At 32.8% G+C, this 72,089-nt stretch overlaps 1 protein-coding gene and 1 long non-coding RNA gene across 2 annotated transcripts; one reads left to right on the top strand and one right to left on the bottom strand.

Moving 5' to 3' along the window:
- Positions 1–15,706: 15,706 nt before the first annotated feature.
- On the top strand, positions 15,707–28,518 carry LOC132715099 (orexin receptor type 2-like). The gene is made up of 5 exons (XM_060698084.1): positions 15,707–16,141; positions 25,289–25,658; positions 26,445–26,595; positions 27,605–27,717; positions 28,284–28,518. The coding sequence occupies exons 1-5, from the start codon at positions 15,767–15,769 to the stop codon at positions 28,436–28,438; spliced, it is 1,164 nt and encodes a 387-aa protein (XP_060554067.1). The 5' UTR covers positions 15,707–15,766; the 3' UTR covers positions 28,439–28,518.
- Positions 28,519–46,651: 18,133 nt separating this feature from the next.
- On the bottom strand, positions 46,652–47,648 carry LOC132715093 (uncharacterized). Its single transcript, XR_009623640.1, has 3 exons — positions 47,472–47,648; positions 47,246–47,305; positions 46,652–46,789 (listed from the first exon to the last, which is right to left on the bottom strand). It is a non-coding gene; the product is annotated as an uncharacterized LOC132715093 (long non-coding RNA).
- Between the last annotated feature and the right edge of the window lie 24,441 nt (positions 47,649–72,089).

The following is a 72,089-nucleotide window of genomic DNA, read 5'->3' as shown; positions in this document are numbered from 1 at the left end:
AATTAGTGTCTGTTTCCGAGTGTCTTCCGGTGTAACAATGTTACCCATCCCTACAGTACATATATCACTTGATTTTGGATTTATATCCTTTCTTTGAACCAGTTTTAAGCAATCAAAAATGACTGAAGTTTCCTTTGCATAGATTTGGCGAGTATTTTGACATCTTTCTAAACGTTTTTAGAGTTAGCAATAGCGAGTCAAAAAAGTCTTTTTTTGGGGAAATTAAAATAAGTACATGCCCTTTAAAACTTACATTTCGTCTTTAAATTTAGGGGCATCTGAAATTTTCTCTTTAAATGCGGAAAAGTGTTTATTTATTTCCCAAAATTTTTGTTTGTGTTATGGGGGCATATTAATCATTAAAGAGTCTGTAGTATCCGTATCAACTCGAATGTTTCTCGACTCTAAAGATTCACACTGAAATTCCAAATTGCAATTTGCATCTTCTATTTCACATAGTGTTTTAACCGCTGTTACATCTATGCAAGATTCGGCTTCTTTTGTAGACATATGGTTGAGTATCACCGCCTTTATTTTCTGATTAAATTCATTTAAATCATAATCTTATCCAAATAAGCACACTCTTTCTTTGTATCACAGACAGCTAACTCAAGATTGTGAGCCACATAATGCATATAATTTTCACAGTTGTATTCACCTCCAAGAGGTTCATTGACAGTTTCAATCAGAAGTATAACAGCACCTCCCTTCTTCCCAAGATTGACAGCTGCTCCATCTGTATGAATCCCAACAAGTTTTTGTTACTTAAAACATCTGTATCCACACCATCTGTTTACAAACCTTTTAATATTCCATCCTTTACACTTTCTTCATGACCATGCTCAAGATGCACTATAATTTATCTTCAATTACTTATCCGTTAATACTTCTGAGCAACTATAGTCTGTCCCATCAAATTTGATTATTCCATTTTAATTTTAATACAATAGCAAATTCATTTAAATTAATGTCATGTAAACCCTCACGTCAATATCTCTAGATATGTTTTCCTTTTTTTCATAAAGTAAGTAATGTGGTCAAAATGTTAAAATTATATTTTTTCCTGTTGACTTACGTGACGTCCATTTCAAAATGGCGGCGCCCATATAGACGTCATTTAGGGTTCGTCTCAAAATTAGCATGAAATGTACTCGGTAATTATAAAAAATTGATTATTCTTATTTACTTACTGATCAATAGCTAAATGCTGTCATTAAAAAGAAAATGAGAACAAAGTTGGTGTCAAAAAGGCAAATTTTACTAGCAAACCATTAAATCATTTTAAGTGAAAATATCAGTAAACGCTTTAAAAATTCTAACACACAAAGATTTTTATAATTATCATGATATACTGTCGTATTTTATATTCTTTTTAAGAGTAAAAGAGCAAAGAAGTGATTTGATTAATAGATAACTTTTCAATCAAGCGCGTATCTTGAATACCGCAACGCGTGGTATGGGAACGGGAACACTAGCTAGACGACTATAACAATGGTTCTTCACTAATTAATGTTTAATTTACATAATTCTGTAGTTGTCTGAATTCTGTCCATTAGTACGTATCACGTCTATTCAAAAATAATAAAATTGACCAGGTTCGATGGGATACAAAAATATGTTACCCTTCTTATTTCGGGTGCGATGTTAGTTCGCTAAAATTTTCTGTAGGTTCAACTTTCACAAGAAATCGCAAACAATTACTACTACATTATCATGCATATCTGACAAGAAATATATAGAACGGGGAACTGATTCACTATACGTTCAGCATTGGTTTGCTTGTAACCACAGTGTCTACTTTAACTAACTCCTTCGCTAATGAGAGAACACAGACTCGCGTTCGGGATGAAAATGTAAATTATAAGAATATAATATCATGCTTTCTAGTTTGAGCAATCAAATGCACATACAGATTTAACTTTTTGTCTCACAATTCAACAAAAATGTCCAGAAATACCGGCAGTGATTTGATATTATTTTGAATAAGTTTGAATTGGAGCGTTCAATAAGCGACAATAAGTGTGTTTTTTTAGACTCAAAGTGTTACATATAATGTAAATTTGAAGGGGAGATCGAGTCAAAGAGAAACATCGAGTGACGTCCTCAATATTTTTAGCTTCCTGAAATTTGAAAATATTCAGTGAAAAAACAATAGCATAATTTTCGCGGGAGAAAACATACCGCGTATTGTATATTTTGTAGCTAAAAGAGTAGGATTTACAGAAGTCTTGAATAACGAAATAATATTTAGGGAAGTCATTTCTGAGAAATATATAAAATAGTTTAAAAACATAAAATCGAAACGAAAGTTATATGTAATTAATGGAAGAAGTATTGTACTGTTTCAGATTCCTGTCATTAAGTGTGTTTAAAATTATTTAAATGTTATCAAAAGTTTTATTATTAATTAATATATGAATGAAGGTGTAATTTTTAGAGTTATGTTGCTAATCTGGATATACAAAAATTATTTTAAATGCCATCAGGACAAATTTATCTCAACGCTTAAAATTATCTGTATAATGTTACATATGCCTAACCGCCCTCTGTCAATGGCGCAACTGGAATCATCCATAAAAAGCGCGAGGCATTTTTGTTACGTCATATATTTCGTAAATTGTTGTTGACGTAATAGAATTTTGTCGTCAGAAATCCATTTTCAAGAGATGATGTTGATAACTAAAATTGATGGGCCGTTCTTGAGTTATGGATTTGGAACATATTGAATTATGAAGTGTTTCATTTACATATTTCATTTGCAAACCCAGATAACTCCACGAATTGAATAATGTTTTAATAATGAGGCTGATTAACAGTTTAAAACCTCTGGATCATAGTCATGTCATTCAGGAGTTTTAAAGTGAAAAAATGGGAGCTACGGAACTGGATAGTAAATGGCAATGAAATACGAATTTTTCGTGACGTTTATAAAGATCAATTTCGAAATTCATAGGGATTCTATTTAGCTTAAAAGTAAGTGCAATTTCTAGATAAAATCCATGTGACTCGGTGTTCTTGTTGCTTATTTTTCATTTTTAAAAGTTTTCCGTCATGTATTGTAACAAAACTGTTACATCTTGTAGATCCAGCTTTGTAAAATAATCATGAAACGACCCCGAGAACTTCATGTATGTTAGAAACATGACACGTGCTTTCTCCCGTTCATCTTCAAATGAAGAGTACTTCGGCAATGGCTACGGAAAATAAACAAAAGAGATTTACCATAGAGAAATCAAAATTGCTTTCACAAGAAAAGTAGACACTTTAGAGAAAAATCCTGAAAAATCTCCAGGGTGACTTTTTTTAGTTTACAAAAATAGCTTAATTTTTATTCAACCTCGTTTTGTTAATTCATACCAGGCAAAAGTTCATTTCCATTTTTAATGGGACAGACTATAATGCAAAATTGCCTACAAGCTTTGTCAGTTTTATAATTGTCACCAATTTCAATACCATTTTTAATTTGTAATTTAAGAGTTCTGGAAATTTTGCAACAGCTTCATTTTCTATTGCTATGTAGTATGCTGTATTGAATAACGCTTCAAATATTTCAGTCCTCTTTTCAACAGATTTTACAATACTTTTGGCCATAAATGTCTCACTAGGATTTTCAAGAGCAGACTTCCGATTCATTCGGATTATATGCTTCTCACTTTTATCATGATACCTGAGAGTCTCTTTCCTATAATTTCCAGATATACCCTTCACAATGTTTAATCCTTTGTCACATAATGACGGAAATTTTCTGCAAGCACTACAAAACATTTCTTTATATTCAAATGATACCCATGGAAACAGTTGCACCCATTCATCTTGAATTGAACGTTTTGTTTTTGTTTCGTCATATCTACAAAAAAGAGAGAACATTATAATTATTTTTGATAAAAAGACAATATCCCACAAAGGTCTATGCAGTCTTTATTTTAGTTACCCTTCTTTTTCTTCTTCTCAAAATTTTAACTAAAAAACAAATTGGTGATACCCGTTCCTAGGTCAGGTAGTTTATTATTGCACCCTCAAATTTCCAAAGACTACAGCTGCACCCCAAACATTTCTAAAGACCACACAGTATATTAGAAGAGGACCCTTAAGACACTTGAATTAAAAAAAATGGCAATAGCCCTCCCTAGCCTAGGCAGTTATATATTGCACCCCGACTCACTCCTTAGATATTATAATTGATTTGACAAGACTGTACAGAATGACGGCCATTTTGAGCATCGAAGCGGAATGTGCCAGTACAACTAGGGATGGTACTTATCACTCCTGTAAAGACCAGTAGTTTGACCTTTGACGGCCGGACAAGATTTTTTTCTATTTTTAACTCAAGTGGCCATTTGTGCAGCAAAGCGGATTATGCCGGTGATGTGCATAACAAGGGATGGTTCTGATCACGCCTGTAAGGTTTGACTGAAATCCCAAAACTAGTTTGACCTGTGAAGGCCGGACAAGATTTTTCTATTTTTAGCTCTGGCGGCTATTTTGTGCAGCAAAGCGGAGAATGCCGGTGATGTGCACAACTAAGGATGGCACTGATCACTCCTCTAAAGTTTGGCTGAAATCCAACCACTAGTTTAACCTGCGAAGGCCGGACAAGATTTTTCTATTTTTAGCTCTGGCGGCCATTTTGTGCAGCAAAGCGGATCATGCCGGTGATGTGCACAACAAGGGATGGTTTTGTTTGTTTGTTTGGATTTTTACGGCACGTCAACACATAACTGGCCATATCGTGCCGAATGCTATAATAGGCTTAAAATATTATGTAAAACATTGTAAATGACAATAGAAATGAGCCAATTAGATCCTAGAATACAAGTTTATCTCTTTTAAATAATCAATTATGTTTTTTGATGGAATTGTATTAAAAAGTTCTTTGAGTGAATTTACAGAATAAAATCTATTACGGGCCTGTGAAAAATCATGACATTCAAGAAGAAAATGCTTGACAGTAAAATTTTCATTACAACCTACACAGAAAGGGGCATTGTCATTTGTGAGGAGATAAGAGTGGGTAACTTTAGTGTGTCCAATTCGGCATCGAAGAAGAACTGTTTGATCACGGCGGTTTGACAGAGATAGAGATGGTGACATATCAAGAGATGGGTTTATATCGTGAAGTTTATTAAAAACGGCATTGTCCCAATTTGCTTTCCATTCAGATGATACGAGTTTATTTATAGCCGGTCTAAAATCACAAGCAGGTAACAATAAGTCAGTTTTTTGAAAATTTAATGATTGTTTAGCTAAAGCATCAACTTTTTCATTTCCTCGTTTTCCTACATGGCTTGGAATCCAATATAATTTAACATATTTTGTTTTTAGTATATCATGAAATCGTAAAAGAAGTTTCTTTACCATGATATTGTCAGATTTTTTATTTTTAATGGATATTAAAACAGAAAGCGAGTCAGAAAATATCACAAATTTATCGTGGGTATGCTGTGCTATGTATGACAATGCTAAATCGATAGCTTTTGCTTCAGCAGTAAAAATTGATGCATTATCAGGTAACCTCATACTAGATGTAAAAGTATTTTCAAACACAGCCGCACCTACTTTGCAACCTTCTTTTGAACCGTCCGTATAAATACTAGATGTAAAAGTATTTTCAAACACAGCCGCACCTACTTTGCAACCTTCTTTTGAACCGTCCGTATAAATATGTAGGGATGGTTCCGATCATTACTGTAAAGTTTTGCTGAAATCAAACCACTAGTTTGACCTGTGAAGGCCGGACAAGAATTTTCTTTTTTTTAGCTATGGCGGCCATTTTGTGCAGCAAAGCGGAATAAGCTGGTGATGTGCACAACTAGAAATGGCACTGAACACTCCTTTAAAGTTTGGTTGAAATCCAAACCGTACTTTGACCTGTGAAGGCCGGACATTTTTTTATTTATTTATTTTATCTTGATTGTTAACTGCCGGCATGAAAGGGCGTGAAAAAATGCAGTTTAACCGTACGATAACGGTGTTTTTATTTCTTTTAACTGTTTTTTCAACATATTTGTTCTTGTCACGAATATATCAGAAAAAAAACAGAAATAGTAATTGATATCATCAAAAGCTTCTTTAAGATTAAGCGAAAATTTGCTGTATTAGCCACTCACACAAACGTTAAATATTCTTCTCTTCCATTCCTCTAATATTTATAATGAATCTCTATTTGTAAATTCTAATACATACCGCCATCATGCTAATTTTTTGTTTGTTACCCGTTTGGCCTTACGGCCTATTTAGGGAGTAATGATCCACGGATTATACAAAAGCTTAAAAGTATGGTAATGTCTGCCGTAAGCTTTAGGGAAATAATTAAAGAGTACAAACCTATAGCAGATAAGAATGAAATCCAATTAACATTTCCTGAAATAATTTATATTTTTTGCCAGAGACCTTTATGTCATATTAGATTCGTTATACGATTATACCTAAGTAGCAAAAGGAAATTAACCAGTTTATATTATTTTCGCAATGATTTATTAAACTTTTCTAATGTCCGTGTCTCTTGAAAGCAATAAAACGAGGCAAACTTCTCTGGCAATTCTCTCTTGAGAGCGATAATCAAATAAGAAAGACTTTTGCACTAGTATAAGAAACAAAGACAATTTTTATTATTATTTCATCAGATTTCTTTATAAATTCATGAGACCAAAACAAATTATACAATGAAAATTTTGTTAGTTTTTTTTATTATACTCAGTAGAGGGTGAATATAAATGTAATGATGAGAGTATAATCCAACAATAACCGCTTAACGCGGATATCCAATAGATATAAATAATGTCGCTCTCAATAATTAATATCCCATTATTAAAATAGAGAAAAACAGAATCTCTAGAGAAAAAAAGAGAAAAACAGATTCCCTAAAGATAGCCCAACATGGCAAATTGAAAATGTACAAAAATCAAAGCACAGAAGGCGCTGAACTTGTTTGGGTCAGAAAGCTGAAGGTTGTGAGATTATTAACCAGTTTTTTTTGTGTAGTGCCAGCAATGTTGTTTCCAGTGTTAAAACTGTAGTTCATTGGCTATAAGGCTAATTGCAACAACACTGATATACAATTCAATGTTTATTTAGCTTAAACAATTCTAAAAAAAAGAACAACATAAGTTGCCTTAACTCGGATTTGAACCCCAGACCTCTCGCTTCTTAAACGAGCGCGTAACCCCTGGACCATAGGAAGTTATAAGAACATATTTCGGCGTTATTTTTATAAAAGCAAGTAACCTCTTCGAGGAGTTCGCGATGAACTTCTTGCGGATTTTGCAAATAAGCATATCAGGGTCTGAAATTTTGGTACCATTATTTGTTTGGTCTGACGACCCAAACAAATAAAAATTGGTTTATAGTCTAACAACCTTCACATTTCTGACATTCTGAGACCCAAACAAATTTAGCGCCTTCTGTGCTATGATTATTTAATGGCTGTATTACACTCCTGTGCCGCGGTTGATGTGATAAATAGAGGATATTGAATGAGCGTAGGTTTATTACTCAATTTATTGAACATTTGAATAAAATAATATTGCGAGAGCCTCTGGCGAGCATAAAATTGTTTTTCATTCAACGAGTTCAGAAAATTAGGTTTGGAATCTACACGTAAAAAATCCATTATAACAAATATAAAAATATATCAGTCTTTTTCCATTGAGGCGCATATACTGTAACGTTCAATTTAGTGTGCTTAAACGCTATATTGATATATATCTCAAATGGCGTCACGCCAAGGTGTTGTGTGATACGTTTTTTATTAAATTGGCGTATAAGGCCGCTATTCCATTTATACGTGATCAGTGGTCCGCGTCCGTCATCCGCATCCGTTACCGATTCGCTAATCAAAGAATACGTTGAATCTATTCCTTTTGTCCGTTTACCATCCGCTTCCGCGACGGCATCCGCGACGTTTCGCAGGATGAGCGATTTTTAACGGACGCGGACAGTCACTGACATGTCTCATCCCTACAAAATGCCTCGAACGAAATTAAATACTTTATCAATTTCGAAAGAAAATACTAAAGAGCTCACCAAAATAGTGTAGGAGAACCTATAAGTTTATGATGCAGCAATGACAGATTAAAAATAACAACATCTGGTCTTCGGTTGCTCAAGAGATGTTATTTGAAAACCTAACTGATATTCAATGTTTGTTACATAATTCTTTGATGTTACAACTGTTTTTGGTATTAGAACGAAATTATATCATATTCTACAAATAATTATCCTCTGTTCGCTATACTTCAATTAAAAGTATATAGAAAATAACGTACCTATAATACCCACGGACATGCCCGGACACGGATCACTGACGCGGACCACTGATCACGTATAAATGGAATAGCGGCCTTCACACTCCTGCGCCGTGGCTTATGTGATAAACATAAATTTTGTACGTAAGCAAAATAAAATGTTCGAGAACAAAATAAAATGCTGCAATTTTAATAGGAGATTTAACCATTTAGCAATGACTTCATGCATGCGTCATTGACTCTTAAGGAAATAAACTATCATGTTTTTAACATAGGGATGTGGTAAGTATTCTTTTTAGAATTAAAGCAATTTTGTTGCAGTATATGTATTGCCTTATACACTTAAAGAATTTCTTCATAAGGCAACACAACAATGAACTTAAACGACTATCCATTGTTTGGCATTATTTTAATATAAATGTTATACTTGCTAAACGATCTTAATCGTTTTATTATGTTCCGTTTTAGTCAAATGAAAACGACGTAAGCTATTAAAGACTGTCTTAAAGTATAAGAATACTTCCCACTCCTTTCTTTATCAATGTATGAATCTATTGATACAGATAAGGTATTAAAGGATATAAAGGATATTTTCAAAATGTTCCAATAGTCATTTTGGTCATTGATTATTTTTGTGAAGAGGTATACACAGTTAAACAATTGTTGTAAAATGTTAAGTTTTTTTAGTGTCACGTGTACAGGCTACACTTAGATTGACATAATGATACTTTAGTAGAATTTTTATAAATTGTTCTTATAAGATACACGCCTCTATTTTTTATTTATTATTTTTCACATGCGAATCCTAAATCAAAATATTTTTAGATAAAAGACCAAATGATATAATATTCAATTGTGGTTTATTTCTCCTCACATTATGTATCTCACTTAAATACGGTGATTTGTATCTTGCAACTGGGGGTTTCAAGTCAGCAATTCGCTAAATTAATATGTAGGAATCTTTAATTGAATCTGAATTTAATTTGCCTGACAGAACACATAGTTTATGATAAACAGCCCATAGGGCTGCATGCTACAGACAAAATAACATTTTGACACGATTTTACTCTCTTTTACTGAATATTAGAACATTTGATCATTAAGAGGCATTTCTTATCTTAAATGGTATTAGCTGTATGTTGTTTCTTAAAGCGATCATTTATTTCTAAAGTAGAGAAAAAAAAAAGAATCCTTAAAGAATTAGTATTATTTATAAGTTTGACTTTTCATTAGCTTGACCAGTAACAATATTATTTGCAGTAACGTTTATTCATGAATCCCATACAGGAATGTGTGAAAATTAATTGTAATTAGAATAAACGATCTAAACTGGGGTTCTGTGGGGTAAGTTTCCCGTTGCAGCTACATATTTCACAGATTTTTTGTTTAAATGTTAAATTCTGCTTATGTCGGTGCTAGGATGCGTAGACGGTAGCTTGCACTACCAGTACCGTCCATGAACAGGTTCATTGAAACCTAGCCTGCAGCATTTCAATTTTGCCGTGTTAGAATTTCTTAATGGATTCTTATTTTTCTCTCTATTTTATAACATATCTGAGTAAAGATGCATATTTAATTGAAAATATGCTTACTTGTTTGTCGTCAAGTTGAGTTCAATATTCTATTTGTTTTCTTTGAATTCCTTGTCAGTTACAAATTATTTCCTATTTTTCAATCATTTATTTGTTTTCTTTCAATTCCTGATCAGTTACAAATTATTTATCAGTTTAGTGATTAGCCTCTCCGTGCTATGCCTTGTGCCCTGTTCTGTTTTTGTTTTGGTCCGTCTGGGCTCCTTGCCACTGGTTCTTGTTGTCTGGTCATGTGGGGGTTGCAGCAACGTTCATTAAACGCCGCTTTTCCTTGTTGATCCTGTTTATTATATTGAATAAGTTATATATTTCAATTAATTTATAATAAAAATGGTGATTGGTGAATAATTGATAATAACAATGTTTTACGATGCTTATAAAAATGGCTTTAATTATACTACTCAATTTTTGCTAAGTTCCATAAGTTAATTATTATTTCATCACAAGTATAAAACAGATTTCTTTCCAGTTTTGAAATTCTTATTCAGCAATGTTTTGATATAACCCCCTGGCATGAGTCTGTGTTGACTAATTCGTTACAACTCGTCTGGGTAGCATCCCAATATTTTCATGTTTTTGATGGGTGTACAATCATATGTCTTTGTTATCCGGCGACATTGCCGGCTTATTGTCATTCATTGGCTCATGTACAGACTCAAACCGAGTCTTAATACAAATTACCAAAGGAAAATAGTTTTAACATTTACTATGCCTCGTGGTTGTCCGTACAGAGATTTGTACAGGTAAATGCTCTTGCACTTTTAAACCCTTTAATAAAGTCACTTGCTTGAATACAGGCTCCGAATGTAATTCCGAGAAATTTTATGATCATGTTCTTTTCAAAATGACCTTTTCCGATTAGTAAGACAGCCAAATCAAATTCATATAATAAACAATTTGTGTATTTTCACCATTATTATGTTTTATATTATGTAATTTAAAACATTCTTTGTTTGTTTGTTTTATTTTACGCCTTTTCCTAACAGAATTTCAGTCATATATGCGGATAGTTTCCTAACCATCGTTCCTGGAGAGTTATACCAGTACTAGACTACCTTCCTCCGCGCTAAACTACCAAAGTATTTAAAACATTCATATCTCAAAATAGATTCATAGCATTTCACACAATACTAGCTATCGTGGATTAACTTGTATGCAATTTAATAAGGTAAACCATCACACATCACAAATCTCTAACCCCATAGTGGCAGATTCATCCGAGTCCATTCTATATCGTTTAATGCCAACTTTCAGTCCAATTTTATGTAGAACAAGTGTAATAAATTCATAATTAGGATTCAATTCAACAGGGTCAAGAACATGGAATTTAATGTTTCTATGTCCATTCATTGTGTTTTGCAGTCTTGGTTTGGAAGATGTTTTGTAGCAAAATTATATTCTTTTTAAACTGGGTTTCGCTTTTTAGGCTCATTAGAAGCTTTTCTGAGACTGCTTACGTACGTCTCTAATGTTAACATGGCATTTATCGCATTTTATTTTTGACTTTTTGTAGTGCATGCCACAAAGCAAACATTTTATTTGGTCCATGCCTGGTTCGTCAGCAATGGATTGGTCAATATCATCAAGGAAATAGTCATCTTAACTGCATCGACTTGTTTTCATAAATGAGATTAACAGCTTCTTCCAAATTCATATACAGTTGTCTATAGTGGGTGTCATGTACGAAATCATAAACTTTACCCTAAGGATTTCTTATATCTTAAAACCTCTCTGTGAAATCAGCTCTATCATTCCATGTTTTTCCAACAATCTGATCATTGTCAAAAGCAACTATGCAATCAGATAAACAGGACTCCGAACACTTTTAGAACGTAGCCAGTTAGTGACTGTCGAGTAACTGCCACCAGGATACAGCTTTGAATTCATGTTGAGAAGCACCTTACTTTGAGTTGCATGGAACTGTACAAGATAATTCACAAATAACAGAGGGGCAACAAAGTATTTATGAGCAAGTCCATAAATTTGTTCAAGAGAGAGGCAAATCTTTACCTCATTTTGGGTTGTTTTATTGTCAGAAGATACTCCATCGATAAAGGCCAACAACTGTGTTGTATTCTCTACTATAAACATCTATCTTGAGGTAAATTAATTGTTCTAGGTATTAATGTATACAGGATAGCTTGTTACAATCTTCAAGAATTGCCTTGGATTCTTCCTTAGCAAGCTTGTATGCTATTTTTTCTTTTTGTTTGGGCTTCAAATCAACAATGAAGATCCCTCGATAATTAAGTAAGTTTATTCAATATATTTAGTTATGCTCCATTGCGAACAAAGTTCTTGCAACTAACATTAATCAAACCAGTACCGGTGTCAATTGAGGAAACATGGACGTGCTCTGTGAAGGGCTCGAACCCAAGATCTTTGGGTTGAGAGGAAGACACCTTAGCCATTAGACCACCGTTTCCTTCATTAGTTAATATATGAATGAACTATTCATGGATATTCGCTATAATAGTAATTTTATTTCATCTATTTATTTTATTTTACATTTTATTATATATTTTACTCAGATTTGTTTTAATTAAACAAAACTTGACTTGTTTTTAAAGGCACAAAAATGGTTAAGGTAATTGGGAGCATTAATTAAATACACTTAATATCTGATACCAAATTAAACAGATTTAGGACTTAACGCTCAGTCATGTAAACAAAGCACCTGGCTTCTACAATCTAAAACAAAAACATCAAACAACTTTATCGACACGTTTGGACACAGGTAGACACAGGTTTTCATCTTTGGTGTAAGTTCAGAATAAACCTTATCTACTTATTTTGAGTTACCTGTTTCTTATTCATCCACATTATTTTAAGAAAATACTATCACAGCAAACATTCGATATTGACGTAAACAGAAATGTTAACCTCGGTTTTCTTAATAATTAAGGAAGCCATTGAATCACAAGATAATTGTTAGTCCAGTTTGTCACCAAGATAAGTGATGAGAATGGCTAAAAAACTTGCCAAAACAAGATATATTTAAGTTTATATAAAACGTAGGCTTGGTCTTTGAGCAGTCGAAAAGAAATGACTTAGGGTTAACGTTATGTAATGACAAATACATTTTTGACGAGCTACTTGTTAACAATCTCCATTTCCTCAATACAAATTATTTAGAAAATGGATATATATTTATGTTTTCCGTATATATAAAGAAATGTTCGTTATTATCAGATTAAATACGGACGAAAACAAGTCATCTTCAAGGTCGTCAATGTCACGAATTATCATGAGAAAAAAAAAACAATATCCTCGAAATATTTTAATTAGTTTTGAGATATACTGTCTCATCACTCGTATTCGCTACTTCATTTCATTGATTTTTCCTGTTTACTTATTATAAATTTGTCGTAGATTAACCAGTATAGAGCTATGTCAGCCGACACTCCCCAGCTGTCTGACGAGGTTCTATATTGCTTAAAGCTCAATTTATGCATTTTGTCGTATTTGAATCCGTTTAACCTTGAACAGATTGTGCTAAATTCAAAGCAGAAATAACCCATTTGACAGGTAAAATGTTAAAAGCTTGTATGGCTTAAACAAATATAACCTTACCAAAAGGAAAATCCAGATGAATTGAAAAAATGAATCTGACGTATGAATCTGACGTTAAAGTTGAATGATTAGAAAGAATACATATATATATATTTTAACCGGTTACATTTAAATAGAGGAAAAACAGAATCCCTAAAAAGTTGACATTTCGACTGATTACATATACGTGTATTAAGCTATAATGAAATTTCCTAGAATTGATGACTGGTAATAATAAAAGCTACACAAATAACATATTCTCATAAAAAATCTTTACTGTAATGATAAAAACATTCTAAAATTACCTTTACTTTCTACAAATTATGTTTTCAATTATAATATTTGATAAGAGTGTATATTATAGGAAGAATTTTATTTTTAGCTCGACTATTCGAGCTAATGCAGTCACCCATTTGTCGGCGACGGCGTACCTGTGGTTAAGTTTTTGCGTGTAAGCTAGTATCTCCATAACTACTGAAGGGAATGCATTGAAACTTCACACACTTGTTCTCTGTGATTATCTAAGATGATTGGCACAAGTCCCATAACTCTGATTTGCTTTTTTGTATAATTATGCCCCTTTTTGGACTTAGAAATTCTTGGTTAGGTTTTTGCGTGTAAGCTGGTATCTCCATAACTACTGAAGGGAATGCATTGAAACTTCGAACACTTGTTCTCTGTGATTATCTTAGATGATTGGCACAATTTCCATAACTCTGATTTGCTTTTTTGTACCTTTTCGGACAATTTTATGTTTTCATATAGGTAAGCATTATTATACTCAATGAATCACCCTTGTGACAACCTTTCGAATAGTCGAGCTTTACTGTCCTGACAATTATTAAAGCGTCGTAGGTATATACTGTGAACGTTCATTCGTTGTTAATTTCATTTCATTCGTCATTAATTTCATTTCATTTGTCATTAATTTCATTTCCGATTGATAAGATAATCAAAATAGTGTCATAAAGCAAAATACCTTGTAATCAAAATTTTTAAATAAATTTATTTCAAATTATAATTAAATATCGCATACAAAATGAATAACATACATTTTAATGCATCTAGAAAATGAATGAAAGGTACTTTTACTTTTTTACAGCGACTGGTCTGCAGTCAATCTAAGTATTGATCTTACATAAATATACATTTCTCATGGAACATTATCGTATTGCAACAGTCAAGACGTTTAAGGAAGTGGCAGAAACGTTTAAACTAAGCACATTACGAAATAGGTTTGTTAAGTATGTAGAGACCTGTCATTGAAATACATGTATATCAAAGGCGTATGTGAAGAAACGTCGTACTTGTGATTCGACTAGTAAACTATTTTCGAGAAGAAAAAAAAACAAGTAAAAGTACATTTATAAGAAGTTAATGGGAAAACATTCATTTCAGCCAGTGTTGAGTGAAATATAGAAAAAAATGTGAACAAAGATTGGTTTCTGAGCAAGTTGATCAAGTTGAAAAAGAATATCTTCTGAGACAATGTATCAGTTAGTTAGGCAAAGAACAAACAGAAGTCACTCTCTAATTTTGAAGAGCGGTTTTAAACTGATGTGCTTTTTTGACGAGTGACTATTCTATACTCAAATTTAAATTTGACCACTACCTTAAGTTGTTGGACACTATTTATTTACCAGTATTACTATCGTCTTAAATAATAAGTCATATTCCGTTCAGCAAAATAAGTGTAACTTATTCTACAAAAGTCAATAAGAAAAATGTAATGTATTATCTAAAAACATGTCCTTAAAACAAGTCATAGTTGTGTAATATTTCACGTTTGACCGAAAATAATATAAAAAAAAATTAAGGACAAACGTATCTCTTCTGTCAGACAAAGAAATGTATCTTTGATTCAAATGATACAGCCTGTCTTGTTAAATAAAATCACATCGATAATATTTTCATATTTTTCATTAAATACCTTTTTTGTGATCATTACTCTAAAAAAGGTTTCGAATGAAATAATTATGTTCAAGTAGAGTATGGACTTGCTTATTCAATAAAGGAAAGTGTTTTTTTTTTTTTTTTTTTTTTGTTTTTTTTTTCTAAATATTTTTATGACACGAGATGCAAGTATTATTGGTTTTCAGAGCTCGGCGGCGCGCGTTGAAAATATGTGTATATCAGTTAATACAATAAAGTCTTACACTAACATCGGTATTCTGTTGTGAAAACAGTAGTCAGCGTTATTAAGAACTTGACAAATATGCGTTTTCTTTTACTTTGACAAGTCAAATGAATAGAAATAATCACGGAAATTTTAATAAAATCTATTCAGCATAAGGCTTATATTTTTAAAACACATTACGGATTTATGGGAATTTCATTCTAAATCTTCATCGCCTTAGATGACACTTTGCGTGAAACAAAATGGGAAATTACTCGGAAAATATAACGGGGTTATCATTAGACCAAAATGATTCTAGCTTTTTATCAGGAAGTAGTACGGAGACGGGTATTTCAATACAGGAGTTGTACGATTATATATATCCACAAACATTGGAATGGATTTTGATAGTGACTTACGCGTTAACTTTTGTTGTTGGAGTGGTCGGGAACATATTAGTTTGTTTTGCAGTCTGGATTAATAAAGATCTTCGCACAATCACTAATATTTTCATGGTGAATTTGTCCATTGCAGACCTATTAATAATTATATTTTGTCTTCCCTCTGCTCTCCTTGTAGATGTCACTGCGACGTGGTTTCTGGGTACAATTGCGTGTAAAATTCACATATTTCTCGCTGTAAGTGAATTACTTTTTAACATTTTAATTATAAAAATTCACATGTTGTTAGCTATATGTGGAAATAGAGTATTAACATTTCAAGATATAAATTCTAGTATTTTTCACGGTAATTCGAACAAAATTGTTAAACATTTCAATTTGTATTATTTTATGTTTTACATTGATTTTAGCTGTCAGTGGGAACTAACGAGTTTTATGTTTCAATTTCTAATATTCATCTAATTATCGCAGGAAGTGTTGAAACAATTTTTACTTTCCATTTGTATACTTTACATATTCTCTCTGGTTTTGAGTTTGTAATAAATGACGAAGTCATCCTGCAGGTTTGGACGTTTCAAAATACTCGTATTCCTTGTCACATGGCATTTTAATATTACAATATTTCACTTTTATATTCAATACTGATGTTAAAGTGTTCTTGACTTAGTAGATTCATTTGCACTAAATTGTATAACATTAAAATGAGTATAATGGGTATTATTTGTACGAGTATAAATTTTGAACACATAACCGCCTCATAAGCAATTAGAACAATCTTTAATTGGTAATAATATAAATTATATCCAAAAAAAATGTACAGTACAATAAACTCAAATTGTTGTTGTTTAAGCAGTATATTTAATTTCACGTAGAACTGTAACCATTTTGTTGTAGTGAAATTGGGTAGCATTGAAAATATTCTTATGACCTTTTATCATTAGAGTAATAGTTATCACAAAAATCAGCTCCTAACGTTAAATAAAATGTTTGTTGCCTGAATGATCGGTACCTTAAATGGAAGAAATCCCTATGTGCATCATTTCTAATTTTCTGTACCTTAATGAAAGGACAGTTTTTTATTCTATTATCTCTTTATGAATAATGAATTGGATTTATTAAGAATTCTCTAATTGCCAAAAAAAAACAACAAAGAAATCTTAACCAGAGTGATGGTTTGAATCTAGGAAATAAACTTACAAATATCTTCGACAGATTCCATTTTATTTACCACCTCCCATTCTTTTTTCGTTAAGAACACATGTTTAATTCTGCTTAAGCCGGTGTTAGGGTGCATAGACGATGGCTTGCACTTTACAGTAAAGTCAATGAACATGTTGACTCAAACCGAGCCTTGAATCTTAAGTGATCCTGTTTTTACTATATTTTAATTATGGAGATGTATAGAGTGTAATAAGAAAACAGAAATTATACTAATTGTTTATCTTCATGTTTTATCTTAATTACCATAACACCCTGTTGACGCTTTATCTTAATTACCATAACACCCTGTTGACCGACATGTTGTCTAAGTATTTATCAAAAAAAGAAGATAATTAGCTTATGTGAAATTTGTTTTGTTAAATTGGCTATAATTTGATTTTATGAGCATTTAATCTATACATTAACTTCACGTTTTTGATATTAATTTAAAGAGACCTATTATTACAATTATATATTTTAAAGACCATTTATTTCAAAGAATTTTCATTTACTTTAATAACAATATTTAAATTTGCTATTAAGATATTAGGGCATTAAGCGCCTGATTGTTTGATTCCAAAGATATAAAATATAAATTTACGCAGCTCATGGAATTAACAAATATGTTGTCTTGAACCAAATGCACAAAATTGCATTTTCTTTTCCAAAATATTAACAGAGATATCTGGTTTAACTATAGTTTAAAATGTTTTTTGTTTGTTTTAATAATACTGTTTGTATCAAATTAATACAGCTACTGAAAGCGTGTCTTTTGTAATGAAAAAATGAACATACAGTGCACAAATGAGATTAGCCTGAATAAAGTTAATGCAACACAAATGTCAGTATAATTCTATACATAAAACTTTCATAGATGTAAAGAAGTATAAACTGCCTCATTTAGTTAAGTATTTTTGAAAGGAAATAATCAGCTAATTGTTGATGTAAGTATTTTTGAAAGGAAATAATCAACTAATTAAAAGGTAAATGATCAGTTGGCACAATTAAATAAGCTATCGCAACTTTATCAATGTCACTGTCTAAATTAAGCATTCATTACGTACATTGGTCGCATTGACTATTAATTAACTGGTACATTGTAGGTTTAGACCTGCTTCAGTATAGATAGTCTCGTACTGAAATTGTTACTGGTGTTAAAATAAATTTCGTACAGTTAGACTTAGTCCTGTTTGTAAAAGAGGGACAAGACACGAAGCGCATGTGCATGCAAAATTACTCAAATTTGTCAAATATATTCAAAACTATTTCATTTTTCATAGGCATATGACAATTTATGAAAGTGGAAAGAAATTGTTTTGTATAATTGAAGAAATTATTATTGAAACAAAGATTTGAACACAAAAAGGGGCCCAGTTACTGATAAACCCAATTCAATGTTTTTTTTTCAATATATAGGAGGACAGGCAAGAGGGAATCGTAGTGTCATATTGCTTTTACATTTAAAATAAATCTTTGACAGATTTTAAAGGTATTTCACGTCAAATGTTGTAAACATTTCTATTCAATTGTCCAATGATGTCGCTAATTTGTTTAAACACACACGAAGCAGCGGCGTCTATGTTTTTCAATTTATTACTTTCTACTGCATATAATTCCTATCAGACTGATGTAAAGTTTCAATTGTGTAGGTGATACTTATGTAATCAATTTCCTAGGAGACTTACTTGATCTGATTCAAGTCACTCTTTAAGACAAAGTCATACAATTAAAAGACAAGTAAGGTCATGATGCCGTTAAGATAATTAAAACTGTTTTATTATCGATTATGAATCCACCAAAAACGAAAAGGCAAGAAAAAAGAGCAAGCATATAATCTCATAGTATGTGCATGTTGAATAGAATAAAATACCTTCCATGCAAACCTAATTTAAAGCGAGTTATTTTGAAAACTTCTGTAACACATATCGTAACCATCTGAGCCTACTATTTAATATCGACAACATAAAACAGGTCTAATAATATCATTTATCAACATTATTAAGTTCATTTATTTAAGAGTGACATAAAGTGAGCTGATTGCGAAGAGAATAATTTAAAAGATTGACCAAATGACTTGCAGCATTGCTAACCATTCAATCTTCAATGATGAAATCACATCAAGTGTTATTGAATCTAGGTTCTCTACATTTTAGATTTTGTGATTGCTATTTATCGCCAACATAATACAAAGTGTGTCATTTGAATCAAATAAATCACTTGTCTTCTTTTACATTGATTTTTATCATTTTAAGCGAGAAATATGTTTTCTCTTAAAAATCAACCTATAAAGTAATTCTGACGAGAAAATATTTTCCTTGTATGAAAAACGTAGTTTTTAGATTGAATTTCTTTATGTCACGCCATGAAATGCTTGATAAGTTTCTAAAATCGTATATCATCAGTAAAGTGGAACAACATCTGTGAATTGGTGATTAAGGCGATTGTTTTGCATTGTCATAAAACATGTATACCATACAATTTAGTTGTAAAAAGTAATAATGTATGATTTCTTTATTTTCTTCTATGATGTACGATTATAAAGCAATGGAATGTTCATAACTTGGTTTCTCCGTTTATATTTTTTGAATTTGTAAATATTTTGTTTTGTCTTTTCAAGAAGCAGTTGTTTAAAATAGAAAAAAAATAATACAGTTTTGCTTATAACCTTTTTGGATATCATAACTCATTTAAGATAACAAAATAAATATTAATTTTGTAATTTCTTTTAACAAATTTGTGTCGCTGCAGACATACTTAATGTTCTACTTGCTGATGATATATTTTACACATGGTTTTGTGTTGTCTCGAAAAGATCTTAACGATTGAATTTCTGTAATTTGTGATAATTTGATGGTGGGGACATTATCATCAAATATAACGCAAATCAATTAAATGTTATATGACGTTTGCTTTTTGCGGTGACCTTACATTGATTTTATAAGATTACTTTTAAGATTCAAATAAAATGCATAAAAATGTGGGAAAGTATAAAAAAATCAAAGGCATAATTTACAGATGTTGTAAAGAGACATGGACAGAATAAACAATCTGTAATTGACTATGAGAAAGGAAGCATTTAAAGCGGGGAAAGTGATGATCACTGGGCTAAAAGCTGTTTATTTAGTTATACACACTATTTAGAACAAGAAGTTTCCTAGTGCAGATTTTCAGAAAAATTAAGTTTCAGAAAGATTCTGAAACAACAGTAAACGGGGAATAAATCAAAAAGAAACTTTTTTCGTTTTTTAAAATGTCTGAAAAAGTCGCTTTCGAATGCATTGCAAAAACGTCTATAGATTAGATAAGAAAGCCATTCATGACTTTTAAGACCAAAAAATTGTGTACACCTGTAATGATATGATTACAATACTTTGTTTTGTTGTTTGACAGGCGATGTAGATAATTTTGAAAACTTTTTTTGTGATTTTATCTCTTGAACTATGTAATCATATATGGGTTCCTTAAAATGTCTTAGTGTATTGATAATATATTATTTTATAATTGGTACATTTAAACTCATCTTTAATATGTCGAATAAGTTATGGTACCTTTTTAATATTTCTTAAACTATATTATTGAGTTTGATTATAAAAAGTTGGTAACCAGTACTTTAAAAATAGATATCGTGTAATATACCGTGTGTATTTCCAATTTTCGCCCGAATAATTGAGCTTTGCTTAACCTCCAAAACTCAATTAAATGCACTCCATTTTCTTCGTGTTTTGAAAAACGCCGTATCGGACATGCATTATCTAGAAAAGATCAAATTCCCTAGTGAAATTGACGGTCTTGGTTTTGATGTTATTAATATTGCCAACAGTGCGTGAAGTTTCACTTTAAATGCCTCACCAATTACATATTGATTGAGCGAAACAAATGAACAGTTGTAAAAAGATACGACTCTCAAATCTACCGGCAGGTATATCACTTTCGCACAAACGGCATAGATTGACAAAATTATGGAAAAAGAATGACCTGTTTTATTCTAGACCACTCATCGAATACCAGCGGTTTTAAAGTAGTTAAACAAATACAAAAGTTTTATATAAAAAAACAACAATACAATAATAGACTAATTTACAGCGTGGTTGAAAGAAAACATTTCATTGCGAAATCTTTCTGTGTTGGATTTTACAACAAAATATCTTATAACCGTTAATATCGATTTTCTTTTTATACCAACTAATGGTATGTCTTTATAAATATGTATTTCTTGTATGAACACTTGTTTCTAAAGATTTAAAATATAAAAAGATAGACAGAACATATTTCAACATAGCAACTCACAATCGGGGTTAATATAGCATAGCCCTGTCCATGCTATATATCGATGAACACTCAATATAACTGAATACCATGATCATACTGTACAGCTGAATCGGTTGGTCGTGATCTGTACTGGTCTCATCCATATATAAAGCAGGAGGATAAGATTTAGAAGCGCCAATCGATCTGTTTGCTCATGACTCGGTTATCTCTCATTTGATCTGCTAACTCCCTGTGAGATGGTTTATACTGATATCGATAGGTTAACTATGATACTTAAATGTCCACACAATAATAAAGTATCAAATTAACACCAGATCGATGTACACCTCTTTTAGGTGGAATTATAATATATTTTCATAATATTTCAAGCTTGCCATATCTTAAAACATCGATTGATATAATTACGCTGAAATGAAAGCATATCATATCGCTTGTATCCGGTGGTAATCACAAGGGACATCATTTGAAGATTTTCAGAAAACCGAAGAAAAGTGTTTTTAACAGGTTTCACACTGAATTTATATAAATTTGACGCAATTATACATTTTGAATTTAAAAATAATATAGATCAAATCTTGCATGTAAAAAGGAACGACCTCATTTGAAGTGGTCAAGTTATCAGTCAACTATGTTTCTATCAGAACTTCAATTTTGATACTGTCAGAATATCCTTTTACAGACTATTTTTAGAGCTTCTTAATTTGTTATGGGAATTACTTAAAATACAAAGTACAAAATAAAAGTACATATTGAAATTAAAATGAGGAGTGTAAATGCAACAAATATGAAAACAGTATTCTGTGCAAATTAAATCTCTTTTTTTGCCAGACTGACACGATTTTCGTATAATTACTGAAAATGAAACTAAAAGCGCCAAATGCCTTCCACAAGTTAATTAATATTCTCGAGGACGAAAATGACACAAATTGGATAATGTTGTCTTGAATAATTTATTGTTTACTTATCTTGAACAATGTTTATCGATGGCTTTTGTATAACAATATATCTTATTTCTTTTTATATTATTCAGTTTCTTATTGTCCTAGTAAAATAGCGTGCCTAACATTTAGTGACTTTTGCATGTTTTTTCTATTTGCTAAAGTCTTATTGTGTACTTACTTCTTGCAAACACTTTGAATTTCGTGCATACACAGGTGGTGCCCAATTATCAGGTATATTACATTAATTGATTTCTGCTTTCATAGGAACAAAATCTATAAACAGCCAAGAAAGTTAGTAGCAAACAAACAGGACTTTCTAATGGAGGAGTGGTATAATTACAAATGTGCAAATAAATGATATTTATACATATTGATACATGTATGTATCTCTAATGTCACTATAAAGCAGTTTTATCAGTTATTGAATTTACAAATCCCATGTTTTTTTTAAAGAAATTTAAACCAATAGTGCATTTACATCACAAACAAAAGCATTTTTCTGCTGTAAAATGTTTCCACATTATCTGATATTGTACTGAAGACTTAATAAAATCTGACAACTTGTTTCCGTCTTTAAAATCCGGAATGGATTTGCCACTTCCTATTTAACTGAGGCGGATAATTCTAACATTCATTCAACTAAGTTTGCGGTAAGAGAATTATCTTTTTATCAAATAGTCATGTTTTGTTGTTGCTGTTTTTTTAGCTCACCTGAGCATGCTCAGGGTGAGCTTTTAGGATCAATGATTGTCCGTCCGTCCGTCCTCCGTTCACATTTTGTTGTTAACACTCTAGATAGCGGTCGCATTTTTGCCTCAATCATCATCAAACTTGGTCAGGATGCTTATCTAGTTGATAGCTCGGATGAGTTCGAACATGGGTCATTTCGGATGAAAAACTAGGTCACAAGAGCTTAAAATAGAAAAACCTTGTTAACACTCTAGAGGTCACATTTTTGCCTCAATCATCATCAAACTTAGTCAGGATGTTTGTCTAGGTGATAGCTCGGATGAGTTCGAACATGGGTCATCTCGGATGAAAAAGTAGGTCAACGGAGCTAAAAATAGAAAATCCTTGTTAACACTCTAGCGGTCACATTTTGGCATCAATCATCATCAAACCTGGTCAGGATGCTTGTCTAGGTAATAGCTCGGATGAGTTCGAACATGGGTCATCTCAGATGAAAAACTAAGTCACTGGAGCTAAAAATAGAAAAACCCTGTTAACACTCCAGCGGTCATATTTTTGCCTCAATCATCATCAAACTTGGTCAGGATGCTAACCTAGTTGATAGCTAGGATGAGTTCGAACATGGGTCATCTCGGATGAAAAACTAGGTCACAAGAGCTAAAAATAGAAAAACCTTGTTAACACTCTAGAGGTCACAATTTTGCCTCAATCATCATCAAACTTAGTCAGGATGTTTGTCTAGGTGATAGCTTGGATGAGTTTGAACATGGGTCATCTCGGATGAAAAAGAAGGTCACCAGAGCTAAAAATAGAAAAGAATTTTTAACACTCTAGCGGTCACATTTTGGCATCAATCATCATCAAACTTTGTCAGGAAGCTTGTCTAGGTGATTGCTCGGAAGAGTTCGAACATGGGTCATCTCGGATGAAAAAGTAGGTCACTGGAGCTAAAAAAGGAAAAACCTTGTTAACACTCTAGCTGTCACATTTATGCATCAATCATCATCAACTTTGGTCAAGATGCTTGTCTAGGTGATAGCTTGGATGAGTCGAACAGGGGTAATCCTGGATGAAAAAATAGGTCACCTGAGCTAAAAATAGAAAAACCTTGTTAACACTCTAGAGGTCACATTTTTGCCTCAATCATCATCAAACTTGGTCAGGATGCTTGTCTAGGTAATAGGTCGGATGAGTTCGAACATGGGTCATCTCGGATGAAAATGTAGGTCACCGGAGCTAAAAATAGAAAAACTTTGTTAACACACTAACGGTCACATTTTTGCCTCAATCATCATCAAACTTGGTCAGGATGCTTGTCTAGGTGATAGCTTGCATGAGTTCGAACATGGGTTATCTCAGATGAAAAACTAGGTCACCGGAGCTAAAAATAGAAAAACATTGTTAACACTCCAGCGGTCACATTTTTGCATCAATCATCATCAAACTTGGTCAGGATGCTTATCTAGTTGATAGCTCGGATGAGTTCGAACATGGGTCATCTCAGATGAAAAACTAGGTCACAAGAGCTAAAAATAGAAAAACCTTCTTAACACTCTAGCGGTCACAATTATGCCTCAATCATCATCAAACTTGGTCAGGATGTTTGTCTAGTTGATAGCTTAAATGAGTTCGAACATTGGTCATCTCGGATGAAAAACTAGGTCACAGGAGCTAAAAATAGAAAAATCTTGTTAACACTCTAGTGGCTACTGTTTTGATCCAAAAATCCTGTAAATTGGTCTGAAAGTTTGTTTTGATGATTTCTAAGTCAAGTTCGAACATGGGTCATCTTGGATGAAAAACTAGGTCACACCGCCCAAATATGGAAAAACCTTGTTAACATTCTAGTGGTCACATTTTCGACTCAATTATCATCAAACTTGGTCAGGATGCTTGTCTAGGTAATTGCTCGGATGAGTTCGAAATCACATGTGAAACTAGGTCACCGGAACTAAAAATAGAAAAATCTTGTTAACACTCTATTTGCTACTGTTTTGATCCAAGTATCCTGGAAATTGGTCTGAAAGTTTGTTTTGATGATTTCTAGGTCAAGTTTGAATATGGGTCACCTGGGTAAAAAACTAGTTCACACTGCTCAAATATGGATAATCCTTGTTAACACTGTATTGGTCACATTTTTGACTCACCTGTCATGAGACTTGGTCAGAATGCTTGTCTAGGTAATTGTTTGGATGAGTTTGATGGGTCAGGTGAGCGATCTAGGGCCATCATGGCCCTCTTGTTACTTCTTCCGGCCTTTTTATGATTTTAACCTTTTTTTCAGACACTGACGATCTCGGTTTCAGTTATGACATTGTGTGCAATATCAGTTGAGCGATGGTATGCTATTTGTCATCCTCTCCGGTTCCATAGTACCGTCCGACGTGCTAGATACATCATAATCATTATATGGATAGCTTCAGCATGCATTGCTGTTCCGGAACTTATCACTTCAACAGTTGTACCTTTACGAGAAGACACTGTGTTGCTATCAGCTTGTTACCCCGCATTATGGGATGATCAAAGTATTGTTATCTTTCAAATTTGCTTAATGGTTGGACTTTATTTTCTACCAATTGCCATGATGGCCTTTAGTTATAGCCACATTGGCTTAGTTCTTTGGAGAGGCAGCATTTCCGAAACAATAGAGTTAAGTAAGTATACTTATATTAAAATACCATTCCCTGAAACTTTCGAGTCCTCATCTTATCTGGCAAGATCTCTATAAAATGGCGTAACATTACATTCCGGAAAATACCTATAAACATGGTGAATAGCCTAACAATTATCGGACGTCAATAATAAAAACAAATACTCTACAGCAGAATATATGTCATTGCTTTTCATTTTATTATAAAACGGAGTATTATGATTCTAAATGATACATATAAAATGATTTAGACTTATTCTAAACTAAATCATATTACTCTTTAATGAAATTAATAATAATCTTAATAATCATTATGATAATTACAAATAGTTTGAAGATGTTTGTATAATTTGTTCCCTAACAGTTAAACATTTACAAATGTTTCGAGATATGTGTAATGTAACCCTTGACGACCTATAGTTATCATGTTTGAGCCTTTTTTCTAGTCTAAGCGGTACTTGAGGCATGCGCTAAATATCGACAGTAAGGACAAAAACTTTAATCTAATGGTTGAGTCGCACATAGCCGCATATACACTTAAACCAACACACCTATCCAAAAACCATATCTTTACACAGAGACAGACACACAAACAAAATACACACACATAAACAAATAAATACACCATTAGATTACCAAATTGATATATTTAAGAGCGTTGAATATATTCATTGTTCAAAACATATCCGATGATGACGAATTAAGCAAGGCTGATATGAATTGAAGCAATAATCGATACTTGATGCGAACAATAAATATATATTTCGTAACTTTATATTAATTTTTTCAGGAGCCAGGAAACCAATGATTAACGGTGGAATAAGGGTGCATGAAAATGTTGGACAAAGTGAGGGCAGACGTAAAGCTATCAGGATGCTTGTCGCTGTTGTTGTAGTTTTTGCAATATGTTTCCTTCCAAATCATACTCTAAATATACTTAGGTGTGTGTTTTAGATGCAATTAGATTTACATATTACAAACCAAAATTATTTTAAATAGTTAGTTTCAATAAAAACGAAAATGTCCGATATTTTGTTATCTTGTAAACTCTTTTTACCTTCTTGTAACTTTACGCTTATTGCAACAGAGTAATATGACTTAACTCAAATTATCAAATTGCAGAGAATTACACTGTATTTGTTTTCTACAATATTAACGTTTTGTTTGTTTTTTTCGTTTTTTGTGATGGCGTGTTGGAAACTAGCTATTAATTAGATATGGATAAATGTTTTTATGTATAAAGATTCTACCTCTTTTAATAAAAGTAATTTTGAACGTTCGATGTAACAATAAAAGTGCTGTTTCAAACCTGGTAAAATAATTGGAACATAAGATAATTATAACATGTACTTTGGTAAACATAATTTACATATTTTTTGGATTAATTTCAAAATATTGAAATATGATAAAGAAAATATTGTAAAAATTGTACATGCAAATTGGCTAATAACTATGCAAACTCATTTTGTGAATAATAATTAAATAAGTCTTATATATTTTCAATTTACATTTTTGGTATAACTTTCATTACTTTAAATTAAATATTATCCTCTGTTTTCACACATATTTTTTATAGTTAGGGAGGCAGACATATGCTGCTTGTTATGGATTGAATAAAAAAAGTCATATTGAGCATTTAGAAGATAAGCCTGTATGAGCAGATTTTCGAAAGATTAATTGTTTCCCCTACAGATTAAGAATGCAATATTTTATAGAAAATATGATAAATTCCAGCTTGAGGCAATTCCGTCGGGTTGGGGGTTGGGTTGGATATATCTCGTATTCACCGCTATACATGCTATACAGACTCTTACTGAGCCGGTTACAATTTACAATTTGCTGTTTTCGGTGACAATTTTAATTATATCATCAATGTTATATATCTCCGTAACTGTTATTTATATCATTCGTTACCAAAATACACTTTTTATAATTACAGTTTTTTTTCAGATATACTGGTCAGCTTCAAAATGTTCCCCAAAAACGGCTGATTGCCTTGTTTGCACATTGGGCTACATTTTTCAATAGCTGCATTAATCCAGTTATTTACAATTTCATGAGTGGTAAGCACAATTTAAATAAACCAATTCGTTCATTGTTTTGAACTATTCATCTATAATGATGTACATTTTGTGCTTCAAAACAGATAGTTTGCATATTGCTAACAATCTATAAGTATGCTATAAGTATTTGACATAATATGCTAGTCTTTGAAGACTAAAAAACATAACATGACATTTAATTAAACGCTGCCTGTTTTTACAAGCTGCCAAAACATGACAAATATTACGATGTGACATTTTAAAATGATCATACAATTCCTGTGACGTTTTTTTTCTACTTTGCAACGTAATTACATATATAAGTATATACAACAGATGAACTAAACTAAAAAGGTGGAATTTTGGTTGGGCCACTTTAGACGTATCCCATAAGTACAAATTTTACGCCATTTACTATGAGCCAAATATTTCCCGTATAGATAAAGCGGTCATGAACTTGTACGAATGACAGTTTTTTATATAGTTCAAAGGACAGCGAGAGCAAAATGGGTTTATGAAACATGTTAACTTTTCATTGAATTTACTCTTTGTATACAAACTTGAAAAGTCTTTTTTTTAATTTTCAGAAGCATTCAGAAAAGCCTTCAGAGATGTTGCATTAAGATCATGTTTTCGATGCAGGAAACGTCGTAGACAATGGCAGGGACCTAGTTCGTACCATATGACATTTACAGGGAGTAGAAGTTTGGGAGTCAGATTTAGTCACAATATCAGCGTATGAAAATAGTTCTACAAAGGATATTAGTTTTAAAGATTACAGGACAAAAAACATGTTTATACATTCGTTTACAGCTGTCTTCGCAAAATTACTCATTGTATTGTGCTGATTTTTTTACAAATTTTGATATTAAAATAATTTATTGACTGTACCAATCGATATGTATGTAATAATTCTACATTATAACTTATCAGATTGAACATATTCTATAGAAACTGGATTTATCATATGTTGTTCAGGGTCACTTTTTTAAAAACGAAAATAAGTAAAAGCATTTGGTTAGAAAAGAAAAATAAAAGTAAATTGTACTTTTCAGATAATTCTCTAAGTTTCATTTTTGTTATTCGCAAAAAAAATTTAGTACAATACTTAGATTTATCTTATGCCGTAACGTTTTCTTTTGTAACTCTTTACTGTGTTTTTTCTGTTAGAAAAGAGTGATTCGTTGTCATAATGACTATAAATATTAAAACATGGTAAAATATCATATGATTTGTTAAAATTGATATAATATATACAACCAAAACTAGAGCTATCGCTGAATGCGATTCATACCCCCACCAATATCCTTGACTGAAAACGACTTGGAAAGGTGGTTAAGGGAATAACTTAAGTGGCGCAAATACATAGAAAGAAATTATCTCTGGTGAAAAAAAGACTAATCGTACAGGTAAAAGTAAAACTATTTATTATCAAATCATGTTCGAAACAGTTACAAATAACCTTTCATTTTTACCATTATTAAACTTTTTATAAGTCAATTTTTGACATTAAAGTGTGGCCTTGACTTTCAGCTGGTACAAGGGTAAGATGGATTCTGCACATCGCTCAGTTGGGGTGAACATGTGATTAAAGTTTGACGAAAATCCTTTCATTAGTAAAGAATTTATAGAGCGGACACAACATATTGTCTAGTATTAATTATATGTAAATTTAAAGAATTAAAAAGGGGCATAACTTTGTCAAAATGCAATATAAAGTTATGAAATTTAACCAGCATATCGTAATTGTGACACCTCATATATCTTTTTTAAGTTTCAAGCAAATACCTGTGCTAGTTTCAGAAATATTCAAGTACAGGTTAAAATTTAAGAACATTTTCTAAATCAATTTTTGACCCTCAAGCGTGACCTTGACCTTTAGCCGGCAAAGGGTGACATGGGTTCTGCACATTCCCTTGTTGAGGTGAACATTTGAGCCAAGATTGAAGAAAATCTTTCAATAAGTGTAGGACTTAGAGAGCGGACACGACATACTGTCTTATATTTGTTTGTTTGATATTTGACCTTCAATTGTGACATTGACCTTGAGCTGACACATTGGCAACATGGGTTCTGCACATTCCCTTGTTGTGGTGAACATTTGAGCCATGTTTGAAGAAAATCCTTCAATTAGTGTAGGATTTACAGAGCGGACACGACATATTGTGTAATATTTGATTGTTTGATATTTGACCTTCAATTGTTACCTTGACCTTGAGCTGACACATAAGCAACATATGTTTTGCACCTCCCCTTGTTGAGGTAAACATTTGAGCCAAGTTTGAAGTAAATCTTTCAATAAGTGTAGGAGTTACAGAGCGGACACGAAATACTGTCTAATAATTGATTGTTTGATATTTGACCTTCAATTGTGACATTGACCTTGAGCTGACACATGGACAACATAGGTTCTGCACATCCTCTTGTTGAGGTGAACATTTGAGCCAAGTTTGAAGAAAACCTTCAATTGGTATAGGAGTTATAGAGCGGACGCGAAAATGGAGACGGACGGACCGACGGACGGACGAACCGACCGACCGACCGACGCAACAAAGCGAATCCATTATAGCCCCCCCCCCCCACACACACACACATTTTGTGGTGGGGGTATAATAAACTTCTGGTTTATATGAATTTGCAGGTATTTTTGAGCGCAGAGTTCAAGAAGTTTTAAAGTCGGACACTATTATTGGTAATAAGGTTGTAAGTGCCTGTATACATTTATCTCGCAACATTCTAAAATGTACCAAGATTGTATTTGTATAATCTCTTATCAAACTTAACTTGTTATATATGTTTAAATAACCTGTTTAAGGGTGTATGTATATAAACAATCTAAGCTGGAATTTATTTACCTAAATGTCAGTAAATTATATGAATATGAATTTTTTACAAAAAAAACATCACCGTCAAATGAAAATCATATAATTATTATCGTCAACATCTCTATTTTCACGTTATTACTTAATTTACGGTTACATCATATTTGCATGTGACCAGTGTTAACATTGGAAAATTTTTTAGTCATACAATTAAATAACAAAGATTTTTGTGCAAAATATTATAATATGTATACTTTTTTGTAAAACAGAGCAACATTTTACTCATTTCTGCAGAAAGTTAGAATTATAGTATTTTAAATGTATGCATGGATCTGAAACAATAATAATTTTCTAAATGTTCCTGTTTGTTGAGAAAAATGAAGATTTATAAAGTAAAGATAGTCTTATTATTTAAAACTGTAAAATATAATATTTTGTAATTCTCATTGCAACACAAAAAAACTACAGTGTAACAGCATTAACCGCGATTTAATTGATAGTAAAGTCTTGCTTATTAAATTTGATTTTGATAGAATTTGTATTTGTTTCCTTGGGCCATACAGCAGAAACACCTAAATGTTACATTATGTTTTAACGTAAGCTTAATGTTTTGTTTTCCTTCTTGTTTCAAAGCGTTAAATTCCGTTGGAATAATGTAAACTTCGTTTTTGGCTGACATCTTTCTATAACACATAAAATATCAGTAAAATTGCAAAGTCGGTTTAATCCAGGAATAATCGTTGGTGCAAAATAGCAGCATAAATCTTCAACATGATTTTGTATTGAAATTGATTATCCCATAAAAACAAAAATAATATAACATAAATGAAGTACGGGAGAACAGCTTACAAACTTGTTATTGTATTGTATCTGGAATCAAAGAAATCAGAGCAATGGAAACAAATGTTAAAAGATTTGGTATTTGCAATTTATTTACTTGAGCTTGACATTCGCAATTCATTCTGACCCACTCAAACTTGACATCGGCGAAACACTGATTTCCCTCAAAGTTCACCATTTCAATATATATCAGTCATATTATACCTTATAGGATACTTATCTTGATTAATTTATTTGTGTGTAAAACAGAAACATTTTTACAATATGTCTATACATTCAGTTTTTATACGAATTTATCTAAAAATATACCAAATTTGCTGAAAAGAACCGAGAAAAACAAAATTTGCAATAACTTACTGTTATGTCTTATCTCTTTTTGTCCCGATTGACAGAAAATGTTTTTGATGTTATGCAATTATACCTCGGTCGTTATATGATTTCTTCCTGTACCGCTAAATAAAAATTAAGGTCGATATTCACGTTATGGATAACATTTGAAAACTGTAAAGCTAAATGCATTTAAACGTGCATCATGCTATTTACAGAGAACCACCAAAACAATAGCGAGTATACAAATAAAGTTGGGTTTTTTTTTCTAAAACATAAATATCATGTCATATATAGTAATCTTGAAAGAGGTCCTCGTAAGCAATGAGAACATATGGTAACAGTAAAAATTGCAAAGTCGGTTTAATCGAACAATAGTCGAGTTTAATATCTCTCATGCCGTCTGGCATCGGCTAACGCGGCTGAAATGTATTGCAAGTGATTATCCCAAAAGACAAAATTACTATAAAAAACTGAAGTGAAGTACGGAAGAACTTTAGACAGCTGACAAACATAATTTACCCCCTGCTATTGTACTGAATCAGGACAACAGGGAGATTACTCGAGGCCTATGAAAACCAAGTTTAAATGTGAAATTAGCAGATTTGGTATTCACAAATTCATTCACTCGATCTTGCCAAACTCTATCTTGGTAAAACACTGTATGGGCTACAAAATAGGTCAATATTATAGACCAAGATCTTAAACATATGGAAAACTCATACATAAATGGTTCGTTGTTTTGTTAATGCAGTTTTAAGGATACAAAATACAATTAAATTGATGTAAAAAGCCATTTATCATAATCAAACAGCCTTTCTCTTCTACATTTATTTTAGTAATAATTTAACATCTTATCAAGTGCGTATCACGTGAAATCTCGATGATGCTTTCATAATATCTACATTAAAGTGACATTATGCAAATTTAAAGCAACATGCCTCCAGATGAGCCGAAATATGTTTCTAAAATCAAATTTGAGAAACATGTACTAAGATTTAAGAAAAGGTAATAATATCCGAGATTTAAGTTATAATTCATATGTTATGTGCGGTTAATGACTGATATGTTTAGTATTTACAACTATATTTCTACTGCGTTACTAACGTATTAAGAGCTATTTTTGCATAATTTGACCTGTTTTGGTAGTTAACGTACATTACCATTGTCATTGATAATATGTAAATTGCTTCCTTTTGGTTAAGTGTTGAGAATTGAGTACCGCTCAAACCGGTGCTAGGGGCGTGAGGGATGTTGCACGTATTCATTATCCCTCATGCACAGACTCAATCAAACCGAGTTTGCAATTCTCTTGTAATTTTGTTGTTATTAATGCTTCACTTTTTCCAGATTTTTATACTTCACAACAGCAGGTGTCAAGTGCTGTGTGGCAGCTATAAAAAGTTTGTACTTCACCTCAGTGTTGTTATATTTTTCTGGTCCTTCGGGGTCATTGATGCCAGCACTTTCAAGTGTTGAGAATTGAGTACCGCTCAAACCTGGGCTAGGAAGCGTGAGGGATGTTGCACGTATTCATTATCCCTCATGTACAGTGCTCCGTAACCGAAAAGTCATTGCAATTTATAATAGTAAATAGCGTCAAATTTTCAACATTCATTATCTTCGCCTAAATTTTGATTAAGTCATAATCTGTTGGTCACGTGCTAATCGGTCTATTAATAGGATTATCATTAGTCAATAAATTACATGGGAAACCCCTCAGGTTTCCCCAGGCGTTGATACTATCAAAATCAGAGCTGTTGTTTTAATCTATGACGATTGATTATGAAATATCGCTTATGTGATGAATATTAATATCAACGCCTGAATCCCAGGCTGCATTAGATGGAACGAAATGAAATGCTAGCTTACATCAGTTGACGCCAGTAACTTTGGTAATCAGATAACTCAGTTCAAACTTTTGTCAAATATTCCTAGTTATGTAGCATTCAGACTTTCTAATTAATTTTGCTGCTATATAAATATTAACGCTCTCGTTTTCTTATACAGAAATGATTATCATCACTTACAAAATAAATCGAATGAAGTCTTTAATCTTGTGCAGAATAGAATTTTCACTTTTGTACTGTTTTTAGAAATAAGGTCAAACCTGTGAAACAACTTCATTACTTCTGATTTTCTCTGAAAATTTAGTTCCGCCCATTATTTTTCATGTTGGCAAACACATTCTTTATTTTTTGGACCATACGTTGCTTTTTAACATGCCGTGGAATGGCACGGACGTATCACAATGTAGATTCTATGATTACCAACGTATGAACACATGTGAGGAAAAAGTCAATATTAACATATTGTCAAATAGTTGATTTCCTTCTTCATAATTAAGATACCCGTTGTATCAACATCCTCAAGATCTTTTTCACAGAACACCTTTTTCCTTCTCTGCCCTATCATTTTGGTCCCCTTTGAAACCATAGAACTATCTACTTGGCGACATGACTTGCTCTTTCACGACAGAGCGTTCTCCAAGAACAAATATCCTATATTTTCTTTATTAACTAATGTTTTTATCTTATTTCAATCTTATTTCATCTCTAGACCTTATATCTACTTGAAACGTATTTTTTTAATCTGATTCGCCGTTTAGATGACAATCGGTGGAAAAATAATCTGTTTCATGATAAAACGGTCCATTTCAACGCTGAATTCGCTAACTTGAAAACGCCACCACAACTACAATTCAAACACAAGTATAACAACAACTTTACGTTTTCTTGAAATTATAATCAAATCTACATCGCATTTCATTCTCCGATTTTTTATATTTGGTGTAGAATTTACAAAATAATAAAAAATGAAAACACTTGACACTTGATTTTAGCGACATGCACTAGCTCGGAAGTAGCGATAGAGTGATTTACCGTATACCTCCGAAAGAGGTAGCTCTTTCATTTACCAGGCGCGAGTTAACGACAAACAGAATTCTTGCATTTCAGTAATTCACTCTATTGTCTTCTGTACACAAAATTCTTAACTGCATAATTTCCAATTTTGCCATTTTGGCTTAATTTGGGGATTCTGTTTTTTTTCTTCTCTTTTTGTTGTGATAAATGCTTCCGAGGGATCACTTTGTTTTCAGATTTTTTTTCTCAATTTTTTATTTTCACATCAATGTTGTTTGTTCTTTGTGGCGGCTGTAAATAAACTCCTCGTACATGTAATCAAAGAAGTTTTATTTTCTATCATTGAGGATCGTTCAGCACGACATTATTGATGTGTATACATGTTATGTTGCATTTTAGTTTCTGCTATTTTGGCTTTTTAAACTTGGTTGGTTCCAGTATTCAAATTTGTATACTGTAGAATCACCCTTATATGTTTCCTGCTTTTTAAATTTGTCTTATGACGTCTGGTCTGTGATATGCTGACTTCGTAACCCCAGATCCCCTTTTAACATTCCATTGTATTTAAATCCGCCTGTTTTTTTACGTTTACGGCAAACGCATTTTTTTACTTGCTTTTCATGGAATGGCACTACTTTTCAAAATTATTAGTTTAAACAAAAAAAAAATCTTTGACGGTTGTAAAATATGTTATAAAAAAGCGCCATATAATTTCTAAATAGTGTCAAGACCTTTTAGCAACTGTGCGGTTCGGTTTGTTTCTTATGTATCCCAATGAAATCAGATTATTTAGACAGCAATGTTCACTTGCTTAACATATTTAGCGCACTGCGTAATATCAATTACGCCTTTAAGTTAGATGCTTTCAATTCAATTAATTTAACAAGTCGTACAAATTGCTTTTCTCCAAATTAAAGGATATAAGTTAAATTATTCAATGTAATTAATGATTATACAAGCGAGCTGCAATTATTTTACTTCAATTCCAGACAATATGTTAACTAAATGCAATGCTGCATTCTTCCATGGGCAGCAATTATTTTTGGTCTAGTGCTACTATAAAATTGATTGGATAGGTTTAAGATCTTTTCCCCTTGTTTCCTTGAAAATTGTTATGAACCCACTATTGCATGTATTGTGTTCAGATAATTAAGTGACAAAAGAAGAAAAACGCTTTTAGACTTCATTATTGTTTTTCAATTAAAATTGACAGTTTATCTAAATAGAAACAGCAACGAAACACGACGTTTTCTGATTTGTTAGAAGGCGTCCTTAGAAAGAAAATGAGATGAGCATGATATTGAGAGTTTTATTTCTGTATTTTTGTGTTTTAGCTTAACCCATTACTTCATGAGCATTTTGTGAAAAATGGCTGTTTTCATTGAAAAGTCTCCCGTTACAAGTTCAAATTGCTATAATACTATTAAAACTGCTTCAACACTAATCAAACTTGGCACAAATGTTGACTGGACCATTGCCCTTGCAACAACATGCTCAGGCTTAAATTTTCTGTTACCATAGCAACGAGGGGACATCTCAAAATTGCCAAAAATCACTATTTTGCGTTGATTGTTTCCATCAAAATTGATTTCAAAGTGCTGCAATTTCTCAATGGATTGAGATAGAGTCAAATGCTTTTCAGCGTTGGTTACACGTTACCTTATGATCAATCTGGGGTCATTTACAGCCTCTCACAAGTCCAAAATTTTCTTGGCGATGAGGGGGACTCCGCCCCCCTTCAACCCCCCCCCCCAAACAGAAGGGGGCACATCCCCCTTCTGGCAACCCCCTGATGTATCTTTTGGTTGGGGGGCCGCGCCGAAAAAGAGGTCACTTTTTTTAACAACATTTCTCAAACAAAATCAAGTGTTTGGGGCCTAAATAAGGCATTTTTTCATCATTTGAGACAACAAAAAGGGGGGGGTGAAAAAGGCGTTAAAAGGCGTGTATATGAAGTAATGGGTTAACAGAAAATGATGAAAATACTTGAAATTACCCTAAATCGCGTTTTTTCATGTTTAAACATGGCCTGTCATATAAATTTGAAGAAAAATTGATGTTTTGTAGATTTTTTTATTTTTTTCATTAACCCATTACTTCATGAGCATTTTGTGAAAAATGGCTGTTTTCATTGAAAAGTCTCCCGTTACAAGTTCAAATTGCTATAATACTATTAAAACTGCTTCAACACTAATCAAACTTGGCACAAATGTTGACTGGACCATTGCCCTTGCAACAACTTGCTCAGGCTTAAATTTTCTGTTACCATGGCAACGAGGGGACATCTCAAAATTGCCAAAAATCACTATTTTGCGTTGATTTTTTCCATCAAAATTGATTTCAAAGTGCTGCAATTTCTCAATGGATTGAGATAGAGTCAAATGCTTTTCAGCGTTGGTTACACGTTACCTTATGATCAATCTGGGGTCATTTACAGCCTCTCACAAGTCCAAAATTTTCTTGGCGATGAGGGGGACTCCGCCCCCCCTTCAACCCCCCCCCCCAAACAGAAGGGGGCACATCCCCCTTCTGGCAACCCCTGATGTAACTTTTGGTTGGGGGCTGCGCCGAAAAAGAGGTCACTTTTTTTAACATCATTTCTCAAACAAAAACAAGTGTTTGGGGCCTAAATAAGGCATTTTTTCATCATTTGAGACAACAAAAAGAGGGGGGGGGTGAAAAAGGCGTTAAAAGGCGTGTAATTGAAGTAATGGGTTAAACAAAACGATTTCCCTGTTGGCATCATGCATGATAAATGGAAAAATAAAGAAAATATGTATAAGATATAATTATATATCTCACGCACTGTAAGACATGGGTAATACGAATTTCTAAAAAAAAGACATGATTCTCAGCTACAAACATGTAAAACTCAAAGGGTATTAATAGAATAATAGATGATGTACACAATTTGTGGCTGCAATAAGAAAACTAGATTATATTATTTCCAACGACAAAGACAGGCCATAAAATTAAATCTCAATGACAGTGACAGCTTGTTTTTTCCCTCATAACAATAGAGAAGATTCCTGAATAACCGAATAAACATCTTAGAATATATTTCTAATGACCAAACAATTCCGACGATAATTATATAAATTGTCTAAAACGAATTGCACTTTACATAATCATTAGGGTTTATAAACCTTGATCAAATGACGACCTCCAAATACATTTCTGAAATATATAACTTTAACATTTATATATAACTTCGGTTCCGGACAGGACTATTCCTCAGGCAAAAAGACAAACACTCTTCATTTTTCTTTCCTTTCAGATTTTTAGATACGTTAAACGATGGCATTGGATTATCTTACTTATACATAAATGCACGAAGGCACTGAAGCAAAAATATTCAATTTGTACTATATGCACAACAATTGCATGTTATATAGTGTAATAACTCTGTGACAGTAATAAAAGTGTTACAGAGATAAACCATATTGCCGTATCCAAATCAATTATTTGACATAACTTTTTGAATAGTGCGATTTAAAAAGCAGTGAAAATAATTTGTTCTTGGAGACATGTTTGAACAGATATTAAATATCCGAGACACGGAACTTGAAAGTCAAAGAACTGAAAAATATGAGTAACTTAAATGTTTGTTTCCGGAACTCAATCATATAAACTAAAATTGGCACCAAATCCATCTTTATATCTTCGTATTTTAGAAGGGCCAATGAGATTTCCAGATTTCAGTTTGTAATTTTAAATGACCAATGAAAGTTCTACTTTAAAATCAATTCTTCCGTTTAAACTTTACATAAAGTAAACTGTGTTTAGACATCCATTTGCTGGAAAAAAGTCATCGATTGAAAGCATATTCTATAATGTTAATTAGAAAATATATATTACTTTTAAATTTTATTTTTTAATTTTACACAAAATTGACAATTTTCCTTCCATTTTTCAAACATTTTTTCAGCATAAAGCAACATATTTTATTTCAGCATAAAGGAAAACAGAATTTCTGTTAATTACTGTGAAATTTGAGATAGTTTATCTTCCTATGGCGCTGTGATGCCCGTAACAGTTGCCAACGATACGCGACGCTGTCATGATCAAAACGGGCTATGTCGTAAACTTTGACGTAACGTGTACAAAAATTGATGAAACTAATGGAATAAAATCAACGTAAGCTAATCTCAAATATGATCAATGTTTTACATGCCAACTTTCAAGACACAACTCGAAAGTTCGCAAAGTGTTGTGTTCAACCTTAAATATACAGCGAAAATAAAAAATGTAGTTAGTGGTATATGCTGCTTTCAAATTTTCGGAAATATTTCTTATTTGTATTATTCGTATGAGACTTGCCTATTCAAATCAATGTTTTTGAAAAACATACCTAAAGCAGTGTCATTTGGGATATATAATAACAATACAGCATCTGTTTTCTTTGCAGACATAATCAATATTTTAGAGTATTTGCCGTCCGGTTGTTAAGCAAAATTTGACAGGCATGATTCATATATTTCTTTTAGATTTCCGTTTTGCTTTGTAACGAGAAACAAATGTTTCTATTAGATTTTCAATTCAACATGTCAGACGTCAATAATTCTTTGGGAAATACTAGTAATTTCTTTATGGAATATGATCCAACAATATCTTTTGCATAAATTTAATAACTTTCCTTCATACAGATTTTATGTAAACTAAAACACCTTTCCATATTTTACTTGGCAACTTTGCAGAAACATAAAATAACTTTAAAGTTTAAACTGATCTTATCTAATACAATCCTACAATTTTTTTCAATAATGCTTTTAGAAACATAAATGACTTGAAGGCTTTTTTCTTCGCTGAATTAATGAAATTATCGTTATGCTTGTTATTATATTGTTCCACATATTTCTTGTAATACCATTAAAACAATATAATTATTATTAGTAATGCCTACTATGAGACAATGAAATACATGCCTTTAACAATATTTATTTATTTTGGTTGCAAAGTCGGTTCAGCCTTTGTCTTCGAAAATTATTTTACATATAGAATGCCTGTTATTGCATCTATATTAACTTCTGAAGCAAAAGCAATTGTTATAAGCTTGTCATATATTTTATAGGATAATTGGAACAAATTTGTATTTTGTTCAGATTCATTTCATCAATTAAAAAATGAAAATCCGATATTATGATACAGAAACATTTGTTGCGATTACATGATATTTTACAAACCTAGACAATTATACTTTATGCTGGATCCGAAACCATTTAGGAATACAAAGACATAAATCTTTACATAATTAACCATAAATGTTACCGTTTCCAATTCTATTGATGGTTTATGTCCATATGACAATTTATATAAGATAGAACCTTTGCATGTCAATAAATCATAACACTTACATAAGCGTACAGTTTATTGGTCTCAATTGTTCAATTTATTTGTCTATTGTGAGTTGAAATGATGACGATTTAATTAGACAATTATCATAATTATTCACGTTACCTTATAGGTTTTTAAAATAAATTTCCTTTTTCAAGTACAGGCGGATATGATGAGTATAATATAAGTTTATGTATTCAATTAGCGAATTGTTTATGCATTTGTATAACCTTGGGAATTTCCTTTTATGACAAAAAAGTAAGATAACTGGTATGATATTTGGACAACTTTTTGCAGTCTCTAAATTTACACTTCAAAGCATAGAACTTTATAAATCAATAATTTGTCTTAACCATTTTACGACAACACTCATAACTCATTTTAATTGATATGTTCCGTTCTTACTTAGTATTTTCGTATGAAATGATGTTAAAATAACACTTCACATAAACTAACGCCATAGATATTTGTCTATTTCATTTGATAATATCGGCAGCTTAAAGACGTCATTCTTTGTATGCAACTCAATCAAAAAGGCTCAGGGATGACGTGATTTTAAACTGACATGGGTGGGTTTTGGGAATGATTAATCGAGCACAGGTGCAAATACAGTCTAAGACGTAAGATTAAGTCGTTGAAAACTTAAAATAGGTATTAAATAATAATATGATTTTTTTCTTTTCTTTTTATTCCTTTTGTACAATGATTTTATATCACAGTGACGTGTCAGTATGGTGCGAAATACAACAGTGTTATATGAAAATCGGCAGCGGAGGTAATTACAGCTTGAAATAATAGCTTAAGAGATCATCCTTATTTGTCTTGTTAAAATGGAAAAAATAAACACCTCTGAAACTGATATCATTTGTTAACCAGAGTATCATCAAAACTAATAATGAATCAATGAATCACGATAAAGAATTTATATAATCTATACAATGAAAAAGTCATTTATAAGTGGCATGTGAATCATCAAAAAAAACCGCAACAGCCTCATCTAGTTTATAAGTTGATCATATGATATTTGAATTGCGGCGTTTGTGGTTCCTACACAAGAGATAATTTTTGGTATTGGTCTCATTGCTTGCATTTTTTAATTCCCCGAGGTACAATTCCGTTAGATCAAACTAGTTGTACATTGTCTTTTTCAAACATATATTCTTTTTAATACACACGTTTTACAAATACTGGATTATGAAAATTAATGCAATATATCTATTTTTCGATTGTATTTGTTTTAACAGCAGACAAAAGACTTTCTCTCGGTATCCCAGGAAAACATACAAATACCAATTTGATATAATATCTTGACATAGAACTTATATACCGGTATGTTTATGGTATAATGTGGTACCCTTAGTCTATGCGAGTCGCATTCAGTGCCTTCAGTACTTTGATAATAAATCAATTCAACACAAAGGTTATTTCTAAATAGCTTTATACTGAAAGGAAACAAAATTAGGTAAGTCACTGTTAGAATATAATTACATCAACCACCTACAACATTATCAAAATTAAATAAATTTCTCATTCAAATGACAATCTTTGGTTTGATTTTTTGCTATTTCATTGACAACAACATATAAAGGAGGTAACGCACTACAAAATGCAAATATTGCAATACCGAGTGTTTTCCCTTCGTGTATTGGCTTTGAAGCATATTAATATTTTTTTATTCTTTATGATCTTTTTCTATATTAACGGGACAGTGAATAGAATGATATCTTATATGTATATAAGGTCATGCTATACATATGATATGAACAATAGTAACACAGCTATAACTATCAAAAATAATTTCGTGGGGAAAAAACTAGTCAATTATTTTTCTCATTCGGTTGTCTTTTAGACATGCCAACAGCCTGTGGTAAAAGACTTAAAGTCCATGGTGTTAATGTTAAAGGTAGTTTTATTTGAGGATTTTATTGTCCAACGAAAACGCAATAGTAACTCATCAATTTAATATTTGTTTGGCACGTTATTTTGTCAAAAGATTAAACATTTTTTAATATGTGAAAAACCTTTTTGCCTTAAAATGGTTTGATTTGTTTAGTTTCTGAACATTGTCCGTAAAATGATATCCTTACCTCATAATTGACGGGATTTTTTTGCTTTTTTAAGAGATATGCAATTGTAATCCTTTAGGGGAAGACAGATTGTTTTGTATCCTTACAAATTTAGATTTATAGGAACGAAAGTCAACTTCCTTGCACTTTAGAATTTGTAAATAATAACAGATAGTTGTTCACACTGATGTAAAATAAGGTTATTGATAACAATCACGTGCTTTCATGTGAAGAAATAAAAAATCAGTTTGTTTTCTTTCAATTTATGAAAAGTCTAACTTATATAAATCTTTAATAATGATTTAATAATGTAAGTTCTAAACATCATACTTACAATTCCATCTCTAAAGTGAGAGGTGAATTTGATTTATAGATGTCAAAATTAGGCTGGAACTGAAAATAATATCAAAATTCTATTTAAAAGAAAAAATATTAAATCAATGAGTTTATGTGAAAAAATTACCTTACAATCATAATTTGGAAGTGATTTTGTTTTATTTGAAAGTGCTCTAAATAATTGTAATTTGTGTAAAAGATATATTCTTGAACTAACCTCAAGCCATTTTTAGCAAGCACTGGAGAAGGGTATTGTCCCCCATATATGTATATATCGCCGCTTCTAATAGAGATGGAAGTAGTTGGAGAATATAATGGAATGTTGTGCCAACCGCCAGGGGCACAAATTCCATATTTGGATACACAGCATAGAAATAATAAATGCCAAATTTAACGACACATCGTGCTTTTTATCTAAACTATCCACAAGGTACCTCTGTTTTTATAAAAACATTTAGCTACCTAAATGCACAGATAAATGTTCTAATTTGCAATAGGGACTTTATATATTCACGAAAAATTACGTTCAACTTGATATGAATTCGCTTTCTTTGTCACCTGGACTGATCAAAAGCTTATAAAAATGAATTACATGGTTGTGATGTTGTGCCATTGTGTCGATTAAATTAACATACGTTTTAAACCACTTTATAATAATTAAAGATCAATTACAATTCAAATATCATAGGTTTATTTCATACAATAAAGTAAAAGATTACAAAAAACACACACAATTTGTCTACTTACAATACCAAAAAGTAAAATGATTAATGTGGCTTTAATGTTTAAGTTTTGAATAAGTTCAGTTTATTTCAATCAGAACCATTGAGCTAAAAAACCCATGATGCATACATATGCAAACTTTTATGACGAACAGTTAATACATTTAACAACAATTTCATTAGAACAATGAATGTTCAGTTTATTTCAATCAGAACCATTAGGCTAAAAAACCCACGATGCATGCATATACAAACCTTAATGACGAAAAGTTTATACATTTAAAGGCACATTATACCTGAGAAATGAATAAATGTTTCCTTCTAAGAAAGGGCAAAGATTAATTTTATAACCTTTAAATAATGATTTTAGAGTATGTTACATGCTTATCACCTGAAGAAAGTAGTAGTGAGTGTGAAATAATTTGTCATAGAAGTAGCAAAATGTAAACAAAGTAGTATTTTGACTTCCATACAAAATACTGAATCAGTATAACTATACTGATTGCCAAAAAGCAACAGAAGCAAAAAAATGGTTAAGTTAATTGCCAAATTATCGAAGTTATAACAGGCCCCCCCCCCAAATAAAAAGCATTTGAGAAATAAAATTAAAACAATTTCTGTGGCATAATGGGCCTTTAACAACAATTTCATTAGAACAATGTATCTTGCAAACATAATTTTCTTTGTAGAAGGTTTTTTATCCTTATTCACCCTCACCAATTGTGACATATTTCGAACTTACTCATTCCAGTTTTAAAGTCAACATTTTAAAGAAACGAAACATAAAGGTGACTGAATGGAGTGAACATAGTATTAAGATAAACTAAATGACCAATGTACTATTTCTGTGTGATGAGACTATTTGCTACATATGAAAGACATCTTAACACAATACACATTAATATCATAATATAAATACAGCACAATAAAGTGATACTGCATTCTTTAAACTGAAACCTTACATGGTTAACAATATAGAAAATAATTGTAAAACATACACCTTATTTAACAATTACCATATAATATTTCGTTAAGTTTTTTCAAAAGCAGTGTGTATGAAAGTTCCAAGCATTCTTACTATAATCTGGTTTTCGTTATTCATCAAGTCTATAAATTTGTACATATTTGTCTTCGCCAATATTTTAATTATATATACTTATGTCTAAGTTCATCGTACAACTTGCAATCTATAATAAAATGATAGTCGTCTTCTAAGACGTTACAAAAGTTACATAATCTTTCATTTACTAGTATAGTCGCCAGTCTTGACCAACGACCTGCTCCAATTTGCAGTCTATGTGACGAAACTATTAATCTATTACAAGATTACCAAAAAATAATTCTTGCAAAATGTTCTTAGTAAGGTTGAAATCTAAAATTTGAAATAGTTCGATGAAACAGTGCTCTCCTAGAATTATCTAATCTATAATGCCAATTCTGCTTTGACGGATCATGCAATCTTTGTTAAGCTAAAGACAAAATAACATACTATTATAAACATTTTGTTGCAACCAGACATTATAAAATCAAAGTGTACAAAATTAGTCTTTTACTAAAAAGCACCAATTTACTTTATTCGGTGCATTTTTTACAATCATTTTTGAGCATATGATACACCAAAGACACTTATTTATTTTCTTCTGTATGTACGACTTTGACCCAATATTTTATTATATAGTGCCTGTTTTGTCTGCATTGAATAAGCATTTTAGTAGAATATTTGATACAGGATATTTTCTTGAGAACGGGTTCCTGTCAAAAATGAGTACAGTAGATGATATTTTTGTGTTAAATAGTCTGATTAATCATGTTTTAAATCAAGGAAAACAACTATTTTTCGACTTTTCTAAAGCTTTTGATTATGTGGTTAGAGAGAATTTGGGATACAAATTGATAAAATTAGGTCTTAGAAGTAGTATTTAAAATTCATGAAGTCTATGTATCAATTAGTTAAGTCATGAGTACAATATATGAATAAATTTAGTAGTGACTTCCCATGCATGCTTGGCGTTAGACAAACAAGGGGAATGCTTATCCCCCCTCCTCTTTTACTATGTAATAATGACTTTAACCGAGTCTGCAATTCTTTTGTAATTCTGTTGTGACTAATGCTTCCCAGGGATCACTTTGTTACCAGATTCTTTTAGAAGATATTTACATCAGCAGTCGATCACAAGGATATTTGCATGTTTAAAAATATATATTATTTTATGCAGATGACATTGTAATTTTTGGTAAATATGCAGAAGAATTGCAACATTAAATAAATCTTTTAGCAGATTATTGTTAAACTTGGAAAATGAAAGTTAAGACAACAAAAAACAAAAGAAATGATCTTTAGAAGAGATGGTACCATTCCTAGAAATCTTAAATTTTATTACGACGATGAAGAAATTGAAAAAGTAAGTTTACATATTTAGGTATTGCTTTTACAAGTGGTGGATCTTTATTTACAGCACAAAGTACACTAGCTGAACAAGCTCAAAAAGCTATTTTTAACTTAAACAAGTATTTGTAAAAATTCACATATATAACTCACAAGCATAAATTTGATTTATTTGATAAATAAGTATCTCTTATTCAAAATTATGGAAGTGAAGTTTGTGGTTTAGCTAAATATTGACAATAGAAAGGGTACATTTACAGTTTTGCAAGAAAGTACTTTGAGTAAAAAAGACCATACAAAATTAATTTATTTACGGTGAACTAGGTAGATTAAGTTTTTAGACAATACACTATTATAACTAATACAGTTTTACCATTAGTATAAAAAGTTGTTTACAAAACAATCTGGACCACTAAACTTAGTTTCGTTTAACTGTTTTATAGCATGATTTATTTCATCATATGAAAAATTATTGTTTAATTCCTCAAACATTACATTAAACTCATTAATTTCAAAACGTTCTATGAAATGTATTGCATCCTCATCTGGAACAAAAAAACTGTCAGAATTATTTATTGCCTTCAAATACATTTCAAAGGATGACAAGATGAATTTGTAGATTTAACACATGCAGTTTATTTAGCATGTTCCAATATAAGCGTGCATTTTCAAACCTAGCATTAACAAGTTTGGATGTTGTTGTTTTTTTTCATAATTGAAACGACCTCTTATATATTGACCGTTTTTGTGCCATATTTCTTCTATTTAAATCACACGGGCCATTTCTGTATCTATTCAATAAGTTTAGGAATACATTTTTTTCTTTTCAACACATTCATTATCATACCACGGGCTATAATATTAATGAATACTTTTTACATATAAGCTTAGACTATAATTTTAAGAACGAAAACTGTATCATTTAACTTTAAGTGATGGGTCTTGTAAGGTAAAAGGATCGCCGAGCAGTTGCCGATTCGATACCTTAATTGACATCTGATTTTTATTTCTCTTTTTAATGATACACAAAATTCAAAATAATTGTAGATCTAGTAAAGTAAACGAAATACCGTTAGTAAACACAGCTATTCACATAATCAAATGTTTTGTCTCTTTATGATCTTTTTCTTTGTTGATGTTACAGGGAATAGTTATTTAAAATGTATTTAAAGTCATTCTATGCATTTGATATGAATGATAATAACAAAGTATAACAGTAAAGAATAAATTCGTGGACAAGAACTAGTCAATTATTTTTCTTCTTCGATTGTCTTTAAGACATGCCAACAGCCTGTGGTAAAAGACTTGAACTCCATGGTGGGTTGCATCTGATATTAAAAGTAGTTTTCTTCGAGGGTTTTATCGTCCAGAGAACGTCTGTTTCACATAACCGTCGCTAAAATGACAACATGAAAAAGCAATGTTCAGTAACTCATCAATTTAATATTTGTTTGGCACGTAATTTTGTTAATATGTTAAAATCTTAATATGTGAAAACCCTGTTTGCCTTAAAATGGTTTGATTTGTTTAGTTTTTGAACATTGTCCGTAAAATTATATCCTTACCTAATAATGGACGGGTCTTTTTACTTTTTTAATAGAAATGAAATCGTTATCCTTTGGGGAAAGACAGACTGTTCTTTTTCCTTATAAATTTAGATTGATAGGAACGAAGTTCAAATTCCTTGCACTTAAAAATTTGTAAATAATAAATAGTTGTTCACACTGATGTAAAATGTGGTTATTAATAACAATCACATGTTTTCAGGCTTAATAATAAAGCGTTTTATTAATTCAAAATAAGTCCAACTTACATTAAATATATAATAATGTACGTTAAACATCACACTTACAATTCCATCTCTAAAGTGAGAGGTGAATTTGACTTTATAGATGTCAAAATTAGGCTGGAACTGAAAATAATATCAAAATTCTATTTAAAAAATTAAATAAGGATTATAAGGATTATATGTTAAACAAAATTACAACTGATAACAATTCCAATTTTATTTTATTTTATTTTATTTGAAAAGTACTCTAAATTAAATAATTTGTGTAGAGATATAAATTTGAACTAACCTCAAGCCATTTTCTAGCGAGCACTGGGGAAGGGTATTGTCCTCCTATATATTTCGCCGCTTCGTAAACAGAGATGGTACTACTTGGAGAATATAATGGAATGTTGTTCCAACCGCCAGGGAAACAGGTTACATATTTTGCCGCAAAGCAAAGAAATAATACATGCAAAATTTTACAACACATCTTTTTGTATCTTTTCTCTAAAATATCCACAAAGTAATTCTAAATTGATAATTTAGCTACTAGAATACACAGATAAATGCTCTAATTTGCAATAGGGACCTTATATATTTTCGAAAAACTACGTTCACCTTGAGCTGAATTCGCTTTCTTTGTCACCTGGATAGATCAAAAGCTTCTATAATGAATTACATGGTTGTGATGTTGTGACTTTGCACCAGTTAAAATACGTTTTAAACTACTTAATAACAATTAAAGACCCATAATTATTAAAAAGTCATCGGTTTATTTCATAAAATAAAGTACAAGATTACAAAAACACACATTATTTTTCTTATTACAATAGCAAATAGTTTAATGATTAATGTTGCAATGATAAAATGTATGATGGTATATAAAATTATATGTTTTATTTTTTTGAGGCTACTATATATTCGGATTAATTTAATGTTCCGTTTTTATAACGCAGTACTTCGAGTGTATACGATATAGACTCAAAATTTAGGATTAATCGAACGAAGCTGTTTCTTTTATGTCTTTTATGTCAATATTCTTTCTATGTTTCTTTTCTCAGAAACAAAGCCTTTGTCTGTATTTTACTTACAGATTATATTACTTTTTTTAAAAATTAGTCATAATTTAACCAATTCTTTTAAATTTAAACTGACAGGCTTCTCAGATAAATTTCATTTAAAGAAAAGAACAAACTGTTTTGATCTCTGTTTTTTCAGGGCGAGACAGTTTGCGTCATCGTCGGATACCCACGGCCGAACCATTAACATTTATCAGCCGTGGGATTTTTTGCCGATATTCAGTCGATAAGAGGTGTGTCAAAGGCAGCTATTTCATTGGCTGCCTCACGATTTCATGAGGCGATTAAAACCAATCAAAACGCTCGTTCTGTACGACGTTCGGTATAACAGACACTATTGCAACAACCATAGACGACGTGAAAAGTTTAACATCGAAAAATTAAACGATTTCCAGCAATAAAATAAATAATTTACTTTTACAGCGTGATGTTTTCCTTTCTGATTGATATCTGCTTGCAGAAGAACTGATTTGGCGATAGTTTTTGCCATTGATTTTAGGAAGACACGTACAACAGTTTTTAACCATGGGCGCTGCCATTTTGTTTCTTATAGTTTTTTACCTCCACTGTTGAAAAATATAGATTTGTTAAACGCGATGTCATTGGTAGATATTTTACGCACCTGTTGCTGTATATCGACGTAAATCGATTCATTTTACCCACGGTTGATTGCATGTTATGTGACATGTTTATCAATCGTGGGTATCCGACGATGAGTTTGCGTCAACGTGCTTTTGATTTTTCAAATCAATTTAATTTAATATAAATGAATTATCATTTTTATCAAAGTAGAACACTGAGGCAAGAGACGCATGCTTTTATAATTGGTGTGGCCAACATAATTATATTAAACATGAATGATTTGTTTAAAATATTTTGATCTTCTTAATTAATATTTAATGTTTTATCCGATTGCTAGTTTGCCTTAATAGTTGGGCTTTCTTTAGGGATTCTGCATTTATCTATTTTATGATCACATCCGTGTTATTTGTGCCGTGTGGCGGCTGTAAAAAGTCTCCCCGTACATTTAATCAATGATGTTATATTTTCGATCCTTGAAGGTGGTTCAGCAAGACATTCTTGTTGTGCTTGTGGTGTTTTTAGTTTCAACTTTTCGGCATTTTCTAGTTGGGTGGTTCCAATATTCCTACTTAAATAATGTTGAATCACCCTTAGGATATGTTGCCTGCTTTTTAACTTGTCTTTTGACGTCTTATCTGTGATATGCAGGCTTCATAACCTCTGATCCCCTTTCAAAATTCCATTTGATTTAGTTCCGCCCATTGTTTTCTCGTTTAGGGCACACGCTTTTTCTTTACTTGGGCACCAAATGCCGCTTTTCATGGAATGTCACGAAAGTGTCACATTGAAGGTTCCATGTTAACCGCCGTATGAAAACATCTGTGGATGATTCTAAATTCAAAATTTTAACCATTTCATGTTTAAATGTTGAATTCTGCGTAGGGGACGTGGACGGTAACTTTCACATTCCAGTACCGTCCATGAACAAGCTTAATCAAACCGAGCCTGTAACATTTTCAATTTTGCCGTGTTGGGCTTTCTTAAGAGATTCTGCATTTATCTATTTTAATAAACACGTCTGGTCATGCAAACTGTTTTTGTTATATGTATATTTAAGTTCAGCTTAGACTGTAACTTTTAAGACAAAAACTGTATCACCTAACTCTGGTTGATGGGTCTTGTAAGGTAGAATGATCGTCGAAACGTTGCAGCATGACCTCCAGATTCATACTACTTTTCATGAAAATTTTGAAAATGTATTTAAAAGAAATGTTCATGAAGTTGGCAGCCTAGCAGCCTGAAGTTGGCAGCCTAGCAGCCTAAAGAAAACTTAGAATAGTACAAACATGAAAACCGTCGGAAATACATACGTAGCACTTCTTTAGATCATCCCATGCCTTTTTCAATAAAATAGATAAATACAGAATCCCTAAAGAAAGCCCAACACGGCAAAATTGAAAATGATGCAGGCTCGGTTTGATTGAGCCTGTTCATGGACGGTACTGGAAAGTGCAAGTAAACGTCCACGCCCCCTATCACCGGCTTAAGCAGAATTCAACATTTATACATGAGCGGCGTATGGTCCCCAAGTAATAAAAAGCGTGTGCCCTAAACGAGAAAACAATGGGCGGAACTAAATAGAATGTAATTTTGAAAGGGGATCAGAGGTTATGAAGTCTGCGTATCACAAATTAGACGTCAAAAGACAAATTTAAAAAGCAGGCAACATATCCTAAGGGTGATTCAACATTATTCAAGTAGGAATATTGGAACCACCCTACTAGAAAATGCCGAAAAGTTGAAACTAAAAACACCACAAGCACAACAATAATGTCGTGCTGAACGATCTTCAATATCGTGATCTTTATTTTTTAAGATGTTGGACTTTATCGTACCATTTTTCTTTTCATTCTGACGCTTCGAAATTTGTGAAGTTAGCAGCCTAGCAGGATAGTACAAACATGAAAACCGTCGGATATGAATCAGAAGCAAATACTTAGACCGGTCAATGTCTTATTTCAGTATCGTGTACCTTTTTTAAAAAAAATACTGAACTTTTTTTATTTTGACACTTCGAAATTTGTGAAGTGAGCAGCCTAGCAGATATTGAAAAGGGCGTGGAATGATCTAAAGAAGTGCTACTAATGTATTTCTGACGGTTTTCAGGTTTGTACTATTCTTAGTTTTCTTTAGACTGCTAGGCTGCCTGGTTGCTAGGCTGTTAGCTTCACAAATTTTGAAGAGTAAAAAAAAAAAGGCAAAGTTCAATATTTAAAAGAATTAAGTTCCCGATACTGAAAAAAGACATGGAATAGTCTAATTATGTGCTACCGACTCATTTCCGATGGTTTTCATGTTTGTATTATCCTAGTTTTCTTTAGGCTGCTAGGCTGCTAACATCACCAATTTTGAAGTGTCAAAATAAAAAGCTCAACATCTTAAAAAATAAAGATCACGATATTGAAAAAGGGGTGGGAATGATCTAAAGAAACGCAACTTATGTTTTTCCGACGGTTTTCATGTTTGTACTATTCTTAGTTTTTTTAGACTGCTAGGCTGCCAACTTCATCAGCCTGCCAACGTCAGGCTGCTAGGCTGCCAACTTCACGAACATTTAAAAGTACAATATTGTGAAGTGAACAAAGAAAGTAATTAACACATTGCAAACGGCATTAACAATCCATGTACTTTACCAAAAAGAATAAATATGAATACCTCTTACTGCGTTACTAACGCAGTAGAATAATAGTGATTGATACTGCAAAATTAATCGCACATAACATGTAAATAATTAATTAAATATTGAATATTTTAACTTTTGATCTTTATACATTTTTTCTAACGATTGAATTTCTTGATTTTTTTTGTTTATCTGGAGGCGTGCAGCTTTAATTTGACCTCGGATTTTTATTTCACTTTTTAATGAAACACAAAATTCAATATAATAGTAGATCTAGTAAATTAAAAAAAATGTGGTATGTATACACCGCTGTACACCAGTTTTACAGGTCAGATAAATGTGTTGTAACATGGCAAGCGATTGGCTGCAAAAAGTGTCGGGCATATAATTCTTATAGCAAATTTTCATCTTTAGCATGTATACTTAATATCGAGGTTGGTTTAGTGGTCATGCATTTCTTTTAATGCAAGTCCATAGGATATTAATACATTAGTCTAATCTTCAAAGGTGTTTCAGCTATTAAGTGGCTGGAAGTTAATGCAACCAGTGCTGTTCTCCGAAAACATCAAACGGATCAGAGGTGGTTGTAAAATGAGTTTAAATTTCTTTTTTCAAAGCTTTACATTGTCTCAAAACGCGGTCTTACAAAGCTAATACATGTTGCTTAATAGCTTTACCTTGTGATAATGCTTATTTGCGTTAAATACTTAGTTCTGTATGGTCAATGTTAATATATAACCCTTAAAATAAATTAAATGCCACCAGTTTATATTACATAGCAGATGTGCGATTTAAGGTGAAATAAAATATTGATGTATGTATGTAAAGAAAAATGAATGTGCGAGCATGCGTGTGTATATGTGCGCGCATACGCATTTGTGAACTATTTCACTTTGTTCTTAAGATACCATATTTAGTCTCGACATGTCAAGGCTACCAATGTCAAGTTAACTTTTAACTATATTTTGTTTAATTGACATGGTATTTTAAAAGAAAGAATAATCGGCATGATTTATTATACACGCATACTTGCATATAAATCTCTATCATGTAATGTGGAGATATATAAAATATGACACATGAGCTCACATACAACATTTGATAGATTGTCCGCTTTGATTTTTTGTTGGTGTAAAATGGATAGCACTTGTTTTTGTTTGTGTGGCGTGACTGAAATAAATTGCCCCATTTACATTTGCCCTTTTGGATTTCTTTTACTGTATATGTACGAAGCAGACAAAAAATCGTATGGTGGGGGATAAACTTCATTGCAACTTTTTGAAAGCTTTTAAAACCTCTCAAAATTTAAAATATCAGTGTTTTATACAATTTATATGTTTTGCAAACTTGTAAACTTATAATAATTTTAAAAATTAAAGCTTCATCATTTTTTCCCAATAAACTTTTAAAAAATAATTCGTTTGCAACTATATACAATTGCAGGATTGTCCCAATTATCTACATTTAAAAGCCCTACAGGCACAGAAAATTTCTATGTATAACACCATTTATATATACCTAAAATGGCAACAACATGACATTATAGTAACGTGAAATTCAATTATAAGTGAAAATTTGTGCGACACCTTATACACCCTATACACCGTGTGTATCCAGTATCGCAAGATTTTGCAAATAACGCAGGCATTGTGCAAAAGTAACATTGAATTCTGTTGCCGGATCGAGCACAACGAAAACTAAATGAACCAATAATCTTATTGTACATCAAATTAGCGCATACGTTTGTTGAGACTTGCTGAGACTATTAATATATGTCATATGCTGCGGTTCAGATCGGAATATACGTCCCGAGGGGACCCCGCCCATTGGGCAGTAACGAGGCTTGCACCGCCCAAGGGCAGGTTCCCGAGGGACGCCTCGTTACCTGTATATTTGCTGTTCTGGAAAAAAACTTTGTAATTCTCGATTGCATCATCTTTTCTGAGATATCTTTTTAATTCATTTTTTTTGCAGTCCATTTAAGGTTTGGCAATGCTCACTTGTGGTTGGTTAAATCATGTCAAATTTTTTTTTACAAAAAGTAGAAAAACGGTTTTTTAAAAAAATTGAAAAATTGTTGCAATTTAATTCTTAAAAAAGAACTTTTTTTGCTTTTCAAAAATTTTTCCCAAAATTACTTTTTTTTTACAAATAATTATTAAATTTAAAAAATTTCTTTTTACAACGTTTAAAATTAATTACTTTTTAAAAAAAAGTTTTGGGGCCCTTAAAAATAAATACCCCTATCATTTGTTTTCCCCCCATTTTCATTTTTTTAAAAAATAAAAGAAAAAAAAACCCTTCTTTTTGGGAAAAGTTATAAACAAACTTTTTTTCAAAGAAAATTTTAAAAATTTAATACAAAAAATTTGTATTCGGCGCGCAAATGTCTTTAATAAAATTTTTCCCCATTTTTTAAATTGTTTTTGAATATTTATTTATGGACCGGCACAAAGATGACGACCGGACCCCAATTTCTATATTAAAAGGGCGAACAAAAAGAAAGGGGTTTTTTTTAAAAATATATTAAATTAAAAAACAATAAAATACTTTTGAATTTTTTTTTAAAAAAAACTATAAACCATAAGCGTGTAAAAAACACGGTTTTTAAGATTAGGGCTCGTAAACTTCGCTCTTTGTAAAGATATATACATATTATCGGTTAATTTTCATATAGTCATAAATATTTATGTTGCATACAAATCGAATTATAGTAAATATTTTGCATTTGAAAAAAAACTAAAACTTTGGAATAATATGGTTGAAAGCAAGGTGAAAGGCAACACAATTTCAATTTCATTTCATTCCGTTTTTTACTTAAACTAAATAAAATACATTAGAGTAAAGTTCTTCTCAACCATTTAATAAGTACAATGTAGCACGTAAAAACTTAATGAGTCCAGATGATCATGATCACAACCGGAAATTCGTATCATTTCAACGTCACTTTAATTTCCTGCGCATCATACACTTGTAATGCTCTCTTTTCTGTTGTAAGAAATATCTTCGTTTTTTGTGTCACGTAAAAAATATCATATATTTTCTTCTAGTAACTAATGTTTTGTTCCGATAAAAATCTTATTTGCATTCTAGACCTAATGTCTACATGAAAAGTGTTCAATTTTAAATTGGATCTCCGTTTAAATGAAAATCGGAGGATAAATAATCTCTTTCATAATAAAAGGGTCCATTCTAACGCTAAATTCGCTGACTGGGAAACGCCGCTACAATTACATTTCGAACACAAATTATCAACTTTACGCTTCCTTGAAACTTTAAAAAAAAACTCTTCATGGTATAGCATTCTTAAAATTTCGATATTTGATGTAGTGTTTGCAAAATATATGAAAAAGAAAATACTTTACCGTTGTTGACGACATGCATTTGCTCGGAAGTAGCGATAGAGCAACCTCCGAAAAAAGGTAGCTCGTTCATTTTCCAGATATGAGATGGCATCTTATCTGTGATGTGCAGCCCTCATAACCCGGGGTTCCCTTTCAAGATTCCATTTAATTTAGTTTCGCCCATTGTTTTCTCGTCTTGGACACAATCATTTTTTTTTTTTACTTGGGGACCTTACGCGTTTTTTCATGGAATGGCACTAACATGTCTCATTGAAGGTTCCGTATGAACACATCTGCAGATGTTTACAAATTCGAAAAATTCACCTTTTTATGCTAAAATAATGGATTCTGCTTAAGCCAGTGCTAGGGGGCGTGGACGGTAGTTTGCACTTGACAGTACCGTCCATGAACAAGCTCAATCAAACCGAGCATGCAACATTTTCAATTTTGTCGTGTTGGACTTTCTTAAGGAATTCATATTATCTATATTCTAACTTTTCATAAACAAGAATTTCTGTTTTATTTGTATGCTCCTTAATATTTATGAAGGTATTATAACAGTCATTATAACATGCATTTTCACTTGTTTAAAGGATTTTATTAACATCTTATTATCTTTAAAAACATATCACATTTTATTTTACCTTTTACTGCCCCACTTGTTTTATACCATTCTACTTATTTCGTATGCACATTATCGTTATGACCATCATCCCCACTTCCAGACAAGAGAACATCAGGACCTTTTTGATACCAATTATCAAGTACATGTAATTATAGGGTGTATTACGGATTGGTCTTGTATTTGAATGCTAGGAGAAACGACATTGTGAGACTCATTACAGTTGCAATACATTATATAATTAACTATTCATAACTGTTCATTTAAGTATTCCCGACTAGTACTACTTGGTTGGTTAGTGTTCTGTTACATTTTTGAAATTTGCATTTTAAATCAACAGCCGTTTGATCTAGTCTTTTGACATATTTTGCTAGGCTGAAACAGTATTTACTAGCCTCCATGGTCGAGGGGTTAGAGTCGATGACTTTTAATCTAGTTACCTCTCTGGTGTGGGTTCGATCACCGGGAGATGCTTTGGTAGTTTAGCACGGAGGAAGGTAGTCTAGTACTGGTTTAACTCTCCAGGAAAGATTGTTAGGAAACTACCCGCCTATATGACTGAAATAATATTGAGAAAAGGCGTAAAATGAAAAACAACAAACAAACAAAACCCCAATATAAACAAATTTCAAGGGGGTCTAACGATGCGCGCACATCATCAAAATCCTTATATCGCGAACACTATCAATCGATATTTTGAACAAAAAAGAATCACGTAAATCAGAATCGATTTGAATAGACTGCCTTTGCAAAGAAGATGTCCTTACTCCTTTATGCTTTGACACAGCTCTTCCCTTTCTCGTCAGTATTTCGAGTTGAATGCGATTTGGATGATGGATACTGCATACGTCCGGCTTTGAAATGGTACAGAAATTGAGAAAATGTCGATTAAACTGAAAGTTTCAGTCGACTGGAAGTTATATAAGTGTAGAATTTATGTCAAAAATATATTTTCTATTATTTTTTTTTATTTTTTTGCGAAAAATGTACTATGATAGTGCAAAAAAATCAAGATACTGCGTACACAGTTGTGTTATTGACACAACGTTCACTTTCTTCGAAGCAGATATTAATAAATAAATGATAAAGAAATAAGATTCAAATCCTGTGATAAAGTTTGCTGTATTAAAAAAAAATGTTTTAAATGTATTTCCTTAAAAAAGTTTTATATTTTTCATTATTTGTTTTTACTCATTGATGTAACACTCTAACCTTATAATAGATTTGCGTACACTATATTTAAAAATAAACTTTTTACAGTCAAATTTATATATCATTTAAGAAAATAAATGTTTGCCGATTATGTGACGAAATTTCCATACAACATGAAGAACGACATCGGCAAGATGGCGCTTACAAATGTGACCTTTGTAGGCATGTGGCTTTTTTCTGAGTATAATTACATGGCATATCTGAACGCAAGTTGATAGTCATTGTGGAAAATGAGAATAGAAAGACAATATTGCTCATAAATTTCGTATTCACGACCTCTAATTTAGGAATTAAGTGTTTTAATATGCACTGACAAACCTTTGTACAACTATAACGGTGATTCATTAAAATAAACTGTTCTGAACTAATGGTTAATCTCTCACATTACATAAAGTTGTTTATGAAGTTGTTGAATACCGTTATGAATATTTTTTTCTTTATTGTTTTTTGCCGTACAAAATGCGCATGCACAAAATGCACATCTGTTTCTATGGAAAATTCGTATCGTTAAAAGGCCTTTATAAATGCTCTTAGGCAAACAAATTGTTAAAACCCTACATATTTACCGGACAATCAGTTTACCGGAAAAAAATATTTGTATCAAATAAGCGCTGTATTTTATTTTCGATCTTAAGATAATCGCACAGACGCTTTCCGTTTCCAAGTAAATAACAACAAAACAGCTATCAGTTAAATAATATTGTAGTGATCTGAAATTTGCAACAATAACTGTAACATAACTGAACTTCATGAACTCAACTCCTTACATTAATTGACTTGAACTTGAGGAATTACTTTTCTTCTATCTTTAATAGTGAGGATATGTTGACATTTACTAGCCATAAAACAAAATGAGCTGTGTTTTACTAGAAATCAAAACACAAACCCATGTATACGGGTTATGAGCCAGATTAAATCTATGTAATTTTATCTAACATTTTTCTTTTTTATCCTCCATTTTCACGATGTGCAGTTCAAACTAACTTCTAAGGGGAATTGTCTAATTGTTTAATTCCATGTATTTTTGTAGTTCTCATCCGTTTTATAAGAAAAACGTGCTTCCACTTTCACTTCAAGATGCCATTTTGAACTGTTTCCGGTACGTTACTAAGGACGACCGGCTACAGCTAAATTATTGACGAAATTCTGCGATCTGATTTTCGTGAATTTTCTTCGTTGAAAAGGTATAACTTGTTTAAGATAATGCCATAATATTTGTAACAAGATGTTTTATGTCCATTTTTTTTATTTCATAGGTCTATGAGTCTATGTTTAAATTTCTAACCGTTTAGGTAAATCAACCAATATTTGTTGGTCGGACTAACCATTTTTTGGTTCCAACCACTACCACTTTGGTAAACCAACCACTTCAACCACTTTATTTTGGTTGGGATTTGTTCTGGGTACAAAAGGGCCCGGAGTTTGGGTTGAACAGCTCAGTCTGGACCAGAACTTCAGATGCAAAACTCCTTTTGTTGAGTTACAAATTTGAGCGGAAAAACTTATAAGTGCCGTCTGCAATTTTACGTATTAACGTATTTAAACTATTCTTGAAAAATAACGATTGATTTATTCAGATTAAACAGTTCTTAGCTTTTTTCTAAATATTTAATCTTTATTACACGTTTTTATTAACACTTTACTGCTTGAAATAGACTATTAAACTGCTTGTTGAATTTAGTCACGCTATTTTTCCGTGTTGACTATTAAAGAAGGTACACACATACATTAAATTAAAGGAGTTATAATTTAGAAAACGGTTTTAACATAAAAAGGACTTGAAACTCTTGATGATTTCTACTTCAAACTTGTATTTATTTACATTATTACATTCAATCTGGTGCTGAATGATAAAATACATTGTGCTCATTTATTGACAACTTATTCTTTTGTTATTATAACTTTAAATTTGTTATAACCAAAATAAACTTGCAATTTACTACTGGAATGAACAGTGTTGAAATGTTACAGAGAATTTATTTATCTATCTATGAAGAGATAGTGTTCCATTAAAATTATAAGTAAAGGTTTAACTGAGCAGAGAAGAAATAGAATAGCAATCACTATAGAAGTAAACTGTGTGGAACCAACCAACTCCCTTGGCAGACTACCTAAATAAACCTCTACTGAGAGACTACACTACCAAAGGTTTTTACCTCACGGCCTAGTCCGTGACAATATTGATAACTTACACGCCCTTTTGTTTATTATGTTATTTCATGACCTTGTCACATGGGGGTGATCTTTCCAGCGCATGTGCAAATATTGAGGCCCGGAATTGTTATTTTACATAGGTCATGCAGACGATATTTAGGTCTAGTCTTTATAAATTTTATGACAAAAAGAGTTGTTTTCAAACGAAGTATAATTTAATTAATTCGTTGTTTTTAACAAAGAAATGTACATTGAAAACTATATCATGAAAAGGGGTTACGCCAGATTTTTTTCAAACCAAGGGAGAAAATTCTTTATGAAATGAATTGTCTCCCTTTTTCAGGAAAGCAAGCAGTATGACGATGAACAAATGCAAAGGGCTATATCAGCTATTAAACAGAAAAAAAAATGAAATTAAGATTAGCTGATAAGGAATTTCAAGTGCTTAAGTCCACTCTTTCTGACAAGTTGAAGGGTACAAGGGTATGAAACCCGGGTCAAGGACTGAGCTGGCTAATGAGGAGGAAAAAAACACTTGTTCATTTTCTACTCTATCTGGCCAATCAAGGAGATCAATGACTAAATGTTTTATCATTGACATCATTAAAAAGTCTGGTACGCATTCATTAAAGAAATAAGGCCATTGATATAAAATTTAATATAAACTGTTCATCTGGTAAAATATATTTCTAGTTGAAATAAACGTAGATAAATGATCTTAAAAGTCCAAACTATGAAATTGAAATTGTATTCGACATATTTTGAGTTATATACTGTTTTTATACAAAAAATAACTAAGCATAAGTAGGGATATTTGTTATATATGTATATAACTTTATTTTTAGGCTGTACGTCATCTTTCAACATGGAAAAGGGTCCAAGGGTCAGTCCATCTGAAGGCTGGTTCCAGCGTTACATGTTGTGACACCCGGATCTCTCTTCAAGGAAGCCTGAAAATGTGGACAAATGCCGCATGTCTATGTCAAATGTTAAAGTCTTTGGAGACTACAACGAATTTCTTGACGGAATATTGGGGAAATATGTTATAATACAAGCCTAGACAGGTACTGATATGCGTAACAACATGCCTTGAATATAAAAAAAAATGAGAAAAACACAGCAGATTTACAGTTAAATATATCAGACAACCACTTATAAGAATTTTTCTTTCCTAACAATTAGTTTTGCATATTTGCAGATCTTCAATTATGACGAAACCGGGTTTACCGGAAGAGAAATGCCGAGAGCTAAAATATTCGGTTCGAATCGTTACCGCCCAATTGGCGGGTCCCCTCGGGATGGATATTCCGAACCGCAACATATGACATATATTATTAATAATCCACGGTTCGTGTTCAAATGCACATCTATAGGTATATAATCGCGAAGGCCAAAATTCCTGAGCATTTGAACAAAAAACACGTTTTAACATTTTAATACTTAATAACATCCCCGTGCTGCTTTTGGGACTGCGTAAAATGTAGCAAATATATTTTGACGTGATGTGACGTCATTTCCATTATATAAATATAGCATTAAAGCGCGTAATGTTATCGCTTTACTAGATCTGTAGGCGTGTAAACGGAAAAAAATGGTTCTTTTTCAAACGGTCTTTATTTTTGGTATGTGATAAAATGTTAAATTAGTCTAATTTCATCACTTAATTTATTGAACTCGTTGAAAAAAATTAATATGACTTTATTCAGCTCGTTCAATAAATTCAGTATTGAACTTGCACTAATTTAATATTCCAATATAAGGCACCAAGAATTTATAGCTATTTCAATTTCTTGAAAGAATAGAGAAAAGAAAGCCCAACACGGCAAAACTGAAAATGTTGCAGGCTCGGTTTAATTTAGCCTGTTCATGGACGGTACTGGAAAGTGCAAGTTACCGTCCACGCCCCCTAGCACCGGCTTAAGCAGTATTCAACATTTAACACGAACTGGTAGAATTTGGAATTTTGAAACATCCGCAGATGTGTTCATATGACGGTTATCATGGAATCCTCAATGTGACAGGTTAGTGCCATTCCATGAAAAGCGGCATATGGTCCCCAAGTAAAACAAGAGCCACCGCCGAGCGGGGGCAATGCTCGACTTTTTACTTTTTCTAAAAGCAAACACAGATAGGTTTGAACAAATCTTAACGTTTCCTTTCTATAAATTTAAACGGTCTGTCTTGTCACATTAGTTTTTCTTATCTATTTTGTATATATAAATATACTCATTTCTATAAATAGAAACACGCAATTCTATAAATAGAAACACGCAATTCTAAAAATAGAAACACACAATTCTAAAAATAGAAAAAAATAAAATCTTAAAACCCAAACTAGGCTACAATGAGCGACGTGGCGGCTTGTGATACCCCTGCCTTTGAGCAGATAGTACAATAGCTTTTTTAGCTATTGGGGGACCTAGTGCCAGGGTGTTTTATTTTGTAAAATATGAAAAACAAGATCAACAAGGAAAGGCGGCGTTCAATGAACGCAACCCCCATATGACCCAGCAACAAGAACCAATGGCAAGGAGCCCAGGCGGACCCCAAACATAAAAAGGACAGGGCAAATAACACAATTGTTGTGAAAAACTACACTTCTAGACGCTGAAGAGGTTACATCGCTGCCATGAGAATGTGCGTATTTGTTATGTCTTTCATAATTTGATTAGATTAAAATCTATGAGTTGATTTCGAAAGTGCATGTGTACTTTTATATGTTAACATGTTCGTTTTCTCATATCCTTCGAGCTAGGCTGGTGAAATCTAGTTTGTTAATGCATTAACTTGCTTATTTTTCTCATTCCCGATATTGTTATGTCAATCAGACAAATTCATAAACATCATGTTTCATTTTGCTTTTTGATATTGAAAAAAACATCGATTTTGTAAAGCTTTCTTTACTACATACTCTTTGAGAAAAACTAGAACACGAGTTATTCACACCTAGATTGAATATTATTCACAACCATTTCTGAACAATTTTGTGATTTCCATGGCTTGTTAGTCATAATTTACAAAATGGAATCTTGTTGGTCCTACATCATCATATTCTATAGAGTAATTGACGAAGATTGATAAAATATTAAGTGGATAGATTTACAAAACAAGAAACATGGCAATGCCATGAAACCAAGTTTTCAAGTATCACCATTGTAGATAAATATGTTGTAGCTGAAATACAAATACAAGCAACAAACAATGTAACTATGTGCAATGTAAATCATGAATAATGAATTTATTTTTAGTAACTGTAACCTTAACCCTTGGAGGCCAAAAAGCCATCCCAGTGAGGTCTTCATAAAAACTTGCTTTACACCAAATTTCATAAAAATATCTTATTCCAAACTAGTTATTGACCGGAAACCTATTTTCTATTTTTAGTAACAGTAACCTGACAGGAAACAGATTTTCTATTTTTAGCAACAATGACCTTGACCTTGACTCTTAAGCAGGCAGATGAGCTGGCCATAATAAGGTAAAAGGTAAAAACTTATCCAATCATAAAACCCTGACAATACATATCAGGGCATTTGAAGATAAAGCTAATCTGTGAAAATTTGAACAAAATCCTTTGAGAAATGAAGAAGCAGTTGGACAACAGAAGAAATTGTTCACTATATACTCTATATAAGGGAAAAAACGAAGGGCCATAATAAGTTCAAAAATTATCCAATCACAAAAACCCAACAATATGCATCAGTGCACTAGATGACAAAGCTTCTTTGAAAGTTTGAACAAAATCCCTTGAGAAATGTAGGAGGAGTTGCGCACAGAAGAAATTGTTCACTATATATTCTGTATAAGGAAAAAAACATAGGGCCATAATTAGGTCAAAAATTATCCAATCACAAAACCCCAACAGTATGCATCAGGACACTTGATGACAAAGCTTCTGTAAAAGTTTGAACAAAATCCTTTGAGAAATTTAGGAGATGCTGCGCACAGAAGAAATTGTTCACTATGTATTCTATATAACGGAAACAAACAAAGGGCCATAATTAAGTCAAATATTATCAAATCACAAAAACCCAACAATATGCATCAGGGCACTGGATGACAAAGCTTCTGTGAAAGTTTGAACAAAATCCCTTGAGAAATGTAGGAGGAGTTGCGCACAGAAGAAATTGTTCACTATATATTCTGTATAAGGAAAAAAACAAAGAGCCATAATTAGGTCAAAAATTATCCAATCACAAAACCCCAATAGTATGCATCAGGACACTTAATGACAAAGCTTCTGTAAAAGTTTAAACAAAATCCTTTGAGAAATTTAGGAGAAGCTGCGCACAGAAGAAATTGTTCACTATGTATTCTATATAAGGGAAAAAACAAAGGGCCATAATTAGGTCAAATATTATCCAATCACAAAAACCCAACAATATGCATCAGGGCACTGGATGACAAGCTTCTGTGAAAGTTTGAACAAAATCCCTTGATAAATGTAGGAGGAGTTGCGCACAGAAGAAATTGTTCACTATATATTCTGTATAAGGAAAAAAACAAAGGGCCATAATTAGGTCAAAAATTATCCAATCACAAAACCCCAACAGTATGCATCAGGGCACTGGATGACAAAGCTTCTGTGAAAGTTTGAACAAAATCCTTTGAGAAATTTAGGAGAAGTTGCGCACAGAAGAAATTGTTCACTATATATTCTATATAAGGGAAAAAAACAAAGGGCCATAATTAGGTCAAATATTATCCAATCACAAAACCCTGACAATATCCACCAGGGCACTTAATGACAAAGCTTCTGTGAAAGTTTGGTCAAAATCCGTTGAGAAATGTAGGAGGAGTTGCGCACAGAAGAAATTGTTTACGCCCGCCCGCCGACATACCTCAATCTAATAACCAGATTTTTCCTTCGGAAAACCTGGTTAAAAATCTTAACTTGTATGCTTGGAATAAAAAACGACACATTTAAGACTACTATTGCATTTCAAACAGAAAAGGGGCACATTCTATTATTTTTTTATATATAAATACTACCGACATACCGATAAGTCTTCAAAACCGATCATTATGGCTCAGGAACAACTCAATCTTGCTAATACTAAGAAAATGAGAAACAAAGCTATAGTCGAGGAATATTCGAAATCTCTTCTTCGACACAGCGTTGAACATGAATTGTTAAGTGAATATGAAGATGGTATATACTTGTCGCCTTCTGATAGCAAAGAATGCGATGAGTTGCAAATTAAGATTAAGATGATAGACGATAAGCTTGCTCATTACCGATCACAGAGAAAAAAGGCAGCAACAAGATTACAAATGATGAAAAAGCATAAGAACTTGAAAGACGATGTAATAAAAACGGTTAGCTCAAACGTCTTCAATTTAATTCCAAGCGGATTGCTAGCAGATATACTGAAGACTAGTGCAAGAGAAGACAAAGATATCAATGCAATGCTTCAACGTTTACAGGCTGCTTCCGATAAAAGTTGTGCTAAAAAGCTGTTGTTGGAAATATCAGATGAGGATGAAATAGATAAATACAAAATCCCTAAAGAGAGCCCAACACGGCAAAATTGAAAATGTTACAGGCTCGGTTTGATTGAGCCTGTTCATGGACGGTACTGGAAAGTGCAAGTTACCGTCCACGCCCCCTAGCACCGGCTTAAGCAGAATTCAACATTTAAACATGAAATGGTAAAATTTTGAATTTAGAAACATCCGCATATGTGTTCATACGGCGGTTATCATGGAACCTTCAATGTGACACTTCCGTGCCATTCCATGAAAAGCGGCGTATGGTCCCCAAGTAATCAAAAGCGTGTGCCCTAAACGAGAAAACAATGGGCGGAACTAAATAAAATAGAATTTTGAAAGGGGATCAGAGGTTATGAAGCCTGCGTATCACAGATAAGACGTCAAAAGACAAATTTAAAAAGCAGGCAACATATCCTAAGGGTGATTCAACATTATTCAAGTAGGAATATTGGAACCACCCAACTAGAAAATGCCGAAAAGTTGAAACTAAAAATACCACAAGCACAACAATAATGTCGTGCTGAACGATCTACAAGGATCGAAAATATAACATCATTGATTATATGTACGGGGATACTTTTTACAGCCGCCACACGGCACAAATAACACGGATGTGATCATAAAATAGATAAATACAAAATCCCTAAAGAGAGCCCAACACCCCATTGTCGAGGATTGCGAAGACATTATACCAAAGAGTAAGAAAAAGTGTCTAAAGAGAAAGCGAAAGGTACAGAGTCTTGAACCACAGGAAGAGATAAAAGCTCAAACTCAAGAAGTCGACAGTGACAATGACTTTTTTCCAAATGATTCACACTGCTGACTATCTAGAAAACATTGTGCTATCATGTGATTTCTCTGTTTTGATATGCTCTATAAACAGAACTCTTTACAAAGGCTGAATTGCATAATGTCAACTCTAAAGTCAAAGATGGATAGGGTGATGACCCTGTACAGTAGACTTGGTCGGGCAGTACTTGAGCTCCAGGATGAAGTGGAGAAAATACAGAGAGATGAAGGAGAAAGAATAAGAGAAGAAGAGAGGAGAACAATGGAAGAACGAGAAGTACATACTCCCCAGCATGATGATGTTATCATCCTAAGTGGTGAAGACTGAAGTAACGACGATGAGCCTGAGTGGAAAGTTAATGTTTGCTATATAGAAGTAATTGGTTGCTTCCAAACTTCCAGTTTGCTGTTATAAAGTCGATGGTTGCTGTAGAGTTACTTGTTACCATGGGTACTGGGTGTAGCTTTTGTAGATTTAGGGAAGATTTTTTTTTTAAGTTTCTATTATTAAGATGTTCCATGTTCCCTGGGTCAGGTCCAAGTTTGACTTAAAAAATCTTCTCTAAATCTACAACAGCTAAAACACAGTACCCATGGTAACAAGTAACTCTACAGCAACCATCGACTTTATTACAGCAAACTGGAAGTTTGGTAGCAACCAATTACTTCTATAGCAAACATTAACTTTCCATAGCAACAAGTGAATCTTTCGTTGTATTTCATAGCAGGCACTGACTACCAAGTAAACTTTATTTTGTATAGCATATGTAAATGTTGTTTTCCCTTAGCAATAGCAACCTGTATGTACAGACTCGATCAAACCGAGTCTGCAATTTTCTTGAAATGTTGTTGTGATTAATGATTCCGAGGGATTACTTTGTTTCTAGATTTTTCTAGTATTTATTTTGCATTTTTAATACACTCGTTCAATGTCATTTATTTATTTTTGATATACGGTTATATTTTCAAAACTAAAGTATTTAACTTACACATTGGCTAAAAACCTATGCAATTTTCTTTTTCTGCTGCTTTTTGGCAATAAAATAGATAAATACAGAATCCCTAAAGAAAGCCCAACACGGCAAAATTGAAAATGTTGCAGGCTCGGTTAGATTGAGCCTGTTCATGGACGGTACTGGAAAGTGCAAGTTACCGTCCACGCCTCCTAGCACCGGCTTAAGCAGAATTCAACATTTAAACGTGAAATAGTAAATTTTTGAATTTAGAAACATCCGCAGATGTGTTCATACGGCGGTTATCATGGAACCTTCAATGTGACACTTCCGTGCCATTCCATGAAAAGCGGCGTATGGTCCCCAAGTAATAAAAAGCGTGTGCCCTAAACGAGAAAACAATGGGCGGAACTAAATAAAATGGAATTTTGAAAGGGGATCAGAGGTTATGAAGCCTGCGTATCACAGATAAAACGTCAAAAGACAAATTTAAAAAGCAGGCAACATATCCTAAGGGTGATTCAACATTATTCAAGTAGGAATATTGGAACCACCCAACTAGAAAATGCCGAAAAGTTGAAACTAAAAATACCACAAGCACAACAATAATGTCGTGCTGAACGATCTTCAAGGATCGAAAATATAACATCATTGATTAAATGTACGGGGAGACTTTTTACAGCCGCCACCTTTACAGTGTTTAAGTATTTTGAATGGAAATTAAAAATAATACATTGTTTACATGTTGGTACTTTTACAAGTATGACCAATAATTTCACATGCAGCACTACTTTCTCAAGGCAATACATTGTATGAATCTAACATGCTTTAAAATCATTTAAATGTTATAAAATATGATAAACAAGATCAACAAGGAAAGGCGGCGTTCATTGAACGCAACCCCAATATGACCCAGCAACAAGAACAATGGCAAGGAGCCCAGGCGGACCCCAAACAAAAACAGGACAGGGCAAAGACAGAGCACGGACAGGTTAATCATTAAATGATAAATAACTTGTAACTGATTAGGAATTCAAAGAAAAGAATTATAGGCCCACAAACGGGAAGGGGACAGGAGACCGGGGGAAGGGGGGGGGGGTATCAAGAAATATAAACCTCATATTTGCCAGTTTTAAGAAGGAAATATTAAATGGTTTCAGAGGCGTAATGTGCCTTTAAATCTTGATCATTCTTAATATCTTCATAACCTCAGATCCCCTTTCAAAATTCCATTTTATTTAGTCCCGCCCATTATTTTCTCGTTTAGGGCAAAAGCATTCTTTTACTTGGGGACCATACGCCGCTTTTCATGGAATGGCACTCCTGTGTCACATTGAAGGTTCCTTGACAACCGCCGTACGAACACATCTGCGGATGTTTCTTAATTCAAAATTTCACCATTTTCGTGTAAATGTTGAATTCTGCAGAAGCCGGTGCTAGGGGGCGTGGCCGGTAACTTGCACTTACCAGTACCGTCCATGAACAAGCTCAATAAAACTGAGCCTGCAACATTTTCAATTGTGTTGTGCTGGACTTTCTTTAGGGATTCTGTTTTTCTCTGTTTTGGGTCCGCCTGGGCTCCTTGCCATTGGTTCTTGTTGCTAGGTCATATGGGGGTTGCGTTCATTGAACGTGGCTTTCCTTGTTTTCCTTGTTGATCTTGTTTATCATATTTTTGAGTAAGTCTATTGAAATGTATGTTAACATCAACATAATAAAAATCTGGAAACAAAGTGATCGGAAGCATTAATCACAACAAAATTACATCAGAATTGCAGACTCGGTTTGATTGAAAGTTTGAAAATTGAAAAGTTCTGTTTTCGTTTAGATTAAATTCTTAATTTCGTTGAAAATAGATGAGGCCTTCTCAGATTTTTTTTATGCTTTCCAGGGTTTTACTGTAATATATCAGGTGATTATAATCTGACAAACCTCTAGTGAAATTTATAACATATACTGTAATTTTCATTGTAGCTAGACTATATCTGAATGCAGAATACCATAACTAAATTGAATAGCAGGCAAAAATAAATACATAAATTTTGCTTCTTCAGGAAAAAGAAAGTCAATGTTATCATACATCATGTTAAAAATGTTACAAAATTAGAGAAATGCAAAAGAACTATATTTCAAAACTGATGATGTGACGTCATTATGTGATGACGTCATAAAGTAAATGCAAGACCTAACGATAGGCGTCAAAATCAGTAAAAGATACTAAGAATCACTTAAAAAGCATGAAATAATTAGAAGTGTGTCCATAGGACACGGGTGCCCCCACACTCCATTGTTCTTTCAATCTTTAATATGACTCTAGGTAAAAAAAAATTTTTGACTACATAGATTCTCTTTGCCACAAGTTAAAAACTAAAAATATTTTACTAAGTAAAGGGCAAGAACACCCTAAATACTGAATAAATCCACAAACTCCAAAATAGATAAATACAGAATCCCTAAAGAAAGGTGCATAAGTACACATGCTGATCAAATCTTTGTAAACTTTCAGGCCTACATGCCAAATACGTTTTAATCAGTTACAAATTATTTATAATTTATTGATTAACGTGTCGTTGCCCTGTCCTTTTTATGTTTGGGGTCCGCCTGGGCTCCTTGCCTTTGGTTCTTGTTGCTGGGTCGTGTGGGGGTTGCGTTCGTTGAACGCCGCCTTTCCTTGTTGATCTTGTTTTTCATATTTTGAGCTATGCATGAAAAAAATGAAAATTGCAAATCTATACAACTGTAAAAAAAATGGAATTAAAGTGATCCCTCGGAAGCATTAATCACAACAAAATTACATAAGAATTGCAGACTCGGTTTGATTGAGTCTGTACATTAGGGATAATGAATAAGTGCAACATCCCTCACGCCCCCGAGCACCGGCTTGAGCGGTACTCAATTCTCAACACTTAATAGTACTGGCATCAATGATCCCGAAGGACCAGAAAAATATAACAACACTGAAGTGAAGTACGGGGCAACTTTTTACAGCTGCCACACAGCACTTGACACCTGCTGTTGTGAAGTATAAAAATCTGGAAACAAAATGATCCCTCGGAAGCATTCAATGGCAATGACTAATAAAACTGAAAAAAATCCACATGCAAAGTCCCAGATACATAGAATAGATAAATACAGAATCCCTAAAGAAAGTCCAACACGGCAAAATTGAAAATGTTGCAGGCTCGGTTTGATTGAGCCTGTTCATGGACGGTACTGGAGCTTCACAGTGATGTTGATCATTATTCTTGTAAAATATGATAAAAAAGATCAACAAGGAAAGGCGGCGTTCAATGAACGCAACCCCCATATGACCCAGCAACAAGAACCAGTGGCAAAGAGCCCAGGCGGACCCCAAACAAAAACAGGGCAGGGCAAAGACAGAGCACGGACGGGTGGGCCTATTATTCCCCTTTGTGGGCCTATTATTATTTTCTTTGAATTCCTAATCAGTTACAAATTATTTATAATTTAATGATTAACGTGTCGTTGCCCTGTCCTTTTTATGTTTGGGGTCCGCCTGGGCTCCTTGCCGTTGGTTCTTGTTGCTGGGTCGTGTGGGGGTTGCGTTCATTGAACGCCGCCTTTCCTTGTTGATCTTGTTTTTCATATTTTAATCATTAAATGATAAATAATTTGTAACTGATTAGGAATTAAAAGAAAAGAATATTATGCCCACAAAGGGGATGGGGACAGGAGACCGGGGGGTGGGGGGGCGTTAATCAAAGAAATAAAAACTAGAGGCAATGGGGAAGATACTTACCCTGGACGAGAAAACAACAAGGGACACAAGCAAGTGTCACCAAAACAGTAAGAAACGACATAGACATACATCTAAGGAACACAGAGGGGCGCCGCCTTGGAACGGTCAGCAGCATAATTATTACTGCTGGGGAGTTTTAACCGGTTTAATGGTGCACCAAACCTCGCTCTTAGCCCCACCATGTTCCTATAAACGAGACAGTGTAAATAAAATGAATCCCCGCCAAGTGAAATTCTAACAGTTGTCATGGTTACAAAAGGTTAAATAAGTAAAACACTAAAATGATCATGTAGAAAAATTGGTTGATTCTTACTCCAGGAACAAATAACACAATATAATAAAAAAATTTACTAAGGCAAGGACAATAACTCTACAATCTAAATCCAAGGTGCACAACTACACATGCCGATAAACATTCCTGTAAAGTTTCATGACCCTAGGTTAAATACTTTTTGAGCTACATGCGACACAAGTTGAAAATTGCAAATTTTTACTGTCAACAGCAATAACTCTAAAACTACTAAATAAATCCACACGAAAATACCCAGCCTTTTTGAGTTACATGCGACACAAGTTGAAAATTGCAAATTTTTACTACGTCAAGGGCAAAAACTTTTTAAATACTAAATAAATTCACACGAAATTACCCAGGTGCACAACTACTCATGCTTATCAACATTCCAATAAAATAGATAAATACAGAATCCCTAAAGAAAGCCCAACACGGCAAAATTGAAAATGTTGCAGGCTCGGTTTGATTGAGCCTGTTCATGGACGGTACTGGAAAGTGCAAGTTACCGTCCACGCCCCCTAGCACCGGCTTAAGCAGAATTCAACATTTAACATGAACTGGTAAAATTTAGAATTTTGAAACATCCGCAGATGTGTTCATATGGCGGTTATCATGGAACCTTCAATGTGACACGTTAGTGCCATTCGATGAAAAGCGGCATAAGGTCCCCCAAGTAAAAAAATGCGTGTGCCCTATAAGGCCCCCACGTTTAAACGTTTCCGTTTCGATTTTAATCCATAAACGTTTACGATTTTTGTAACCGGTTAAACGAAATGGTCACATGGTCCATTTATTTTCTCGCAATAACACACGGTATTTCAAAGTAAAAATGGCGGAAAATTCAAAATCTAGGCGCTCTGAAGTTTGGAAGTATTTTTTCAACTATAGAAACAAATGGTAAAATATGATAAACAAGATCGACAAGGAAAGGCGGCATTCAATGAACGCAGCCCCCACCCGACCCAGCAACAAGCGACAAACCATTTTGCAAAGTAGATAAATACAGAATCCCTAAAGAAAGCCCAACACGGCAAAATTGAAAATGTTGCAGGCTCCGTTCGGTTTAATAGAGCCTGTTCATGGACGGTACTGGAAAGTGCAAGTTACCGTCCACGCCCACTAGCACCGGCTTAAGCAGAATTCAACATTTAAACGTGAAATAGTAAAAATTTGTATTTAGAAACATCCGCAGATGTGTTCATACGGCGGTTATCATGGATCCTTCAATGTGACACTTCCGTGCCATTCCATGAAAAGCGGCGTATGGTCCCCAAGTAATAAAAAGCGTGTGCCCTAAACGAGAAAACAATGGGCGGAACTAAATAAAATGGAATTTTGAAAGGGGATCAGAGGTTATGAAGCCTGCGTATCACAGATAAGACGTCAAAAGACAAATTTAAAAAGCAGGCAACATATCCTAAGGGTGATTCAACATTATTCAAGTAGGAATATTGGAACCACCCAACTAGAAAATGCCGAAAAGTTGAAACTAAAAATACCACAAGCAAAACAATAATGTCGTGCCGAACGATCTTCAAGGATCGAAATATAACATCATTGATTAAATGTACGGGGAGACTTTTTACAGCCGCCACACGGCACAAATAACACGGATGTGATCATAAAATAGATAAATACAGAATCCCTAAAGAAAGCCCAACACGCCAAAAATTGAAAATGTTGCAGGCTCGGTTTGATTGAGCCTGTTCATGGACGGTACTGGAAAGTGCAAGTTACCGTCCACGCCCCTAGCACCGGCTTAAGCAGAATTCAACATTTAAACGTGAAATAGTAAAAATTTGAATTTAGAAACATCCGCAGATGTGTTCATACGGCGGTTATCATGGAACCTTCAATGTGACACTTCCGTGCCATTCCATGAAAAGCGGCGTATGGTCCCCAAGTAATAAAAAGCGTGTGCCCTAAACGAGAAAACAATGGGCGGAACTAAATAAAATGGAATTTTGAAAGGGGATCAGAGGTTATGAAGCCTGCGTATCACAGATAAGACGTCAAAAGACAAAT

Source organism: Ruditapes philippinarum, unplaced genomic scaffold, assembly GCF_026571515.1.
Source record: "Ruditapes philippinarum isolate M1 unplaced genomic scaffold, ASM2657151v2 ctg3720_1_1_1_1, whole genome shotgun sequence".
NCBI classification, from domain to species: Eukaryota; Metazoa; Mollusca; class Bivalvia; order Venerida; family Veneridae; genus Ruditapes; species Ruditapes philippinarum.
This window is presented reverse-complemented; position numbering and strand designations above follow the sequence as displayed.

What these genes read in the sequence shown, in the direction of transcription:
- LOC132715099 (XM_060698084.1), top strand. Translation starts at nt 15,767, where the DNA reads ATGGGAAATTACTCGGAAAATATAACGGGGTTATCATTAGACCAAAAT. An exon ending in AAATTCACATATTTCTCGCT is followed by an intron (nt 16,142 to 25,288) that starts GTAAGTGAATTA and finishes CCTTTTTTTCAG; the next exon opens with ACACTGACGATCTCGGTTTC. An exon ending in TATTTACAATTTCATGAGTG is followed by an intron (nt 27,718 to 28,283) that starts GTAAGCACAATT and finishes TTTAATTTTCAG; the next exon opens with AAGCATTCAGAAAAGCCTTC.